This window comes from Osmerus eperlanus, chromosome 9 (genome assembly GCF_963692335.1).
Source record: "Osmerus eperlanus chromosome 9, fOsmEpe2.1, whole genome shotgun sequence".
Lineage (NCBI taxonomy): Eukaryota > Metazoa > Chordata > Actinopteri > Osmeriformes > Osmeridae > Osmerus > Osmerus eperlanus.
The window spans coordinates 2,861,313-2,922,260 of record NC_085026.1 but is presented as its reverse complement, the minus strand read 5'-3'; the positions used below and the strand labels follow the sequence as shown (position 1 = coordinate 2,922,260).

The 60,948-nt window shown below is 45.2% G+C and overlaps 4 protein-coding genes across 24 annotated transcripts in view; all 4 read right to left on the bottom strand.

The window, feature by feature from the left end:
* Positions 1 to 365: 365 nt before the first annotated feature.
* Positions 366 to 6,608, bottom strand: mapre3a (microtubule-associated protein, RP/EB family, member 3a). 2 transcript variants are annotated; one of them, XM_062470129.1, is made up of 8 exons: positions 6,486 to 6,608; positions 5,309 to 5,436; positions 4,948 to 5,093; positions 4,627 to 4,828; positions 3,514 to 3,653; positions 2,322 to 2,474; positions 1,330 to 2,145; positions 366 to 1,074 (listed from the first exon to the last, which is right to left on the bottom strand). In XM_062470129.1, exons 2-7 carry the CDS (start codon positions 5,427 to 5,429, stop codon positions 2,077 to 2,079), a joined length of 831 nt encoding a protein of 276 aa, XP_062326113.1. In that variant the 5' UTR covers positions 5,430 to 5,436; positions 6,486 to 6,608; the 3' UTR covers positions 366 to 1,074; positions 1,330 to 2,076. The 2 variants fall into 2 exon arrangements, with proteins under 2 accessions (XP_062326113.1, XP_062326114.1); XM_062470130.1 differs by having other exon boundaries at positions 4,672 to 4,828.
* Positions 6,609 to 6,854: 246 nt separating this feature from the next.
* On the bottom strand, positions 6,855 to 17,476 carry dpysl5a (dihydropyrimidinase like 5a). 2 transcript variants are annotated; one of them, XM_062469871.1, is made up of 13 exons: positions 17,332 to 17,476; positions 15,025 to 15,289; positions 13,268 to 13,426; positions 12,844 to 13,023; positions 12,450 to 12,518; positions 11,974 to 12,018; positions 11,763 to 11,838; positions 10,651 to 10,807; positions 10,262 to 10,403; positions 9,767 to 9,909; positions 9,460 to 9,667; positions 9,127 to 9,295; positions 6,855 to 8,738 (listed from the first exon to the last, which is right to left on the bottom strand). In XM_062469871.1, the coding sequence occupies exons 2-13, from the start codon at positions 15,283 to 15,285 to the stop codon at positions 8,653 to 8,655; spliced, it is 1,695 nt and encodes a 564-aa protein (XP_062325855.1). In that variant the 5' UTR covers positions 15,286 to 15,289; positions 17,332 to 17,476; the 3' UTR covers positions 6,855 to 8,652. The 2 variants fall into 2 exon arrangements, with proteins under 2 accessions (XP_062325855.1, XP_062325854.1); XM_062469870.1 differs by lacking the exon at positions 17,332 to 17,476 and adding an exon at positions 15,948 to 16,064.
* A 2,682-nt stretch (positions 17,477 to 20,158) lies between these two features.
* On the bottom strand, positions 20,159 to 54,388 carry dnmt3ab (DNA (cytosine-5-)-methyltransferase 3 alpha b). 7 transcript variants are annotated; one of them, XM_062470494.1, is made up of 23 exons: positions 54,270 to 54,388; positions 52,795 to 52,986; positions 50,104 to 50,193; positions 45,017 to 45,347; positions 40,145 to 40,191; positions 38,393 to 38,539; positions 30,162 to 30,593; positions 29,771 to 29,929; positions 29,387 to 29,494; positions 28,810 to 28,966; positions 28,143 to 28,289; positions 27,674 to 27,718; positions 27,310 to 27,389; positions 26,695 to 26,807; positions 25,601 to 25,784; positions 24,089 to 24,173; positions 23,425 to 23,570; positions 22,734 to 22,824; positions 22,456 to 22,604; positions 22,132 to 22,232; positions 21,887 to 21,956; positions 21,517 to 21,635; positions 20,159 to 21,316 (listed from the first exon to the last, which is right to left on the bottom strand). In XM_062470494.1, exons 2-23 carry the CDS (start codon positions 52,870 to 52,872, stop codon positions 21,175 to 21,177), a joined length of 3,021 nt encoding a protein of 1,006 aa, XP_062326478.1. In that variant the 5' UTR covers positions 52,873 to 52,986; positions 54,270 to 54,388; the 3' UTR covers positions 20,159 to 21,174. The 7 variants fall into 7 exon arrangements, with proteins under 7 accessions (XP_062326478.1, XP_062326479.1, XP_062326485.1 ...); XM_062470495.1 differs by having other exon boundaries at positions 45,017 to 45,344; XM_062470501.1 differs by lacking the exons at positions 38,393 to 38,539; positions 40,145 to 40,191; positions 50,104 to 50,193; positions 52,795 to 52,986; positions 54,270 to 54,388 and having other exon boundaries at positions 45,017 to 45,137.
* A 2,148-nt stretch (positions 54,389 to 56,536) lies between these two features.
* dtnbb (dystrobrevin, beta b) overlaps positions 56,537 to 60,948 on the bottom strand; it is a 31,327-nt gene continuing 26,915 nt past the window's right edge. For 12 of the 13 annotated variants that reach the window (XM_062469186.1, XM_062469188.1, XM_062469192.1 and 9 more), the window contains 6 exons: positions 60,796 to 60,816; positions 59,507 to 59,666; positions 59,153 to 59,242; positions 59,000 to 59,053; positions 58,731 to 58,751; positions 56,537 to 58,200 (listed from right to left, as the gene is read on the bottom strand). In XM_062469186.1, coding sequence (XP_062325170.1) covers positions 58,741 to 58,751; positions 59,000 to 59,053; positions 59,153 to 59,242; positions 59,507 to 59,666; positions 60,796 to 60,816 — 336 coding nt within the window. In that variant the 3' untranslated portion in view covers positions 56,537 to 58,200; positions 58,731 to 58,740. The remainder of the gene's footprint in view (positions 58,201 to 58,730; positions 58,752 to 58,999; positions 59,054 to 59,152; positions 59,243 to 59,506; positions 59,667 to 60,795; positions 60,817 to 60,948) is intronic. The other variant, XM_062469193.1, reaches the window with a different exon arrangement.

Genomic DNA, 60,948 nt, shown 5'->3' with positions numbered 1-60,948 from the left:
TGGAGAAGCTGCACCCGCCTCAGCGTGCGTGATGCAACTGAATTTGTGTAGCCTTTAGACTGCTTCTAGCTAGCAAATCCACTTTCCTTATTTCAAGTTTGTCAAGACAGTAGGCGTATGCGCCGACGTCATTAGCTATTTGTAGCTTACTTGAGATCGGTAAAAAAAAAACATTATATTTGGCAACTTTAGCCAATTGCAAGTAATAACCGTGGAAAAATGATTGTGTAAAGAGTAGGGCACTTCTGTGACATTTGTGTGAGCCAGATTTTATTCCCCACCTTCTAAATGTCATCGTGGCGTGTTGCGCTCTCGATCGACCTGTTGGCGACCCCTATCGGCTATGTTCTGCGAAAAATGCAAGCTTTTCCTTTCACAACTGTTTATTTAATTAATAAATCTCAAAGATGAGTGTTATGCCAACACTGTTACTCAGTCAATGCAACAATGCAGGTTGAGTTCCGTTGTAGCAGATGGTTGTAGGCTAAGTTAGCAAAGTAAAATAAGCCAGGGAGAGTGCATTTGATGCTCATGATGGATGACCAGCATCATTATGAACTGGTCGCAGACCCCCGGGACGTCCTTGGTCACGGCTTCCCTTGTGCAATAATTTACAGCAAATCAACTGACGCTACAATAAACACAATCAAATTAGCGGTAAACTTGAATGTCAACAAACTACGATTGTAATTGTTTGATTGTTGTCCTGTTATCCATGAAGCACATTCACAAATAAATCAAACGTTTTTGCTGCGAAGTCACTTTGAAGAGTAATCTAGGCCTACTGTTTATGATGGTTTTCCCCTTTGATCAGTAGCTAAATACTCAAATAACCGTTAATACTTTGACAAATGAAAAAAAAAGAAAGATTAAGAACCTTTGACAAAAAACAAAAGCTCCACATTATAAATTTACAAATATGTCACCCATTCACGGTCAAAGTGGAACATTCTCATGCTGAGATATGTAGCTAGTCGAAAAATGAGTCCTCAAAGAGCATTGATCATATGACATCGGAACCAAACTGATGTTTTCACATGCCTTTAAATACACCCTCAAAAAAGAAACTCTTTACTGCCTTAACCCTTGTGTTATCTTCGGGTCGTTCTGACCCATCAGTCATTGTGACCCACCGTCGTATTGCGACAACTTTACCGCATACAAAAACAAAGTGAAGCATTTTCTTTTAACCGTTGGGCTGTCTCAGACCCCCCACATTGCGAAGGTTAAAAGAAAATTATTTTTATTTGTTTTTGTATTGGGTAAAATTGGGTAAACACAACGATGGTTCGTTATGAACCTTTGGGTCATGTGACCCGAAGGCAGCACGAGGGTTAAGCACAAATCAGATCGGAATCGACTTTCATAATATGCTTGTTCTTACAATATTTGTGTCAATTATTTTCATTGTTAAATTAAACATAAGTTAAATAAATAAGAAGCTTTTTTCTCTCCAAATGAAACACCATTGGTTGTTATATTAAAGTAGCTGTTGTTAGTATCAGTAACTCCTGCTAAATGCATAAATATATATGTAACTCTGATGGAAGCCTGATATATCATGCAAGTGATGTTTTCCATTATCTGGATTACAATCAAAACAGCGCAAAATAAAAAATCCAATGATGTCGTCTTAGTTTAAAAATCAAAATGTCCTTTTTTGTATTTACAGCTTCTATCAGGTCCGCAATCCATTAGCTCAAGCCTTTTCCTTGGCTATTATATGTGTGTTGCGTACGCACCATGCTAAAACGACTGGGATATGTCAATTTACTGTTGCAGCTACTGGGTCACTGGGGGAAGGGGAAGTGGGTAGCTTATGGCATTGAAATGTACTGTACATGATGTCGATGGCTGGTGGGGGCTCAGAGAAGAAAAAAACAGATATACATATGAAGACAGAGAAAGAAAAAGAGAGAGAGAAAGAGGTAAAGAGGAAGAATGAAGGGCGTATTTATAGAGCGTGGTGTGCAGAGACAGTAAAGTAGGACTAAAGAGATATGGACAGGAGGGGGAAAAGGATGGAGAATAGGGGGCTCGTGGACAGAGGGATCACAGAAGAGGGAAGTGAAGAGGTTAGTATTCCTCCTGGTCCAGATGGGCCTGTTCATCAAGGCCATCATCGTCTGGGGCTGCAAACCCGTCCTGAGACACAAACAGGAAGAGACAGCGCTCAGTGTTCGCGACCTCCGACCCCCCCACCCCTTTCATGACAAACTGTTCATCAGGAATTCAACTATCACTACCTGTCACAGTATTATTCTCATTGGATGCCTGATGAAGTGCAGTTCAATTCAGACCAGGAGTTTATTCTTGTGTACCTCTGTAGCGTAGAGAATGTCGATTATCCTGCTGAGGATGGGGTTACTTTCACTCTCGTTCTCCTGGCAGATCAGCTCGATATCTCTTAGTTTGCTGAAGTAGAAATCGCGTTCTTTCTCCAGGCCATCCACAGTCAACTTCAGCTCCATCAACTACGTAGGGTAAGATAATAAAAGTCCTTTAAAACAGGAGAGAGTGGGCAGTTACAGATATTGCAGATATAGTTGTTTTGTCCCTGTTTTCCTCCAGGAGCCTGTAGATCATCGTTTGTCTTTGTACATCTGTGAACTTACCTTTCTTCAAGTACCTACCTGACACACCATGATGGGCAAAACGTATATATAGTATACTATTTTTGAACTACACTATGCTATACCGTACTAAGTTTTGACTGATAAGTTTAGTATCCATAGCAGAGTGCTATGCTCTAGTTTAGTCTAGTATTGTACCGTAAGCATACTGGAGAGATCATACATACAGTATTATGTTTCCAGAGTGTACGTATTCCCTCCACTTTTCAGTTTCCCTGTTTGTTCATGTTTAAGCTCAAACAGGAGAAGGTAAACTCATGTGGGAACCTTGATACACACTCCACATCCTACAGAACCACCACATACTCATATTAAATAGATATGTGCCATCAGCCTGCTCTCAAAACCCAACTGGATATGTGCCATGTCAGGTAACCTCTGTAACAGGTGTGTTACAGGTGACTGGTGTGTGTCAGGTGACAGGTGAGTGTCAGGTGACCCTTGTAACAGGTGTGTGTCAGGTGACAGGTGTGTATCAGGTGACAGGTGTATGTCAGGTGACCCTTGTAACAGGTGTGTGTCAGGTGACCCCTCTAACAGGTGTGTGTCAGGTGACCCCTCTAACAGGTGTGTGTCAGGTGACAGGTGTGTATTAGGTGACAGCTGTGTGTCAGTTCACAGGTGTTTGTCAGGTGACAGGTGTGTGTCAGGTGACCCCTGTAACAGGTGTGTGTCAGGTGACAGGTACATGTCAGGTGACAGGTGGGTGTCAGGTGACCCCTATAACAGGTGTGTCATGTGACAGGTGCGTGTCAGGTGACCTGTGTAACAGGTGTGTGTCATGTGACAGGTGTGTTAGGTGACCCCTGTAACAGGTGTGTGTCAGGTAATCTGAGCTGTCTGAGGTAGCAATGCCTCCTTACCCTCCCTGGAACTCTACCTGTTGGTTTAGCTCCAAGATCTCCACATCGCTGCCCCCGTTCCTGGCCAGTGACGGGTTCTTCCTGATGGTCGTGGCGGTCATCACCCGCTGGGGAGTGGGCATGTTTTTGGGAACCGTTGGAGATGTCCTCTGTGGTCCTGGAGGTGTCGGAGAAGGTCAGAGATGATAAGCAGCAGCAGAAACCCAGTGCTTCTTTACTAGGCACACATGCCATCTTGACTGTTGTTATAGCAGCCTACTTTGCAGGGAAGAGGAGTGCCAGCATAGCATGATGTGGTGCCTGTGGTGTTGCTAATGTTGTAATCTGAGGCACTTTACAGTTGATCATTTTAAATCTGGAGCATTGCACTAAAAAAGATATTCTTGTTTTACATGTCATTGTTAGTGCTTTAGATAAAACATGAATGTTTCAGGTACACACTGCAGCATTCTGTTTTGGCATTATTGAGTTGCATTGCATTAGCTGAGGCTTTAAACCTCCGCATCAACAAATGAGACAAATCCACTGACCAACGTCTGAAATCAAGACCTGGTCTGGCTGCACCTCAGAGTCAGCATGAATGTGTTCACCTGAATAATACCAATGCAATGATAAACTACTTCCACGCAAGGCATGTCTGAGACTGAAGCTGAAAACATGACAGGTGTTAGTAGAGCCATCACATTTATCAGTCTAAGTTTCAGAGCAAATCATACACACACAAAAAAAATCTCAGTCATCATCTGGTGCTGTCTCTCCATCTCTAAATATTTCCAAATAAGACTGACAACAAGATTGTTTTTCTGACCAATTGTGTGGTTGGAATGTAAATATGCAAATTGTCATCAACATCACTTTCTGCATTGATTTTCAACCAATCATTGACCCCTCTGAAGCTGCCGCCCCACTTGGGGTTGAGGTGACCCGACCATGACCCAAAGAGACACCATCACATGTGGTGTGCTGCTACTAAAAGCTAGCCGAAACGCTAGCCTAGTGAAATGGACGGCTAGCACAGCAATCATTCTGTGAATCGTGCACACACCAGCGGCGTGCAAGGAGCACTTCTGAGCCATCCAAAGCTCAGGGGAGGGCAAGGTGCAGCGAGGCAGGACCGGGGGTTGGGTTACCTGGGGCTCGCCAAGCTCTCTTGGGTTTGTAGATAAAGTGATCACCTGGATTGGGAGCAGGTGCAACGTCTTGACCCTGCCTGGCTTGTAAAGGGTCGTACTCCTTCCCATCATAGTTGGCGTCAAAGAACTTCTTGAACCACTGAACAAATTCAAAGTTGTCCTGGAACTTTCCTTTTACCAGCTTCTCCACAGGGATTATCTGCAATTGTAAAGAGGTGAGAATGTGAGAATGTTTTGGTGAGTTGATGACACTTGCTGAAGCTCTTATGGGGGGTGGCTTAGCTTCTAATGTTAATTAAGTTATTTCAAAAAGCTGACTTTGTCAACACTCATCCGCTTGAAGGCTGCCTGCAGAACCTTGAAGTTGTGGATGAACTCGTGTTCCAGTTTGGCCTGGAATTTGACCTTCTTTAGAAGCACACAGCCTGGGAAAAGCATATCCATGAACTGGCAATATGCTGCCCCTGGAAGATAGAAAAAGAAAAGAGAAATGTGCATATAAATACCTTGACTCAAAATGCCAATTATGACCATAATGATCATAATGTAATTAGTGTTACACAGTGTTACACAGTGTTACACAGTGTCCTCTAAAAATAACAGGTACTCAGTTAGTTGGTTTAATATTCAACTAAACAAGGTTATAAGAAAACTTCTCCAGTTGGATCAGAGGACCTACCAGAGCACATCTGTTCAATCTTGGTGTAGGAGAGGTGCAAGGAGTCATTGACCCACGCAAGCATGTCATGTCTGCTGAGGTTGTCAATGGACACGGATGTAGCATACACATTTACGGCCATACCCTTCCTGAAACAAACAAAACCACCAATTATTTATTTCAAAAACCAAACATAAATGTATATACTTATAGACGGTATATCTGGTATAATTACACTGTGGGAAAGGACTGTGGTTAGGCCAAGACCACTGTAATACAATCAGATTAGAAAGTATTGTAATTAAATGTTCAAGAAAACCCCCTACATCCCCATACATCTGTATTATTCCTTGGGAATATACTGGCTGACTTCATATAAATTACTTGGCGTTGTACTGTTGTTAAAGCGCTCTGAAAGCACAGTTATGAGACAGTGAAATTCATCTACTGAATCATTTGAGACACAAAAACCTTTGGACACAATAGGGTTGAAGCTATTATATGACCCAAGTCGAATAGGCTAATGTATTTCGAATATCTTATCTGCATAGTTGGTTGTCAGCAGCCTATCAATCATTTCAGCATCCTTCGCTGGCATAGCGACATAGTACAATAGTCTGCACATGCAACTCGCAGTAGCACAGTAGCACTTTCTGTCTAAATCGTGCACCGTACAATTAGATCTCTGAAGTCTATATTAATAGCTTTGGTTCAATTCCGAGCATGGTATTTGACCCTTGAGTCTGCAGGTTAACATTGATCAAAATATGAAATATCGTCCCATTTAAGAATCATGTAGTCTGGGAAAGAAGTCATTATTCTCATGAAGCCTTATCCCGACTAACTGCCTATAGGCCTTTAAAGGGCCGTATGAGCGCTAAAAGTGAGCATTTAAAATGTTTTGTAGTCTGAAACATATTAAGTGGCAATTGGGCGTTTTCTGGTCGTTTAGAGAACAATACATTAGCCCATGCATTTATTGGTTCGGGTGTGAAAACCCGCAACATTGTTGCTACGGAGCGGCCCCCTCTACAGGCCTCTGACCAGGTTACCTCACACTCACTACAGGCGAAATATCCTCGCAGAATTGGAATGACACAATGCTGTCTTGCTCATTACAAATAAACGAATTAATGTCATTTGGAATTGGTAAATTGTTCAAGTAATTTCCAATAGGCCAAATTCACTCATTACTCACTGTATTCCAGTGCTCTCTTTCTGTTTTTATCACGCTGGCAGTATTCCTAATGCCAATACCCGTCGCTGCCGTCGTTGCCAGATTCTGCGCTGTGCAGTGGTTAGTAACGAGACGCCCCCTACGCTACAGCCGCTCGGTCTGCAACAATCCATGACCCAATGCGCCTGCGCCCGGCTCCATGCTGTTAGAAGTGGCACATAAATAGGACTTTTCCTGCTAAACAACACGTGCCTGGCTGCGGCCGGCAATATCGGTGGCCTCATCCAGTTGGACTTGAACATTTCTTAATGTTCAACTAAATGACGTAATCTGACAAGTAGGCTGAGCCAAGCCAAATTTCCTCAACCAAGAATAAGACAATGTCAAACAGACATTTCAGTGTGGTTTATTTGCACTCAATCATGTGGTAAAGAGCTGCAAGACATAAGATAAAATAAAGCACAATCCAGAACACATTATTTAGCACCGGTAGGACTTCTACACTGCAGTTTTTTTATCGGAAGTATATTGTGCAATGATAAACAACATGAAATAAAAAGATTATTCTCCAGAATGAGATTAAATGACAGTGGATGATGACGTATTACTGAATAGCATTAGTGTGTTTCTTTGTTCTAACACTTGAACAAGCATACCTTAGTTACACTGTTATACTGAAAGACATTGAATGGCATACAGGGAGAGTTTTCTGACATTGTTTGGATCCATTGTCAGTATGTTTGTGTTTCCAGTTCACAGTGGTGTTATGTTGGACAATGTCAATCAACAGATATAACAGTCAGGCAATTCAGTGCAAAGCCAAAAGTACTGAATTGTAAAAAGTGCTAACGGTGTAAATAGAATCACTAGTTACAACAGAAGAACGCTCAACAGATTCCAGAATCCTTATAAAGTCCATAATGTGCATGGTTCTTTCGGACCTAGCAAGAGTTCCGTTCTAGAAACCTGTGGACCTGAAAGAGATTCTATTTTCACCACTGGGTTCTTCAATTGTTAAATATTCTACATAACGCATGTTTTCTTTTTTGTAAGAGGTTCCAATAAGTAGTACCTGCTCATGTGGATACTGTAAGACTTCACTGATTAGGAAAAAGGCCTTTGAAGGTGAGGCTTTCTGCTTGTGGAGGATGATGACCATGAGCACTTTTGCACAGAATGCTGCTTAACTGTAGTAACATCAGTGCTTGGGAGAGGAAGGGTTCTATGCCACAATGCACAGCAAACAGCAGCATAGGTGCATTCACATTGTAGGGAGAGAATGACAGGGACAAGTACACTAACAAAGCTGTAAACAGTTAGTGGAAGTCTGAATGAGCTACGCTGAGGACAGTGTGCTCTTGGACTAGTTTGTTGACACACTTTCTAGGTCCACATTCCATGTACTATGGAAGCAGGAAGCAGGCAGTGCTACTAAAGTGAATGACGTCTCGAAAAAATACATGATAACAGAAATAAATAAACCATGTGTAAAATAATCCACATTTCAATATTCTAAAATGTTTCACACAATGTACTGAGATATTCATGGTGTTTCATGTCAACACCATTGTATATCTAACCACGTTTCACTAATGGTTGTACTCTGTATAAAAACTCACGTCTAGACACATAAAAACTATGTCAAAAGGCAGCTAAGTAGTACATGATGCAGTGCAATATTGTAGATATAACAGTGAGGTAAAACAATATTATCAGATCAAGTCCAACCCCCTTAGCCCTGTAACTATTAGTGTAATGACACACCCTGATCTGAATCCACATCAGTTAATGACAGCTTGTTAGTTGCTGCTTTCATTTGGTTTAGATGCTTCCAACAACGTGTTAGATTATTTTTTCTTTGTGAGGTTTTATCTCAATTTTGTTCGAATTTCTATGGTTAGCTTAATTTCCAACATTAGTGTCGCAACGCCATGTGACGTTGCACTTATGTCATGTACAGTAAAGAACCGTGCTCAGTTTAAATAAAATGTGACACTTTTCACTATGCATTCAGAAAGAAAGAGAGACAGGAAAAAGTAAACAGAAAGAGAGACAGAGAAAGTGAGAGACAGACAGACAGACAGAGAGAGAATGTTTTCTTGGTTGGCCATTGATATCCTTCAGGCTTTATTCTTCCTTCTTGGTTGAGATCTGGCTGCTGATTGGTTGAACCCAGGCTGGTTCCAGATTACCAGATCCCACTGGATCTACCTCCTGGGGGCGCCAGGATCCTTGCAGAGGATCTCTTTGGAATCTTGTCATCAAACTGGGCTCCTGTGTAGAGTGTGGAAGGTTCAGTTAACATTCAGTACTTTGTGGTGTGAAACAGCAAGTGCAACAATTAACAGGTGCAGTGCATCATGCCTTCAGTTGGATAGATAATAAGTACCAGGTTATCCTAGTAGTAAAAGCTAAAAATTCTTTGTTAATGGCAACTCTATTAGTTACTGTTATAATTTTCACCCCTCCCGAACAAGCTAAAAAGCAGAGTGCCCCTTGGATGAAACTATACCGGATGGTCTCTTTTTCCTATGCCTATAGATAGTACTATAGTAGACTACTACACATACTAGACATATGGTGTACTAGACGATACACATGATGGACTATGCTTGTATGCGTGTCTCATCGCCGGACAGAGCAGGGGGATGTCTGGTGTTACCAGAGAGGCTGAAGCTGGACTCATGGAGGTCGCGGAGCCCTCCGTGTCTGGTGCAGGCACGCGTTGGGGTGTCCAGGTCGTCCAGGCCACAGTCCTTCCTGCCTGAGTTGTTCACCACAGCTACATCCCCCACGTAGGGCTCACGCTCCACAGCTTTCACAGCCTGGCACTGCGGGGTCACGCACGCACGCAGAAAAACACGTACGCACACACACGTGTGTACACACAACAATGAACACATGTTTATTATACACTCTGATAACACCCTACTATTACAATAGTACATAAATACAATTAAATAACAAAATGTGTATTTTGTGGATCACTTGATACCTTCTCCCTCTGGACCATCTTCTTGTACAGGTAGTCTGGGAATGTTCGGAGAGGGTAGAACTTTCCAGAACCTTCAGAACACGTGAAGACGCCGTTTTCATAGACCAGTCGACCGCGGCTGATGGTGACCAGGGGAACCCCATGACAGCGAAGACCCTCGTACAGGTTCATGTCTCCTCCCTGGAGCTGTGTGTCCACAGAGATGGTCCTGGAAACAGAGAGAACAAACAGCCTCACACTCACATCCCAAAGAACTACAACAAGAACACCACCAACATAACAACCACCACAGGAGCAGGTTCCCTACTTGGTGCTCTCAGGGTCCCAGACCACCAGGTCAGCATCGGCCCCAGGGATGATCCTGCCCTTCCGGGGGTACAGGTTATAGATCTTGGCAGCGTTGGAGCTGGTCACAGCTACAAACTGGTTCTCGTCCATTTTGCCTCCAACCTGAGATGAGACTGATATTAGATAGAGATATTCCAGCCACAACAAATTATGTATCAAACCTGTTGTGTTCAATGTATTTCTATTCTTGTAAAAATTCTCAACTGACTTTGCTGCATTTATAAAGGTGTATTTATAAAGGTTGATAATGATACAATGTCCTCTAAAAGTTTTAGTTCTCTATACCAGCATCTTAAAAAGAGGTATACAAACGTTGTAATGTATTATAATAATAATACATCGGTGTTATTAGTTATTAAGACAATACAAAGGTTCCATTCAAATTCATGATAATATATTATTATTATTATATATATTATTATATATTAAAAATATCATTAATTATTCATGTTACCACTCCTCTCTCCCACATGACGCTCATGCGATCCTGGATTCCCGGGACGCCGTGGGGGATCTTGGTGAAGTCGTCCTTGCCCATGGCTTTCTGCTTGACGGTGAAAGGACGGTGGTCTGACGCCACAGCGTTGAGGGTGTCACTGCATTCACACAGGCAACGAGAGAACAGCCCAGTCAGAATGGCCACGGAGGACTCGGAGGCATGGGGTTTGTGTCACAGAAACCACTGTGCGTAGGTTGTCTGACTCTCAGCTTGTTTTGTCATGAAAAATCTCCAACTACTAGCTGTGTCAGCCGGGATCAGAAAGGAATGACCCTGACTCCTTGACCTAACAAGAGAGCTGCATGTTGAAGTGTGCACCCCAGGGCCTGACAGGTTACACTTACTTGGCCAGCAGACTCATCAGGTAGTTAGGGGTGTTGGGGTCCAGGCGTATGGGCGGAACCGTCACGTAGGCGGCAGCATGGGCCCAGTCCTGGTGGTAGTACTGGAGCCCGTTCAGCACGGCATGCGCCGTGGTCGTCTCCCCGTGGACCACCTTACCTGGCGGGAACAGAGGAGGCAGAGATTCAGGAGCAGCGATGCAGGCGGCTCCTCTGCTTGTCTCTACAGTCCCAGTCTCCCTTCCTTCCAGGGTTTGGATCTTAGGTTTCTATGTGTGTCTTTTACTTATTCTGTGATTGTGCACCTTGGAAGGACACCTGAACACTTGAATTTCCTTTGGGCTGAATTAAGACAATTTAACGTAACTGGGTCCTGTGGAAGAAATTGGGATTTCCTGTGTGCTTACACTAATCACTAATCAATAGAACTAGTCATTGGATACTAGTTAGTACGTTTATCATGTAAGCTTGCTATTAATAACAGTATATTGTGTCTATGTGTCAGGTTAATAGATGTTCGGGGTCAGGAGAAAGTACTGGCTAAACGGTCCTTGTCATGACTACAAGGAGAGCTCCAACTATGAACTCTCTAGTGTGAGAGTTGTCATGTGTTGGGAGCAGTGAATCTTTATCTCTGAGACTGTTGTAAACGTCATTCCTGCCTGACTGTCACAATCTATGTTTACATTCTTGTGCCCTATTAAAGATGGTCCTTTGGCTTTCGGAGCTGAGAGAGACCTGGTTGAGACCTAAGCTTGGTGTTGTGTTGTCATTTATGGTCAGAAGACTGGTTTTCTCTCCCAATCTGCAGATTGATAAATACTTAGTAAAAATCCAGAACTCAACTGAACTTAGTCACTCCGTTTATGAAGAGACGGACAAAACACTTTCTTCATCAGTCCTCAGATATAGAAACGTCACTGAACCTCTCAGAAATACAATTTCAGCCGGCTATGACGTAAAGCCAGCAATTTCAAAGGCGTGGTACCTAAAAAGTGAAGGGATCTGCACTTTAATCTAACTGCGTTAAAGGGGTACTATGCTGGCTTGGTACCTGAAAGGAAGCTGTTAGAGGGTTGTGAAGTGTGCGACATGAGGCGAGGCTGCAGCCTTACCCTGCATCTTGGCAGTGGCCACAACGTCTCCCGCAGACATGCTGGACACGTTGACCAGGTAGATGGGGCAGTGGGCCTGCAAGGGAATCACAACCACAACCACAACCACAACCACACACTGAGCAACTTGTGGGGGATTCATGCATTCTTAACGAGAGAAAAATACAAGCTTTTGTCAGCTCGTTTTAGCCATTGAGGTCTGAGAACTCACCCTGTTAGCGATGGTTATGGCCCTGTGAGTGGCCTCAGCCTCCAGCTGGTTAAAGATCCGAAGATAATGGAGAAAGGACATTAATTATGAATGAAGGCTGATGCCCCGATGAAAGGGCTGGGTGTAATTACGAATGTGAACTGTATTTATGAATCCATTGAAGGACAGCAGAGATACAGTACACAATGAGCCATTCAATTAAAATATTTGGATTAGGTGTCAAATTTCCATGAAGCCGATTTAAATCATTTAAACTGGAATCTAATGGTTCTAATTGTATTTTGTGAATGGAAACATTTGGTTTAGTGGACATTTGACATTTGTCAAAATATGTTAATTCAACAATTTAATAATGTAGGATCTACTGAAAGTAGAATATAAGAAAATATTTAAATCTTCCCAATATTATAGAAAAAATCTAAATATTCTTTACATTAATTTAATACATATATTTGATTTTAAATTGTGTGCTTCACCTCTTCAGGTCTGCTGATCTCAATGCCCTCAGGTCCACTAATGCCCAGGTCCAGGGCTTCCTTGGCACCCTGGAAACACACAAACACTGAAGAGCCTGACATCTATCAACACCCTTCCTATAGAATCTTCGTCAGATTGGAAGAATGTTTGCCAGCTCACCACTATAATAATATAATAATGTGTGTATGTGCTAGCTCTCCTGTTAACTTATTCTGTAACTGCACACAATGTTAACTGAACACTTGAATTCCATTTGGGGTAAATAAAGTGAATTGAATTCAATAAAAAAAGTGTCATGTTATTAATTTGATGTCAGTGATCTATGATTGTGGGTTTAAAAACATCATAAAAACGTGTCATCAAAGAGATGGCTGTGATCTGTGCTCTCTTCACCTCGGCCACCAGCTCTCCGTTCTCGGCGTGGACCCTGGCCACGGCCCCGATGTCCTTGCAGTTCTGCAGCGCCTGGAAGAGCTCGCTGTCCCTCAGCATGAACATGTCCTTATAGGCCATGAACATCTGGAAGGAGTTGACCCCTTTCTCTCGCACCAGGGCCTCCATCTCAGCTCTCACCTGCAGCGTACACAGACAACTGAATATCATCTCACAGCTAAACATCCCCGAAAAAATGCTAGATAATATTCATTTGATCCTATATAAGCACAGTAAACCTACTACATAATTACAGTAAAGTTCCCAGATAATCTCTGTAAAGTGACTACATGACCGATAACAGGAAATCTCAGAAAGGTTACTTGGTATCAACCGATTGACACTAGATAATCATAGTAAAGTGTGTAGGCTAGGGGACCAGTACCTTGGGGCCCCACCAGGTGACCCCCATGTGCAGAGCATAGTCACAGCAGGCTTTAGGGTCGGCCAGGGACCGACACTTCTCATAGGCCTCCAGGAGGGACTCATTCTTCTCAGGCAGGACGTGTCCAATAACCATGGTGGTGCCTCCAGCCAGAGCTGCCTATTGGTTCACACAGACAGAGGACACACCCATTAAGACAAATCGGTATCATTCACACGACAAATCGCAATGTCAGGTCTGGTTAACTATCAAAGAACCACCAGTCACATCAATTACCAGGGACAAATCATGTAAACAGTACACTGGCTTTAACAATAAATAATTAGCATTGTCAGTTACTCTGCAGGTTTATGATAATGTTTATTTGCTGGGCGGGTGATGAGACAGGTGATAAGGGAAGCACATAAAAGCCCATTAATAAAGGCAGACCTCCACAGGGAATAAGGAGCAACTCAGCCATAATGAGCTGCATGACTGTCACAATTTATTACCAGTGGTTCTATTAGTCAACCAATGGGTATCAACGGCAGAATCTGTGAATGAACAGCATTCTGATTCATATTGATTAAGGATTCAGCTTTTATAGGACAAATTACATCATGCCTCCAATGCAAATCACGCTCTAGAAATATACAACAAAACATTCTTACAGCACAATGAGAAACCCTGGTTCCCAGGGATACAAGTACAAATCTCTTATGTAAAAATAATAATAATACTACACAGCTCAGACTGCTTGTGTGTGTGTGTGTGTGTGTGTGTGTGTGTGTGTGTGTGTGTGTGTGTGAATATGTGCACCAGAGAGCATCTGGCAGCTGACACTAGAGACTGGAGTAGTGTCTGCTAAGGGGAGGGGGTTTGTGTCTGAGAGCGTATTGTCTCCAAACACAATGGCATGAGTGAAAAGGCTTTGCAGCAGTCTTTGCAGCAGCCCCCCGGTCACCATGGAAACAGAGACCGATCTACATGTGCCTCTCCCTTGGCGTCCAGGGACGCAGCAGCAGGGGAGGGATGAGTGTGGAGGGCCAAGGGGGGTGATGAAGAATGATGGAGGTGGTTGGGGGGTGGAGGGATGAGGAGGAGTGGTGGGGGTCAGGAGGGATTAGGAGGGATGGTGTGGGTGAGGAGGGATGGTGGGGGTGGTGGGGGTGAGGAGAAATGGTGGGGGTGAGGAGGGATGAGGAGGGATGGTGGGGGTGAGGAGAGATGGTGGGGGTGAGGAGGGATGAGGAGGGATGGTGGGGGTGAGGAGAGATGGTGGGGGTGAGGAGGGATGGTGGGGGTGAGGAGGGATGAGGAAGGATGAGAAGGAATGGTGGGGGTGAGGAGGGATGAGGAGGGATATTGGGGGTGGTGGGGTTGAGGAGGGATGAGGAGGGATGGTGGGGTTGAGGAGGGATGAGGAGGGATGGTGGGGGCAGTCTGGGATACCCCCAGATGACCTGTCTATCCAGCCTCCATCTTGGTTCCAGTCTGATGACTAGCTGACCGTGCCAGGTCTGCCCAGACAGTCACGTGAAAATACATAGTATATATATATATATATATTAAAAAAATATCTGAGACACCGAAAACAACTCAAGTAAATTCCCAAGTGATTAAGAAAGTAATTGATTGATGTAACCAAGTCAACTGTTATTCAATACTTATACTATATAGCGGTTTTGTGTCTAGGCTCACAGTACTCAGCCCTGGTCCTGTTCCCTGAGGGCTCAGATCAGTTGATCTGATCCCTCCCTCCTTCCCTCCATCCCTACCTTGGTGCCGCTGTAGTAGTCATCAGCAGTGGTGGCGTTCATGAAGCTCTGCTGCAGGTGCACGCTGGTGTCGATGCCCCCTGGGAGGACCAGCTTCCCAGAGGCGTCGATCACCTTGGCCCCACCCGGGATCATCAGCTCTTTGCCCACCTGCTGCACGATGCCGTTCTCCACGTACACATCCGCCTCCTGGGTGAAGTCATCGTTTACCACCTTGCCACCCTTGATCAGGATCCGCACCATTGCTGAGCTGGAAGACATGGTTCTAGAACAAGAGGAGAGATGGTTCCAGAATGAGAGAAGACATGGTTCTAGAACGAGAGAAGACATGGTTCTAGAACGAGAGAAGATGTGGTTCTACAACGAGAGAAGATGTGGTTCTAGAATGAGGAAAGACAGTTATAGAACGAGCGAAGACATTGTTCTAGAACAAGGTAAGACATGAGAGAGAAGATGTGGTTCTACAACTAATGCATACATGGTTCTAGAACAAGAGGCGATTTGATTCTAAAATGTCAGGAGACATGGTTCTGGAATGAGAGAAGAGTTTGTTCTAGAACACGGTTATCCATAGTTACAGAATTAGAGCAGTGAGTTACTTAAAAATAGTAAATACAAAAATATTTTTGTAGTAAGTTCATAACTCAAGTTCATAACTCATAACTTAATAAAGTTTTTGAGTGTGTATACAAAGTTATCAGCTATTGTATCTCTGTGGATACCATCACGCAATTTTATCTCCACAACACCTAACCTCTACTGTACCAACACTACCACACACCTCTACTGTACCAACACTACCAACCAAACCATCTACACTACTGCTATACTACAACTATTTTTGTGGTAATAAGTGCTCCGGTCAATTTGGGTCGAGTCCTTATACAGACAAAATACAACAATAAAAACAATCAATAATTTACCTCATCTTTATCAACTGTTTGCAGGCTCGGTCTCGAGGAGAGAATGGTGAGTGGTGCTGACCTCCCTCAGCTAGCAGGTCCAGACTGAGTGACATCAGCCCCACTGACCACAGGCTGTGTCAGACACAGCCTGTGGTCAGTGGGGCTAGCAGCCCTAGGCTAGCTGGGCTGGAACTACAGTGATCAGTAATGAATACAATGATGTATTCATTACTGATTCCTACAGAACAAATCACCACTTTAAATTCTATCAAATACAAATGAGAAACTCTTCTTTGTGTGTATGTGTGTGTCTGTGGTGTAGTGTGGTGAGTGTATGTGTGTGTGTGTGTGTGGGGGGGGGGATCGGTGGGTGTGAAGACACTACAGTAGGCATGTGGGTGTGTATCATGCGTACTTGTGTGGGTGCGGCCACTTTACCGCATGGTCATGGTCCCAGATTTGATGCTGAGATAATTTTTAAGATGGCACATATACTCACAGACAGACCCAGCTACCAGACTGCTTGCTGCAGAACTGGAGCAGACACAGACACAACTTATGTCTAAAACTTCCTTTTTAGACAGGGAGCAAATATGTCTATCTCTAGTAATTGTTTTACATAATCTATTCTAACCAAGTTAAGTATGAATTAAAAACAAATGAGAAATATGTATTAATACATCCATCCATCTATTAATAGTCTAAAACAAAGATCCGTGAAAAATGGGGTTTCGTAAAATGTAATGGCGAGATAAAACAAATGAATAATTCACAAAACGATAGGCTACTCAGCATGTCAACAAAACATTACATTGCAAATATTTATATTCGAGGTAAGATAACTGGTCTCATACTGTATTTTAAAGTACGGTTTCATCATCAGTCAACAATTTATACATGAAATCATTGCACCGATGAAGACACATCCCACCAGTACGACTTGACACAAAGAAACTGGTCCCCTTCCTAATAGGTAGGCTGCATACTGTAGTATCGGCTAATCAAAACTGGGCTGCACCCTAACACTGCTAGCCTACTTCCTTCTAATCAGTTAAGAAAATATATGCTACTGCAGGTGATCTGATTCAATCGTATTTTAAGGATTTGGAAACTAATTTCCCCCATGCTCCTTAACAAAAGACACGAGAGATGGTGGCAGACATAGAATGAATCAGGAAAAAGGGTAGACATGTACTTATTTTCGACGGGGGCTTGTGAGACAAAGTGTCCATATAAAGCACCGCTGTAGAACCCCCCCCCCCCCCCCCCCCCTCGTATCACCAACACTCCTAGACCGAGCAAAAGCCGGTTTTACATCAACAAGACCTAGCAGTCTAGCTATTAATCAAGTCCTAGTTGCAACATCCAATAGTCCAGTCAGGATCTTTTAAATCACACATACCTGCTTTTCTGGTCAAGTGCTCCAAACGCCCTTTTTGTTACTTTACAATATCCAATGCAAAATAAATCGTTCAAAGCACTTGCAGGGTAACACCAGATGCTTTCCTGGGACCAGCCGGCGAAACCCCCGTCCTCAGCATCCAAGGCGTGCGACGGTGGAGATGCTCCAATCACCTGCAATGAATGTTGCCCTGGTAGCCAAAGAAACCAATCACTTGGCACTCAGGGCGTGTCCGCATGGTGGAGGCTGTACCATTATTGTAGGAAGTGGGTGTGAACTGTGAATCGGGGAAGGGATTGCTTAGTGAGGCCAGAAAGTTTTGGGGGGGAGAAGAAAACCAGTTTGAAAGGAAAGTATAAGTAATAAAACATTTTAATAGATATATCCTGTGGGTATTTTTGTTGTTGCAGTTTTTTTTTATCACTGGGGACTATAAATGACTACAGTGAATGCAGCACTGAGGAATAACAAAGGCATGTTTTTTGAGATGCAATTGTAAGTTCTATGAAGCTGAGCATTAATGGTTCCAAAGTATGTTGGGTGCTGTTGATGCCATCAGCAGCCTACTGGCATGATTATATAAGAACTTTAAGAAAACGTTATGTAATTAATGAAATGAAGAATAACAGAAGCTATCATCCTTTTGCACAAAAACAATACATTTATTCAAGTGTTCTCCAGCACAAGTACATAAGGAGTCTTAATTTTCTCTCTCTGGGCACTAGACATACTGGTAAGTATGGGCTGGAGAATGACTGCTACATTTGCTGTATGCACTGGTCTGAAGAAGAGAAATATAGGTCATAAACAATTATGACACAAAATAAGTCACACAGAGTGTCAGCAGAGATACCAGATATAAAGCTGACCTGGTTGAACAGTGAAATGTGTTGTTGCTGCCCAATCATAACAAAGCATCAAAATCAAGACAACAACTGGAAACACACTGAGGATGATGTGATTGTGATGTGACATGTGATTCCACATGTAGGATTAAGAAGCGGTCAGGAATTAAGCATACATTATGCTACAGTAAAAGTTATTACCAAAAGTTTTTTTTGTCTTTCTTTTTTGTCTGATATTTCCCATTATAAGTACATGGGTTTCCCACAGATAAGCACCAACTACAGCAACTTCTATTCTAAAACAATATAGGAAACTTGATTTATTCTCATTATTTTTTTCAAGTACAAAGTTAAAATGCCTTTGTTAATATATATATATATATATATATATATATATATATATATATATATATATATATATATATATATAAGCGTGAAATAATAGTGCTTTCCATTACTTCAAGGAACTTAAAAACAGTCATTGTCAAGACAAGTTTATTTCTCTTCCAAACAAATATATTTTTCTTGATTAGATAAAACTTTTAGCACCATCAGAAACACCTACAATCCATCTTGTTCTTACAAAGAAACAGAAGAATGAACAACACTATGTAGGGCTGTGCAGTGAAGTTGAGCGCATCTTTCTTAAAGCTGTTAGGCTAAGATCATTTGACAAATTTAATCTGGATTCACTTGTCACTCAATTATAAACAAAATGAACAGTACTAAAATGCAGACTTTAAGTCTCAAATAAAATGCATCGAAATTTATTTAGATTCAAATCGATCAATTATTAAATGTATTGTATTTTTTTTCATCTAAGCGCCTCTAATTCCATGATATATATTAGCAAAGAATTATATTTGTACATCTCATACGTAATAAAAAAAAGATAAAAACAAATTGAAAACAGCAACAGGAAAAATCTATGTACATAATGTACAAAATATTTGGGATGGCAAGTACTTTAGGGAGGGGAAATGAAGTACTGGTCAAAATGCACACGCATTCATCTATCCAGTACAAGGGTGGACAAAACCTGTGGCAATAAGGTCACTTAAGAACTTAATTATAAATGAAATTTAATTCCATTAATAAGGTTATTTGTTTAAATTCTTAAATATGATATAGACTATTTAGAGAATTTATATATATTTTTTGTCATCATCTTAGTTTTTTTTCAGAGTAAGATAACATCTCGCTAACTGCGACGTCAGTTTTGGGTTCTGACAAACTTGCGCCTAAATCCTCCAAACTCCACATTAGGGTTACAATCAAGAGAATTCAGATTTGAAATGTAATCCATTATAGGATTCCGTAATGCTTGAATTTGTCTAAAATGAACTATTTGGGATTTACAGGGGATGGGAGTCTGGGGTGGGGACCATAGAGGACAGTATGTCTCTCTGTTGGTCGTAAAATACAGTACAAACACATCATATAGTTCCTTGATTCTGTTTTACGTCTTACAATCACATCATAGAAGAAAAAGAGACATTCTTTCATTCTGGAGAATGATACACCGGATCACTACTTTAGCAGAAGACAATATGGGAATGGGAGATAATTGCAATCCATCTACAGTACATGAAGAATCAGATACATGGATTTCACTCATCACCAAAATCCACCCTTTAACTTCTATTGGCACAGCCCTACTGTATACAAAAAGTATTACACAAGGGTAGAACAATTCACATCATAAAACAAAGCAAAACAAATAAAATTACAAACAATTCATAAAATACCAAAGAAAAAAGTAAGTTTACATATAAAAGTGCCTTATAATGTTGGTAAAACAGCACAAAATTGCTATAAAAAAGTAGAAGAACATTGTGAAGCCGCACCATTATTGTTGAATATTTGCACCTGACAGTTTCATAGGTTGCAGGGTTCAAAGGTGAGGGAGTTAACCTGGTTTTGGAGACACCAGGTCACCCTCCCGTCACCTAGAGCACCTGCTAAGAGTTGTACAGTAATGACAGAGGTCAGGATGAACCTAGAAAGTAGTAGTTCACCCCAAACGTTGATCACAGAGGTTTTTTTTTTTTTGTGTTTTTTTTTTGGGAATGACAGAAAACACCACTGCCCATGTGGCTAGCTTCCTGTTCTGTTTGTGCATCACACAGGATGTGGGCCTGAGGGTGGAAAGGCTGAATGATTAAAAGCACCAGTACAGCTTTTTTAGTAAAAGCTGTAAAACATAGAAAAGAGGATATGGCATACTCTTTCAGTCAACACTCAACCGTCATTTCTCAACTTTTTAAGGAATTAAATATCGCACATAACTTTCACAGTGTGAGAACGTCACACTGAAATAAAAATAAATGTTTTCAGGCAACGGTTTCTAGGTGCCATCTTGTCTAAATTGTCGTGCCACATGGGCTATGATGTTCTCATCATCTTGGAGCACCATGGTATTGTAACCATTTTACAGTAGTACCTTTTTCACCTTCAGTTTGTGTAAATAAACTGTAAACAAAGAGGTATATGTGATCTGGTGGATTTTGGATTCATTGACACAGCTTTCTTGAGACTGATAAAAACAAATCCTTCTCACCTCTCGGCTCAGTAGCTGGAGGAAATAGAAGATTGCTACATTATTGGTGGAATTCATAGCTCACCTCATGCTGTCATAGCCAGAATATTCCACATACATTATGTATCTTAAAAATCCCTATCTTTCAGATATTTGCCAGACAAACCTAGTATTTTTTAAACGCACAGATTGTGTTTTCATCTTTCTCAGTGCCTTGAGAAGAAAGCCTTGTCTCAAGTATAGCTTGCACAAATAAATCAATAAAAAAATACTGGATAACACTGCTAAAAGGTAAAATGACATATAAAATTAAATAGAATAGGAATTACATTTCAAATACAAGAAATAATGTGAAATTTCTACTTGTGAATTATACTTGTGTGTATAATCTCAAGGATCTGGTTTCTGGGTAGAACATCAGTAAAATGTTGTGAAGGTTCAGACTATTCTTCCCAACATCTAAACACAGGCAAAGTAATCTTTGAGCGGTGCGAACAAGTTGCGGATGACAGGCACGCTCCATGACCTTCCCAAAAGCCTTTGCCTGGCCAGTCGGCTCATGTTGGATACATCAGTGTAGTGGACAGGAAACCCAAAGACTCTGTCACGGTAACGCAGTACATCAGGAGGGCAGTGGACGGAGAACAAAAAATACACAGATGGACAGTGACACAGACAGACAGACAAACAAACAGACGGAAATTAATTCATATTTCCTCATAATAACCCCTAGTAATATTATCTCGCAATAATAACTGTAATTTCTAAAAGTCGACTAAGTCAACAACTGAGCTAGCACACCTCTCCATCTCAGTGCACCAGAGAATGTCCTCCTTCTCATTCATGAAGACTGGGAAGTGCTGGTCCTTGCCTTGCTTTATAGAGTTAGAGCGAGTTGTGATAGTCCTCACTTTGCCAAACTAGGAAGGATAACCAGAGAGTTTACATGAACACCATACAAACTAGAGCATCACAAGCACAATAATGCAGTCAGGAATCATGCATAAAGTAAAAGCTATCACCAAACAGTTTTTTCTTTTGGGGGGGGGGGGCTGGAAATTCCCCATAATAAATACAGCATGGGCTTTATAGGTTGCGGATGTATAAATTGATGAATGACTAAACGTGTCTATGAACATAGACGCAAAAACCCCTCAAAACCGAGACACACCTTAGCTGTCCTCCCATGCTCCAAGCAGTCCTGGAGGTCCAGTTTGTCGGTACACATGGCCGAGAGGGGTCTACATGAGGGAAGAGAGGGAGGTCAGCAAGGAGGATGAAACATAAATGCCAGGAAGGAGGGGTGTGTGTTTTGGGGGGGGTAAATGTTTGTGAGCTCAGTCTGGTGAGAAGGAAGGGTTTGGGGTTTGTCCAGGCTTTGGGTCACTTCGTTAGCACGGCGGTTGGCTCCCTCACCGTTCTCTCGCCAACCTGTTCATGCCAGGAAGGTTGCCCCAGAAGTAGCGAGCGCGGTGAGCCGCCGACACCTCCTTGGCGTCGATCATCACCGGGTTGCACTGTTGGTGACAGAGGTGCGCCAGTGTCAAAGGTCAGACTAGGGATGCGGTGACACGTAATGTGATCCACTACCAAAAGGGGGCATTAGAATACAGTTATCTACGTGGGACTTGTTTGACATGAAAGTGTGTCTCATTTTGGTCTCGCTTCCGACCAGACGATGGAAAGATGACAGGAAGTGTTCAGTAGCACTTCCTGTTTACAGGTGGTGGTGTGGCAGACCTCTAAGAAGCGAGAGATGTCCCTTTTGTCGCTCACGCCCATGGCCACCACGTTCTCAAACAGCCAGAAGAACGGACGGCTGTCGCCCTCTTTCGGCCGAGCCTCGTGAAGCAGCCGGTAGAATTCAAAAAACAGACGACCAGTGCCCTCTACAGGAGACAGGGGAAATGATCCAGCTTAGTCAGCGTCACGGTGTCGGCCAGCCGGCCTGTCTTCCAGCCTGCCACCTGGTAAACAGGCGGTAAACAGGCGGTCAAAAGCAATGAGTCCAGACTCACCATAAAGGCCCTTCCTAGCAGGGTTGACGATGGAGAGATCATTGCAGGGGCTACCTCCGATCACCAAGTCAAATGGACCCCATTCCTGTATCTGCAGAGAGAGGGAAAGCCAGAGAAAGAGGGAGAGATAGGGAGGGACAGAGTTAGAGAGCAAGGGAAGGATAGAGGGAGAGAGAGAAAGAGGGAGAGATAGGGAGGGAGAGAGTTAGAGAGCAAGTGAAGGATAGAGGGAAAGAGAGAAAGAGGGAGAGAGAGGGAGGAAGAGAGTTAGAGAGCAAGGGAAGGATAGAGGGAGAGAGAGAAAGAGGGAAAGATAGGGAGGGACAGAGGCAGTCAAATAAAGAGAAAGAAAAACGGAGAGAAAGGGAAAGAGAGAGCGAAAAATAAATAAATCGAGACAGAAAAAGAGGGAAAGAGAGGGTAAGAAAGAGAGAGAAAAACGCAGATAGAGATGGACAAAGAAGAAGAGAATGAAAGAGAAAATACGAGAGAGAGAAGCACAGAAACTGAGAAAAACACATCAAGACAACGTTTTCTCAAAAAAATAGCAAAGAGAAAAGAGAGAGAGAAAAGAGGAGGGGACAGCACAAAACAATAAAAAAGAAAAGCCCAGTGAGAGCCCAGCACAACCAAAACAGATCCTCACGGATTGGGACTCCACCCCCCCAGCGCCTGCTCGGCCTCCACTCACGTGTTTACGGGTGACATTCCTCACGTCGCCCACGTACATGATGTGGCCCTGGTGCTGCACAATGCCCACCGTGATGGAGTCCTCGCACACCTCCGACGCCACGTAGCGCTCCACTTGGATGCCCAGCTCCCTCAGCACCAGCAGCCCTGCACAGGGGTCAGCCAGGGGTCAGAGGTCACTGTAACAGCGTCTTCATCATTCAAATACAACTTTATTGTCCATGTGGAGGTAGAATAATGAAAGGGTAAAGGTACAGTAGACCACAACTGAAGATAAAGCCAGACTCGCTAATAAAATTGTGATTTTCTACCATTCTCAAATTTTTCTGTATGCAGTATTTGTGTGTTGCTTTCGATAAAAGTATCTGCTAAATGAAATGTAAATGTCATATAAATATAGATCACCAGGGGCATGGTCAAAGGGGGAACAATTCATTAGTTGTGTTTTTTTAAATTATTTGTTTTTCTGGGGCCCCAAATTCCTGTTACTGTAACTGTTGGCGTGGCAAAACTGTGTGCTGACTGACATAACAGACAGTGGTATGATATGATCTTCTGGAGGGGCTAGGACTAGGGGAGGGGGTAACCTGATCCAGACAGAACACTTTGTTCAGACGAAGAGTTTTGGAAACGTCAGAGAGAAGCGCTGGGGATTCTTGTCTAACCTGTTGCTATGCCGTCAAACAGTGACAGCACCCGTATGGGCTGCCTCTTCTCTGCCATGACCGGGGGGTACAGCTTAGGTGGCTCCTGGAACACAGGAAGCAGGTTGGTATCCATACACCAGGCGAGAGAATGGTATTATAAAAATATATTTATTTTTGTATCTGTATTGTTTTAAATTATACTATACATATATTATATAATATTATTATAACTATTATATATTATATAAAAATACAATATAATAATGTAATGATATATATATGATAATATTATTATTATTATATTATTGTATTGCTTTTACGTTTTTCACAATTGCTAAAACACTAAACCCCATTCTCTGAATTAAATGTTCAGTGAAGTAAACCAATTTGTCAAATCAGACACTCTTTTGGCAAAACTCGAAACACATTCTCATTCACTAAACACATTTTGCACTGTGATGCACTTGTGCTGCAAAATGGTAAACACAGGCGGCAAACAGTAAACACAACTACAACACAGTTGTCATCTGTAAAACACAATGACTCAGAATTGTTCACACTTGTTTCTAATGGTGGTTTGGGACAAAGTCAGCTTTCACTGTGGTGTTCAACATCAACCAGCATTTTTTACTGTAAATGTTTACCTTCCACCATACAGCCCTTTTCTCAACCCAATTAAAGAGTTTTTCTCTGTGTGGCGGTGAAAGGTCTATGACCGAAACCCATATACCAGGGTAAATCTCTTACAGTCAATGGAATTGGCCTGTGGTGACATAGGTGTGGAGTGTTTTCAAGGCTGGATCCAGCACACCAGAGGGTTTTTACCCCGTTTTTCTTTGTTCTTTGTTGACAGTACTAAGTTGTGATGGTTACTGTAATATTTTCAAACCAAATCAAATGCACAGTATTTGTATAGCCCTTTTTACAAGCAATGTCACAGAGGGCTTCACATATGCCCATAGAACTGCCCCTCAGCCAACCTCAACCCTCAAGGAAGACAGGGAAAAACTCCCAGGAAAACTAACTAGAGGAGAAAAAATAGAAGAAACCTTGGGAGGTGCAATTCAGTGAGGGATCCCCTCCTCCAGAGACGGTTGGTGAAAGAGAGGTGCAGAACACAGGCTAAACATAGTCATACATCAGGAAAGTGTAAATGGGTGTTGAAACACCAAAATCCAGTGTTTCAAAATCCATTTTCTTTATTGCTACGTAAATGCATTTACTGTGTATACATAAACAAATTTGTCTTTACATGGAACTACATGGCCTGGAAGCTGTGTTCTCAATTGTTTTGTGTTGTGTCTAATAATTGCTCCATAGTGTTTATATATTGATTTGCTGTGTTTATGATCTGACAGCATTGTTTGATTTTGAGCACATGTTACATGGTTTAGGAGCGAGTGTTTGATTTTGCCAGAAGAGTCAGAGGTTTTGGAAATGAAGTTTTGTGTTTACAGTTTTGAGAAAATGGTTGACTGTTTCAAGAAATGTGTTTTAGCAATCGTGAAAAACTGTAACTGAGGCCCATACAAAATCTTGGTCGTGGTTGTTGGCAAAGAAGTGCTGGAGGTGGCAGGGCCAGTCGGCCCGGCGTTCCAGCAGCCCGAACACGCCCTTCTGCCCACACATGTAGCAGTTCCACGGATCCTCCTTTATAGCAGCGTGAGATGCTCCCGGCCCAACCAGGAGGTCCACACACTCCACACAGAAACACCTGCAGGAGGACGGGGGGGGGGGGGGGGGGGGGGAGGGAGAAAGGGCAGGAGGAAGATGAGATGGCAAATTCAGGAGGAGAAGGAGGAACAGGAAGAGGAGGACAATATGGTAGAGGTGCAAGAGGAAAAGGAGGAAGAAGAGGAGGGCGCAGGAGGAGGAAGAGCAAGAGGAGGAGGAGAAGGAGGAAGTGAAGGGACAAGAGCAAGTGGACAAAGAAGAGAAGCTTTTAGTACTGAGACAAACTAGGACGTGGAACTGTGTAATGCACACAGACATAATTACCAAAACAGAGTATTGATGCACACGTTATCCACAGATCAACATGCATTAGGAACACACACACACGCACACATACTTCAACATACACTAGGAACACACTCACACATTAATACACACATCTACATCATACTATATGCCAGGCATTTCTGTCTGTCTGTCTGTAGCTCAATTAGCTCATGAACCGGGCACTGTATGAAGTTTAGCAGGTGTATAGATCCAGACCCAAGGATGTGCAGGAAAGAGAGTGAAGTTGTTTAGATGTGTCACTAGCTGTAGTGATTATGGTATTCTAAAGAGAGCGAGGGCCGCGACAGGCATTGTACATGTCATCATCTCGGGTTATCAACTAACTGACATCTTAATCATTGGCTGCATCACGGGCACGGGCATCACGGGCACGGCCACTGCACTTAGCATATCACTTCATAGCACTATCATAGCACTGAGTTTATCATACTATAATACCAGGAATATGTGTGTGTGGGTGTGTTTATTTGTGTCGACGAATCAACAAACCGACATCTGAATCACCAGCTGCATCACGGGCACTAGTTCTCTAAAAACACATACACATTCACTCAGAGCACACACACATGCACACACACACACTCAGGACCCAGGTGGCTGACCTGCAGCAGTTGTTGTTTCCACACATGAGCACCTCCCTCCCTCCACAGCAGATGGTGCAGTAGGACTGGTAGCCATCGTCGTCATACTGGTACGCACACTCCAAGAAGCAGTTCTGAGGCAGACAAGGGTAAACCATAACCTGACAGCTCGTTACAGCTCAGGAGTGGAGACACTCAAATGTTACTGGCCTCATATAAACAAACTGCTTCTGCACTCAAGTGTTGCTGTGGCTGTGCTACATCGTTATCTCTTGTTTTCACAGTGGTTGTTTGTGAAGGCTCTTCAAGGAGCTATGTGTGTGTGTGTGTGTTTGTTTACAGTGTGTTAGGGATGCTAGGGATTAGGCCGAAGCTTGAAAGTTGTCCAAAGCCTCCTCTTCCCCCTCCTCCTCCCCCTCTCCCCTCCTCCTCCCCCCCCCCCTCCTCCTTCCCCTCCTTCTCCTCCTCCCCCTCCTCCTCTTCCTCCCCCTCCTTCTTCTCCTCCCCCTCCTCCTTCTCCTCCCCCTCCTCCTCCTCCTCCTCCCCCTCCTCCTCTTCTCCCTCCTCCCCCTCCTCCTCCCCCTCCTCTTCTCCCTCCTCTTCTCCCTCCTCCCCCACCTTCTCCTCCTTCCTCACCTTGCAGCTTTGGCACATTCCCCCAGCGAAGAGAGGGTGCTCCAGGGAAACACTGAGACTTCCACAGGAGATGCAGATGTCTGGAGCAGGGAGACCAGATACCCGAGTCAGCCAAGGCCAGGAGCAAGAACACAAGAAGAGGACAGATCAGACCCGAACCATACACATTCTCAACAGAACAGCTCATTCAGAAGATGGGTATATCTCACAAGTAGAGCATTTGACTGCAAATCAAGAGATCGCAGGTTCAAACCCCCGTTTGCATGAAAGCGTGCGCTGAATATGGTCACGCAGCTAACACATTCCCCGTTTTCCTTATCCCCTCTGAGGTCAGAGGTCGGCGAGAGGACAGGAAGTTACTCACCCTCGATGTTCCTGCACTTCTGTCTCACTTCAGACACGAGTCGCTCTGTTGCAGACAAAACAACACACATGGTTTCAGGTGAAATGGAGGCTGTCAACGTGTTACCCCAAGTACCCTGATATGCACCACAGTCTTTGCTTGTGACATATCAAACTATGTGTACTACATGCACAATACTGTGTAGTAAACATACAATACCGTGTACAAAATGTGCAGTGCTGTGTACTACACAGGAAAAAAAAACATTAACCTGACTTAATAATGGGACTCAGGTTGAGAAAGTTCATCCTACCTACATTAGCATGACTGAACCTGTCCTGTGTGTTAGTCTATTACCAGGCCTGACCCCCCTCTCCCCTCTCCCTCCTCCCTAGACTCCCCCTCTGATATTCAGCTCTGTTAATGATCCCACTGGGAGGGGATATGGGGGTCGCAACCCCAATATAACCCAGTAAGCGAGGCACCTCACCTCTTGTCCTCTCGTCAATGATGTCCTTGACTTTAGGCTTCTCCACTGTGCTTTTGCGAGGCTTTTTGGCAGGAGGGGGCGTGTAGGACGCTGCCTCTGGCTCCGCCCACATCTCAGGGTACACCTCCTTGTATGGGTTGCGTTCCTCTGGTGGGAGGAGCATAGACAGACCGTGATGACCTCAGATGACCGAGACGTGAATATAAACCAGAACGTAAAATGTAACAATACTGAACAATAAACATGAAATGTGTGGCAGGTGCTACGACATGACATGTGGGGACATTTTTCATCCCTGTTTTTAGTTGGTAATCAGAGCAATTTGTGGATGGCTTTTCTTTGAGCTGGGCTGTTTTGGCATGCTCACGACTATGCCTTGCCAAGACAAATACAGTTTGACAAATGGGTAGATGCTTGGCCTGGACACCAAAAACAAAAAACGACTTTGGAACTCCCAGATCAGAGCTCAACGTGTAGTTCAGTCATGTGAGTTAGTTAAAGTTAGTTTATATGCATATAAACTATACATATGGACTGGTTATTATATATGAACCAGTGAATGCTAATGAACTGGTTATTATATATGAAACAGTTCATGCATATCAACTAGATCTTATGTAAGAACTAGTTCATGCATATGACCTAGTTTTACATATGAATGTCTTGCCTTCGGGGGGCTCTAAGCCTTTAGGACCTGTGGGCTTGAACCCAGTCATGGCCCACTCAATCATCTGCTTGTTCTGCATGTCCACTGATTTGGAGGTGTCCGTCTCGTCGCTGTCAGGGCAAGCTAGGAAGGCTTTGCCTGCTCGGGTGCTCGCCACCTGGGGACAGACAGTGTTATCACTGGTTCATTTCCAAAAGGTTGACAACACTAGGTTTACAAGATTAGGTTAGCAACACTAAGTTTACAAAATCAGGTTAGCAACACTAGGTTTACAAAAGTAGGTTAGCAACACTAGGTTTACAAAACTAGGTTGACAACACTTGGTTTAAATAACAAGGTTAGCAACACTTGGTTTACAAAACTAGATTGACAACACTAGCTTAAAAAAATATTTCACAAGACTAGGTTTACGACGATGACGACGACGACGACTAGGTTTACAAAACTCGACTTAGGGCACAACACTAGCATAGGAATGTTTTCCTACTGTTTATTCCATTTAGTCAAAACAGGAAAACTACACCAACAGAATCAGTACAAAATAACTGTTGTTTAAAAAAATAAACCTGCCACCTACTTGAAGAACTTCGTAGATGGCTTTCTTGTACATGGGCTGCTTGTTGTAGGTTGGCTGGTGAAAGGCGTTGCAGAAGGAACTCAAAGGCATCAGTTTCTCCACACAGACCTGTGAGGCCAGAGCAGACAGAAAACCATGACCACCTAAACGTTCTTGTTTTACCACTTTTCAGCAAATGTAATGGAGTTTTGCTATTAAATATTCAGCATGTGATAGAGTGTCCGCATTACTGTTTGGGAACAGCAGCTTTGCGAACTAATATATAGTTTTAGTGGTTCCCACTGCTTGATTCCCAAACATTCTGTTTGGGAACTTAAAAATAGTTGTAGTGTTTTTTTGGGGGGGAACAAGTTGGAGTTATCTTAGCAGATGTCCGACCCTCACCACTGAGAATTTGCCGTCACCAAACCACATGACCCATCTGGTTCCCTCAGCTGCACGGCTGCGTCCGGTCATCCACCATGACACGATGCGCCCGGGCCACCAGGAGAACCCACGCAGCTTCCCCCAGACCAGCTCCCCGATGCTGAAGCCTCGCCCATCCTGAAAAGTGACCACATCAACAGCCACTGTCTGTACGTCGCTTTGGATAAAAGAGTCTGCTAAACTAAAGGAACGCACAACCAAACGAATACAAATGGATTAAATCCCAAGCAAAGTGCAGGGGAATGTGAACCTGGGACTTCTTCATGTGCAGCTTTATACTCTACCACTGAGCTACACCCATCCCTGACACCATTAACCACCACTAACAACCAACATGGCTGCTCTTTACCTCATACTCTGGCTCCGTGTCTGCAGACTTTGGGGATGTCTTGTCTTCTCCTCTGATGGCCACAGGCTCAGGGGTGGTGGCTATGGTGGGTGAGGCGGGGTCAGTAGGCTGTTGTTGTGGCTGTGGCTGTTGTTGCTGTTGTGGTGGCTGTTGTTGTTGCTGTTGTGGTGGCTGTTGTTGTGGCTGTTGTTGTGGCTGTTGTTGTGGCTGTTGTGGTGGCTGTTGTTGTGGCTGTTGTTGTGGCTGTTGTGACTGTTGCTGTTGTGGCTGTTGTTGTTGTGGATGTTGATGAGGCTGTTGAGCCTGTTTTGGCGGTTGGGGGGTCAGGGGTTGTGTGATTACTGGCAACTCGTCCTTCTGGGGCTCCTGGGCCTCCACTTCCTCATGGTCCTCCATAGCGTTCATCACTGACAATTTGGCCTTCTTCTCTGCCTGAAACACAGCCAGGGGACAGAGGAGGGGGCGGGTTGGGAAGTTGTTTCTGAAAATAACTACTGAAAGTAGGCTAGCTACTGAATGTAACTACTGAAAGTAGGCTAGCTACTGGAAGTAACTACTGTCCAACTACTGTAACTACTTGAGTTTTAGTGAGGTACAGCCACAGATGTAGCTGTGTATATATATCATAGCCCTGGGAGATGTTTATACAGCAATATTTAATCAAGTATTCTTACTTATTTAGTTATGGTTCTGGCCTTAATCTTCATATCAGCACATACTGTTGAAGTTTCAAGTTTATTTACCATTTGAAACAACTACAAGTACATTGGAATTATTGTCTAACCTAAGTCCTATATGGTTATAAATCTTAATTTGTACATAAGTAAATCCTAAACCTAAGATAACTAATGAACTCCAGTGTCTATTGGGGTTACCTCCTGTTTAGAGAGGATATCAAAGTGATACAAAACAAGGAGGACCACAACATTTTCCAGATGTTTCACTGTTGACAGTGGAATACTTCAAACAGGGCTTAGACATTAGCTCAAGTCAACTTAGACCAAAGTCATTCTTTACATAGTATGAATTCACAAGCCACTGTAAACATTTTCTCCCTGTGTGAGATAAGCTCTGTGGTACCACCCCAAACGAACACAGGCCACATCTACTGTTGTGGAGCGTTGACGTAGTGCGCTGACGTAGTGCGTTGACGTAGTGCGCTGACGTAGTGCGCTGACGTAGTGCGTTGACGTAGTGCGCTGACGTAGTGCGCTGACGTAGTGCGCTGACGTAGTGCGCTGACGTAGTGCGCTGACGTAGTGCGTTGACGTAGTGCGCTGACGGCTCGGGGGAGAGAAGTTGACTGGGTTTGTGGTACCTGACACTGAATTGTTGGGTCAATCACACGGGATGAGACCTAACCGTGTCATAAACCTCTCCCTGTAAATCCCCAACAGCTGCACTCATTCTGCAATCTGTCTCTCTCTCTTTCTCTCACACACACACACACTTGCCTGTACTGGCATTTGGTTATCCATGCATACTGTATTCACACACACACAAGCACGTACACGCACACACTGAATATACACTCACTCCCAGATGTAAACACACACACACATATACGAGGAATGACTCGCAGCTGCGTTCACTCAACAGTTCTAGTCCAGAGTCTCTCCCAGGTCCCTCACACACATACTGTAGACAGCACCGTCTAATAGTGCGGTGTTGGAGGAGAAAGAGGGATGAAAAGTGAAGGTCTGGTACGGAAAGAGGGAGAGAGGGGGCAGGGAGAGAGGGGGAGGCAGGGAGAGAGAGAGGGGGAGAGGGAGAGAGGGTAAGGCAGAAAGAGGGAGAGAAGGTGAGAGGGGGGATGAGGATAACAACTGGTAAACACCAGGACCAGTGTGTGAGGATGAATCTATCCTATACTGTACATCCTGAGGGGGGAGGAACGGAGGGTGGGAGAGGGAAGGAGAGGGGAGTAGAGGGTGGGGGAGGGGGGGAGGGAAGAAGAGGGGAGTAGAGAGGGGGGGGGAGGGCGGAGTAGAGCGGGAGAGGGAAGGAGAGGGGAGTAGAGCGGGGGGGGAGGGGGGAGTAGAGCGGGGGAGGGAAGGAGAGGGGAGTAGAGGGGGGGAGAGGGGAATAGAGGGGGGGGAGGGGGGAGGGGGGGAGAGGGGGAGGGAAGGAGAGGGGAGTAGGGGGGGAGGGAAGGAGAGGGGAGTAGAGGGGGGGAGGGGAGTAGAGGGGGGGGGGGAAGGAGAGTGGAGTAGAGGGGGCGGAGAGGGGAGCAGAGGGGGGGGGGGAAGGGAAGGAGAGGGGAGTAGAGGGGGGAGAAGGAAGGAGAGGGGAAAGAAAGGGAGAGAAATAGAGGGAAGAGGGAATGAGAGGGAAGGAGAGGGAAGGAGAGGGGAGTAGAGAGGGGGGAGTGTAGAGACGGCATGCGGAAGGCTTCTGGTGCAGAGTAGAACCATGTGGTCTTCAATCAAACGGCTCTGGTGTCGTTTATAAATATCTGCGTAGTAGAAGCGCATGGCTGGAGTCCAGAGACGTGCTAGGTCTGCTGGGCCAGAAACAACTCCGCTGGAGTCAGACAGGGATTACAGAGGGAAGAATAGCTTTTCTGCTTGTCAGTGATAGTTGAAGAAACCGATATTTTTAGAGTATTTTTTTGTGTTTGTTTCTGCAAGCTCCTTCCTTCACAAAGAAAAGGGCCTATTGATTAAGAAATGCAACGTGGTTCAGTTCATTTTGAGTTCAGTCATCCAGAACTGATTGCATTAAGTAAGGGAACATTCACTGTCAAAGAGAGAGAAAGATAGGGAGAGGCAGAGTGGGAGGGAAAGCGAGAGAGAGCAAGAGAAAACGGAGCAAGAGGGAAAATCCCGTATCTCACAGCACACACTGTGGTGGCCATTTTAGTGTGTGTAGGGGGAGTCTGCTGTCTCCAGCACAGTCCGTGGGTTGGAAACTGACTCTGATACGGGCGGTGTGGGGGGGTGGAGTACAGTGGCTATAAGAACCAGATATTTGTCTCTGGCCCTTTTCCCAGTTGTAAAGGCCCCCTTTTGGGGGCCTCACAATGTGAGTTCCACCAGCAAGACAGGCTCTCTGGATCCAGCGTAGAGAGAGGAAGGGGAGGGGGGGGGGGGGGGGGGGGCGCTGGAGACACAATGCAGTCTTTATCGTTTACACACTCCTGACACTGACGGCAGACTAACCCCCAGCACTGTAAGTGGCCGTGCGCCAAGCCGAGCCAAAGACAACCGTCAAAAACAACAAGCTGAACGCAAAACAACAATCCCGGAAAGTGACTTAGTACTCACCAGCGAACAGGGAGGAGATTCTAGGTCAAACATCCCAGATGGGCTGGAGGAAAGAAGGTAAACACACGAGGCAGAAGGCTGAGGCTACTAACCTGACTTCCTGGTATGTGCAGAGAAGCAGCTTGGCTGAGAGAGCTCTGCCTGCCTGAGTGCTGTGACATGTTTAGAACAGAGCGGAGGATAATCTGCCTCAGAGCTCTGCTCCCTGGGGGCCGCCGGGGTTAGGGAGTGCACAGCCTCGCTCGGTGAACCTGCTCTCCTCGCACTGGCCACAGCACGTCTCCAAACGCACACTCTCTCTCCTGCACACTCTCTCTCCTGCACACTCTCTCTCCTGCACACTCTCTCTACTGCACTCTCTCTCTCCTGCACACTCTCTCTCCTGCACACTCTCTCCTGCACACTCTCTCTCCTGCACACTCTCTCTCCTGCACACTCTCTCTCCTGCACACTCTCTCTACTGCACTCTCTCTCTCCTGCACACTCTCTCTACTGCACTCTCTCTCTCCTGCACACTCTCTCTCCTGCACTCTCTCTCTCCTGCACACTCTCCTGCACACTCTCTCTCCTGCACACTCTCTCTCCTGCATACTCTCTATTATGCACACTCTCTCTACTGCACAACGTCAACAAATGCACGCTGTTTGTTGACGTTGGACTTGGCACAGTGTCGCTCCTTTCTCTCGGAGCCTCGCAGCGCACGGTGCTACTACCATAAGATTTGAAACTTAAAAAGAACAACAGCAAAATACTGTGAGCAGCCTACACTAAACTATTGTGAAAGCAGTCCTACAAAGTCACTATGTGGAAGTCAATTCAGGGTCCATACTTTCAGAATGGCAAAATCTCTTGAAAAGCCTGCAGATAAACGATATAGGAACCTGCAAACATTTTTCAAAATAATAAAAAGTGCAACACCCGAGGAGAGGAGTGACAATCAAACACACGTGTGTGATGTAACACAGAGAGACGTGTCAAGGAAACTTCCAATTGTTCTGTTCTGTCTCTCTCCTGTCAGGGTTCTGTTCTGTCTCTCTCCTGTCAGAGTTATGTTCTGTCTCTCTCCTGTCAGGGTTCTGTTCTGTCTCTCTCCTGTCAGAGTTCTGTTCTGTCTCTCTCCTGTCAGGGTTCTGTTCTGTCTCTCTCCTGTCATGGTTCTGTTATGTCTTTCTCCTGTCAGGGTTCTGTTCTGTCTCTCTCCTGTCATGGTTCTGTTCTGTCTTTCTCCAGTCAGGGTTCTGTTCTGTCTCTCTCCTGTCATGGTTCTGTTATGTCTTTCTCCTGTCAGGGTTCTGTTCTGTCTCTCTCCTGTCATGGTTCTGTTCTGTCTCTCTCCAGTTGGGGTTCTGTTCTGTCTCTCTCCTGTCAGGGTTCTGTTCTGTTTCTCTCCTGTCACGGTTCTGTTCTGTCTCTCTCCTGTCAGGGTTCTGTTCTGTCTTTCTCCTGACAGGGTTCTGTTCTGTCTCTCTCCTGTCAGGGTTCTGTCTTTCTCCTGTCAGGGTTCTGTTCTGTCTCTCTCCTGTCAGGGTTCTGTTCTGTTTCTCTCCTGTCAGGGTTCTGTTCTGTCTCTCTCCTGTCAGAGTTCTGTTCTGTCTTTCTCCTGACAGGGTTCTGTTCTGTCTCTCTCCTGTCAGGGTTCTGTTTCTCTCCTGTCAGGGTTCTGTTCTGTCTCTCTCCTGTCAGAGTTCTGTTCTGTCTTTCTCCTGACAGGGTTCTGTTCTGTCTCTCTCCTGTCAGGGTTCTGTTCTGTCTCTCTCCTGTCAGGCCTCTGTTCTGTCTCTCTCCTGTCAGGCCTCTGTTCACAGCAGAAACACAAACTCCCAACGAGACCTTGCCTAGAGGTACTGAACAGAACAGGTGTGGATTGCTAGCACTCTGGAAGGATCACCATATTAGAACCTGGATCAGGAGAAAGCTCCTGGAAATGAACCCCTCAAGTTCCTTAGGGAGCAGATTACATCAACACTATGTAAAGCAATGGAGAAACACAGTAGCATTCATTAGCCTGATCTTAACACAGTTTCCCACAAAGGCTGTGTATTTCCTTAGCAGCAGGGGGTCCCTCAGAAAAGGCCATCTGGACTGCATTGTACTCTGCCTTTCTAAAACATAATTAGGATTATTATGGTCCTGAATACGTTATTCCCTATGAATCCACAAGTGGCATTGTCAAAACTGTTTTTTTAGGATCTTAGGAAATTGCTTTTTGTCACTCTCATAAAAAGAATCCCTCGTGTTCTCAAAGCAAATTCGAGGAATCATGTTTTGTACTAATAGGGGACAAGGGGGTGACCCATTATCAACGTTATATTAACAAAGGCGTGTGGGTATTACTATTCTGGTTGGTGCAACTCTATCAGTAACTACTGCTGGTTTGAGCTTTGGCCTGATGAACTTTCTCCCAGTTCAGCAGAATATCCGTATCTTTATACAGCTGGCTCCCCTTCCCTGCGACATAACCCCCCCCCCCCCCAGTATATCACACATTGTGTTGAAAGTTAAAAGTTTCTGTCCTATGCATTTGTCACATTTATTACGTATCGAAAATATGTTACATAATGTGTACATATGTGCAACAATCTTTCTGATCAACCCTAAACAGATACAACATGCACTGCAGTTCTTGCCAGCACAGTAAAACAGGAAATAGTTTCTACACAATCAACTTCTAAGAAGTCCAAAAAAAAAAGAAAAAAAGAAAAAAACGTATTTCAAGGCAAGTTACTTTTTCAGCTAAAGCCAGCACGCACTTTCCCTTTTAAAGAGACCGTTTCCCTTTAAGCCGTGCAGAGCAGATGGTCGGCAGCAACTCTTGTAGAAATACCTGAAGTCAGCATATTCCACTCGACGTAAGCGGGCTAATCAGACATGCACACAATCCACTGTCCTATCGAACAAATAACACAGCGCACATACCCATACACGCCAGCTCACAACACTCCTAATCCACACAGCGGTTTCAGCTCTTTACCCCCACTCGTGGGGAAGAAGAGATCGCTTAAAAAAAGAAAGCATGAACATTTCTTTGTCTGGGAATTCAGGGTCAGGTGATTGCCGACAGGAATTCTGGTTGGCTAGAGAGGACTTGCAAAACGTTGGCTATGGGCCAAGAGGCTGTCTTGCAAGCTGGGCTGGAAATTTGCAGCAAACCTCATCTTCACCCTCATATCCAGAGCACAGGGTTCATTTCCATAGCTGGGGGAGGGGTCAGGAGAAGAATGGGGGTTGGAGAGGAGTCCACTGTAACCCAAGGCTCAGAAAAGAGGGATTCCTCTCTCAGAGAGAGAGAAGGGGGGGGGGTGAGAGAGGGAGTGGAGAGAGGGGAGAGAGGAAGAGAGAGAGGGGGTGGTGAGGGGCAGAGAGAGAGGGGGGGGAGAAGAAGAGATATAAGTGCAGGGAGAGGAGGGAGAGAAAGAGGAAGGAAGTGAGAGAGAGAGATAGAGAGAGTAGAAGAAAGCAACTCTCTCCCTAAACGAACCCTTCCAGCGCTCGGCCAACTCGGCTCAGCTGAAGTCCTGTGGTCCACACAGGATCTCCTTCACCGTCCTCAACACACAGCTGCACTGCCAGCACACAGCCACGTACCAATCACAAGACATCGAACACGAACAGTCCTCCAGCACATGCCCAGGTCGAACGTTCAGTGTTTCTGCATGCTATTTCAAAATACTTTCAAAAGAAACTTCTGGGTCTGTTTGGAAAATGTGAGCCGCCTGTTTCCTCAGGATTTTACGACGTTTCACTCAGGAGACCCCCAGTGTGTCCCGCTAATTTGGCAATATTTCTAACCTCCAGACATTTTTATGGCTTCCACCCAAGTCTGCTCCAATGGCTGGAGGAGGGGGCGGGGACACGGCCGGCCATCGTAGGCCCCATCTTGTTTCCATGGCTACAGCTCATTATGTAACAGTGAAAGTCTCACTACATCACATTACTATAGCAGAGAACTAACTGAGGGGACTGGCGACGGAGCGAGGGGGAGAAGGGAGGGGAGAGAGAGGGGGGAGTTAGAAAGAGAGAGAAGGGGTGTGAGAGACAGAGAGAGAGATAGAGAGCAGGGTGGTGAGATACACAGAGAGAGTGGCGGGAGTTGAGACATAGAGAGAGAGACAGAGAGAGAGAGAGAGAGAGAGAGAGAGAGAGAGAGAGAGAGAGAGAGAGAGAGAGAGAGAGAGAGAGAGAGAGAGAGAGAGAGAGAGAGAGAGAGAGAGATGAGAGATGAGAGAGAGAGAGAGAGAGAGAGAGAAAGAGGGGGGGGGGAGAGAGAGGGAGATAGAGAAAGAGGGGGGGAGAGAGAGGGAGATAGAGAGAGAGGGAGGGTGAGAGACAGAGAGAGAGAGGAAGAAGGAGAGAGAAAGAGAGAACATTTATGAATATTTATGTCATGATGTTTCTGGAACCGTTATTAATGACCTGAAACAAAATCAGTACTTGAATAATGAGTGGTCTGGTTCAGTCAGAGAGAGCTGTGTAGTCACATACAGGAAGCAGCAGTACAGACTGTGTTTACTGCGGCATAAACTACACTACCAGAAAAAAATAGATTTACATTGTTAATAAAGATATACATATCAGCTCCAAAAATAAGTTAGACAAAAAACGGAGGACCTAAAAGTAAAAGTGCAAGCCAAATGAAAGGAGAGAAAGGTGGAACGAGAGTGGAAAGAGATATGGATGTGACTTTATCACTCATGAACAGCATAAGCCTCACATCTCTCCACAAGGAGGGAGGAGGAGGAGGCCGGAGGAGTCCCTGCAAAAGCCTGCTAAATAAATGGTACCATCATGAGATATTGAATGACCCATCAAAAACACTTGGCTGTGGAAGCCCTCACTGCTGGGCCCTAGCCTCCCACTGCCTGGCCCCATCAACGGCACATCCAGCCTGGCTGGGCCCGCCCAGCGTCCACCCAGACGGGGAGGCTCCAGGCCTGGCCGAGATTGTGGCCCAGCTTGGGTACTCACCTCCATCTTCCACTTGGCCAGCCACTCCTCTCTGGTCCTCTTGCTAATGTAATAGGGGTCGCCAGCCTGGAAAGTTACCCTGGGAACGGGCCTCTGACGCAGGCTGACCTCCCAGCCCTCTCCCCTTCGTAGCCTCCCGCGGTCCCCCTGTTTCAAGGGTTAAACAACAAGAACACACAGGATTTTAGGAATTTGCTGGGTCTTTGTTTTACGTGTTTTTATTCCGCCACGTTTATTTTATTGCGTAACCGTCGTAGGAAGTCGATTTCATCATCCATTCCTCCCTGACGCTGTTCGCTAGCTCGCACCTCGAGGCTGTCGATTGGTCTGTAGTTGGGGTGGGAGAGGAGGTCTGGGGAAGGGGGGGTGGGGGTGCTGTTCTCCCCCAAAAAAGAAAGAAAAAAAACCTAACATGATGACTCACACCGCAAACCAGAGCGGACAAGCCATGATTGGTCGAACCGAGCGTCTACAGGGCTCAACGTTAACATTAACCGCTAACCGGTTTGAAACTTACTGGCCCAAAGACAATTTTACTGGCCCCCCTCCAAAATTTGTAATTTATCATTGTTACAAAAAAAACAGACTTATAAGTTATGTTATTCTGTAAACTTGTTTAACCATTTTTTTTTAAACATCCTGGATATAAAAAGAACACAAATGAAATCACATTTATAGTAATAAAAAAAAGAATATGCCGTTGTTATAAATCGTGCAATAACACGATGGGCATCTGCATTTAAATTCCTGACCAGCATTGTCAACGGCCCGGAAGATGGATTGTCAACCAGCCGCTTAGCTGTCACGCAAACCAGGTGCTGTCTGCTATTAGCATGGCTGGTCAGTGATTGTTTTCGAAAATTGTCGATGCCTGTGTAAAAAGATCCTCTTTTGTCTGCTTTAGACGGGAACATATGACAGACGACACAGTGCATCTTAGTTCCATAAAAAAGTTGCTTCCGTTTGAGCTAGTAGCTCTTGCTGCTATCTTCACTTGATTGTCTCGCGCCAGTCTCGCGCCAGTTGTTAAAAAATTTATAGAGATTAGAGATTTAAATTTGACAACCACTCGTCACTCACTACTCAACTCTTGATTTGCCAACTGTGCGCCCGACGAGCTTCAAAGTTATTTATGCATTTAGCAGATAGCAAAACATATGAAGGATGTTAACTTTTACAATGCAATTTATTTTTCTATCAATAAGTTGCAGTGGCCCGATCGGGACTAGCCTGGGTGCCAGCCGAATTTAGCCCCACCCACAAATAATGTTGGTCGGGAAGTTGGGTCTGGGGTCGCTCGGTTGGGGAAAAACTATGTCCGAACAAGAGCTGTTCGGACCAATCAAATTGTCAGGGCGGGCTTTATACGATGATGGACAGATGATCAACAGTAACGTAATCAACCACTTCACCAAAGAGCGCTTGGGTTGAATTCGTTTTCAACAAAGAACATACTACGTTGCTCTGATTGGATAGACCTACAACATCGTTATTGTCGAGCCTTGGCTCAGTCTATCAAAGCCGCAACAGACACAAGCGTCTTCACGGACCCTCTGACATTCCGGCTCATCCCCAAGTGTATTTGATATTTCAGATCCATACGCCATTAGGTACCATTTCTTTCACGCCTTCAAGGTCACAACAGGGATCGGCGTGGGGCGCACTCGTTTTGCCTCCCTGGGCACACCGAGGGTTCACAACGCTGAGACGTGTGGGTGGGTGGGTGTGTGTGTGTGTGGGGGGGAGTCTTACCTCGATTTTGACAGCGTCTCGACCATCCTCCTCGTTCTGCTCCACATCTAGAAGAGAAGACAGTGACACAGGTCTGAGGGGGGGGGGGGGGCTGAATCATTCATGGGGAGCAAAGCTGCTTTCTCCCTGAGCACCTGACATCACCGGTTACACGTCTAGCCTAGCTAGAGACACTACAGGAGACCAGGGCTGGCCTCACCGTCCGTCATGACCAGAGACACACCGTACTAAACAAACCATACTAAAATACACAGTACTATGCATACACCAAACAGATTCTAGAAAAGATTTGGCAGTGCTAAATACAAAAGAAACAAAACAAAAGTATACAACACTACATACCGGACTAACTATTCCAAAATACTACATACAAAACAAAATATGCTAAAATATGCAGTACTACATCCAACACTAAATGTACACAGCCATACACAGCAAAAAAACACAGCCATAGAGAGTATCTACCAGTCTGTACTGAAGCCCAGACTCTAAACAGTTTATCTGTCAGAGGTGGATGGAGGCCCAAGAGAGGAGGGGTGGGGGATAGAAGTGAGGGAGGGACGGAGGGAGTGAGGGAGGGAGGAAGGGAGGAAGGGAGGGAGGAGGGTCCCAGATGAGAGAGGGGATGAGCCAGGTTTACTTTGGCACAACGCGAGACTTCAGATCCCTCCTCCAGGAGAGACCCAGCTGGCTGATATTATCTTGCCCCCCCCTCCCCTCAACCCCCAGCGACCAGGAAGAGAAAAACAACAACAAAAGCATGCAGCCTCTCTGTGTTAGCTTGGCTAAATACCAATCCCAAACACCACCAGGGTGGGGCTGAACACACACACAAACACACATTCAACACAATCACACACACATACACACTACACTAAACACATAGACGATCACACACACACATAGTACGCATACACATTACACCACACAGACACCACACACACATACAGTACAAATACACACCAGATTATACCACACACACACAAAGGCCATTGAGGCCGTGTGGATCTGATCACAAGCATGCAACCACACCACACACCTGAATCCTCCCCCATCTCCTGAACCTGGGAACCTAGGTTCTCCCATCACAATCCATACCCAGATCACACATCCTGCAAATACAAGCTAATAATCTTTCAAAGACTAGGCTAAAACCCCTCAGAGTGGATCTCCTAAACACTAACTTGGCCTACTTGATTTATTGCAAGGTGGCGTCAGGGGTGACAGCAGAGCGAGGGTTAGTTCCTCATTCTGGGACAGCTTTGTTTTCCTGCGCTCGGTGGACCAGACAGAGGTCAGCCAAGGAGCATGGATGTGACCCAGCTGAAACACTAGAAAGGCATCGAGAGTCGTGATTCATGGACGGCTTCTCCCTGCAGGCGAGAGTGGGACAGAGTCTGGGTTCAGCTTGCTCACGCAAACGGTACACACCACACACGTAATATCAGTCGCCATGTTTACAGCATTTACAACAATAAAAAACTATTACACCAGGGGATAGGTAATAGCTCGGCAGTAGGGAATTTCAGTGCAAACCGAGAGCCTGCAGGTTCAAATCCCACCCTGTTTGTCCTTTTGGATGAACACATGAGAGTACAAACAGCAGTCTAGCGGTAAGATTCCTACGGCTGGCTCTACTGAGGTAGACACGATGTGTCTTAAGGGTTGTACCGTCCCAGCATGTTACAACACTCCAGGGCTGAGAGGCCAGAGACGACCTTTTCATGGCATGTTTTCCAGACGAACCACTCTGGTCTGTCACTGAAGCACCCTACACCTCCAGTCAAACAATGGCCGCCACTTGTGGCGAGCTCTTCAAGCTTGTCCCTTGTGTAACTGTGCAACTGCCCACCCTCCCCCTCCAGTTTTCCATCCAACCCATACTCCCCCCCCTCCCCTCTCTCTCTCTCCCTGTGTGTCTCTGTTTCCTCAATAGGAATAAGTGACTATATAACGACTATATAACCGGGCAGGAAGGGGAGGCAGTATAGGGGCGTGAGTGTGTATGTGTGTGTGGGTCACTTTACTCACTGCCTGCCAAGGTTGCTGGGATTGCAGAGAGCGCTGGGACTTACAGAGAATGGACCTGGCCAGTTTGAGCAGGGTCCAAATCCTGTGGGGGTGCCATGTGCCCCAGATGGAGGGTAAACACCCTGGCAGCCCCCCCCCCCACCCCCTTAGTGATTGTGTGAATATGTTGTATTACAGTGATAGTGTGAGTATGCAGTAGTACAGTGATAGAGTGAGTATGCAGTAGTACGGTGATAGAGTGAGTATGCAGTAGTACAGTGATAGAGTGAGTATGCAGTAGTATGGTGATAGAGTGAGTATGCAGTAGTACAGTGATAGTGTGAGTATGCAGTAGTACAGTGATAGTGTGAGTATGCAGTAGTACGGTGATAGAGTGAGTATGCAGTAGTACGGTGATAGAGTGAGTATGCAGTAGTACGGTGATAGAGTGAGTATGCAGTAGTACGGTGATAGAGTGAGTATGCAGTAGTACGGTGATAGAGTGAGTATGCAGTAGTACGGTGATAGAGTGAGTATGCAGTAGTACGGTGATAGAGTGAGTATGCAGTAGTACGGTGATAGAGTGAGTATGCAGTAGTACGGTGATAGAGTGAGTATGCAGTAGTACGGTGATAGAGTGAGTATGCAGTAGTACGGTCATAGAGTGAGTATGCAGTAGTACGGTGATAGAGTGAGTATGCAGTAGTACGGTGATAGAGTGAGTATGCAGTAGTACGGTGATAGAGTGAGTATGCAGTAGTACGGTGATAGAGTGAGTATGCAGTAGTACGGTGATAGAGTGAGTATGCAGTAGTACGGTGATAGAGTGAGTATGCAGTAGTACGGTGATAGAGTGAGTATGCAGTAGTACGGTGATAGAGTGAGTATGCAGTAGTACGGTGAGCGAGGGGACCAGGCTGATGCGGAGGGCAAGCCCAGCATGTGAGTGTTCTGGGCAGCGTGCCATCCACCTGGCACATCCCTGCCAGAGCAGCAGGCCTGGAGCTGTCTCTCCCTGCTCAGCACTCACACTGGCACCAGCCCAGGAGACGGCTCTCTCTCCAGCCTGGCTCTGCTTACTGCTCCCCTCATCAAGGTCACAGCCTGGCTCTCCCAAAGGGGAGGGGGAATGGGGGGGGGGGGGGTGAGGAGAAAGGGGTAAGGGGTGGGGGGAGGTGAAGTGAGGTGAGGAGAAAGGGGTTTGGGGAAGGGGTGAGGGGAGAGGGGATAGAAAAAGTCCAGAATAGGGACCTGGCTATGGAGAGGGAGAGTAACCCTAACAGTAACCAATAACCAGTAACCAGTAACCAGTTACCAGTAAACAGTACAAGTAATAGTAACCAGCAGGGCTGGACTGGCCATCTGGCATACCGGGCATTTTCCCGGTGGGCCGACGCACTTTTGGGCCGAATCGCCGATATAATTTATAGGCCTTTTTTAAATTTTTCTTTTTTGGGCCGCGCCAGCCCATAAATAACTGACAGCGGCCCATTGGTTAATTTTCTTTATTGGCACTGGCCTGACCCAATCAAATCCCTTCCCCACTCCCGGACGCAAATTTACAAAGCCGATTGGTAAGGGGATAGGACCTGTACAAATGGGGTTACGTTACCTTGCGTAAGCATGGACGCTTGGCCAATAAATGCTATTGAAGGGCGGGTCTTGGCGTGGCCATAGTGACATTCATAATATCACCTGAGACACGAGCTGTATTAGGCTAATGCTTACGCTGGAAGTTTAGCATCGTTAAAATGGACAAACGACCACCGCAAGGGAGGTGCAGAGAAATTACGGGAGAAAAATATGACAAATCTACAGCCGAATGCCTCAAAATGTGCCGATCATTTCGGACATGTTTGGGGCTGTAGCTGCTTCAACATCAGCATTACCTGTAGAGGAAGGAGGAGAGGTGGCTGGCTCAGAGAAGTAGAAACATACTGACAGGGTCAGGGAAGAAGCCCAGGAGAAGGAGAGTGACCATGACAGGGGCATGGGAGCGAGTGAGGAAAATATGGAAGAGAGAGTAGTTGACGACGTGTTAAGGAGTAGGCAAATTAACAGGGACTCTCAGGAAGGGAGGGAGGCTGTGTGTGTGTGTGTGTGTGTGTGTGTGTGTGTGTGTGTTATGTGCGACCACGTCATAACTGCAAAAATCCAATAACATGAATAATACTGAATGAAGTACTGAAGGGGAAGATTATGGGCTTATACCACGCTCATACAACTGATTTGTTAAGGCTAGCAGTTATATAAGAAATCAAATAAATTATCTATCTAGCTAAATTGGAGGACACAGTATTACTAGGTTATCCTATTTTAACCACCGCTAAAAAAGAAACAAATACCATAAATATACAAATCATAACTCTAAGAATGAATTTATTATTTAAGTGTAAGATCAACAGATAAGTCTTGAGACCCCTATTGAAGGATCCAAAGCTATCACATGAACGCAGAACACTAGGGCAACTCATATCATGCACGCACATTTTAAGAGGACTGTCTGCAGGGAATGTGTCTGACCAATCACGGTGGGTGTGGGCCACCTGGGCCAAAAATGCCAGGGCCGATTTTTTGTCCCAGTCCAGCCCTGGTAACCAGTACCAGTAACCAGTAACCAGTAACCAGTAACCAGTAACAATTAACCAGTAACCAGTAACCAGTACCAGTAATAGTAACCAGTACCAGTAATAGTAACCAGTAACTGTAACAGTAACCAGTACCAGTAACCAGTAACCAGTAACCAGTAACCAGTAACCAGTAACCAGTAACCAGTAACCAGTAACAGTAACCAGTAACCAGTAACCAGTAACCAGTAACCAGTAACCAGTAACCAGTGACAGTGACAGTAACAGGACTCACATTTAGTGGGGCGCTCCAGTTTCCGTCTCCCTCGTTTCCTGTGTGGGCTGGGCAGCGTGTGGTCCTGGTCCTTCTCTTGGGCCTGCTGCTGCTCCTGGCCTGCAGGGTGTCCGTTCTCCTGGGGGCGGCTCACCCTCTGGTCCTCCGGCCCGTCTGCAGGCTCTGTCGCTGGGATCCCATTCTCCGGAGCTGGCCTCTCCTGCCTGGGACAGCGAGCGTCAACCTTCCCTTCCCCGCGACCGCCCACCGTTCCGTTGTGGACCTGCGCCACTGACTGACGTTCCGCCCCGCCCGCGCTCTCCTGGTTCTGAGAGCCACAGGCCTCACCCTGCTGGAGGACAGGCAGGGAGGGGGGAGATAAGCAGGGAGGGAAGGAGATAAGTAGGGAGGGAGGCAGAGAGGGAAGCAAATAAGTAGAAAGGGAGGCAGAGAGGGAGGGAGAGAGGGGAGGAAATAAGTAGGGAGGGAGGCAGAGAGGGAGGGAGAGAGTGGAGGAAATAAGTAGGGAGGGAGGCAGAGAGGGGAGGAAATAAGTAGGGAGGGAGGGAGGCAGAGAAAGAGGGAGGCAGGGAAGGAGGGAAAGAGAGAGGCAGGAAGGGCGGGAGGCAGAGAGAGAGGGATGCAAGCAGACCGGGACATAAGCAAGGAGGGAGGGAGGGAGATAAGCAGGGAGGGAGGGAGGGAGAGAGTGAGGCAGGCAGGCAGGCGGGAAGTGAGTCAGAGAGACAGGGAGAGAGGATGACAAGAAAATGAAAATGTGTTTCCATGTCTACCAGTCTCTTCATGTCTACCCACTGTGTTGTTATCACTGCTGTCGCGTGTTTAAGGTTGAGGTGACGTAGTGCAGAGCTTTCACCGTCTGCCAAACTATCTCCGCACACCTTACAACATGCCATGGAGCTGGATTTACAGCCCAGTGATTCATCAAACATTTAAACAGAAAAAGGTTTTCTAAGGTTTTTTCCAAATAGAGGACTTGTAGTGTGAGAATCATCCAGTATGCCCTGTCATTCGACTGAATATTAAGGACATTTATTTAAGAATGAATCAATTGTGTTAATGATGACATAATTTTTAATGATTTTTGTTATTGTAGGTAGGTTAGTGTTTTGAACCTGATTTAAATCCCAAGAGATATAAACCTCCATTCTTCTCAGAGACTATCTTCCTAATAACTAGCAGTGCAAATAAAAACATGTTTGTTTAAATATTCTGTACACAGAAGACTACAGTCTAGTAACTTTATTAGTGTACATTTTTCATTCATTACAACAGCACATCAATATGAGAAGAATGTTGGCTGGCTGTCAAAGGACATTCTTTATTTTGCCTGGCTACTTCACTGAGTGGAGACCAGCCATCTTACCCGCTGCTTAGGATGGGAGACCAGGGGGGAGGAGTAGGGGGAGACCAGGGAGGAGGAGGAGGGGGAGTAGGAGACCAGGGAGGAGGAGGGGGAGGAGGAAACCAGGGAGGAGGAGGAGGAGGAGGGGGAGTCCTGGGAGGAGGAGGGGAGACCAGGGGGGAGGAGGAGGGGAGACCAGGGGGGAGGAGGAGGGGAGACCAGAGAGGAGGAGACCAGGGGGGAGGAGGAGGAGGGGAGACCTGGGAGGAGGAGGGGGGGAGACCAGAGAGGAGGAGGAGGGGAGACCAGGGGGGAAGAGGAGGGGGAGGAGGAGACCAGGGAGGAGGAGGGGAGACCGGGGGGAGGAGGAGGGGGAGGAAGAGACCAGGGAGGAGGAGGGGAGACCGGGGGGAGGAGGAGGGGGAGGAGACGACCAGGGAGTAGGAGGAGGAGGGGAGACAAGGGGGGAGGAGGAGGGGGAGGAGGAGACCAGGGAGGAGGAGGAGGGGAGACCATGGAGGAGGAGGAGACCAGGGAGGAGGAGGGGAGGCCAGGGGGGAGGAGGAGGAAACCAGGGAGGAGGAGGAGGGGGAGGAGACCAGGGAGGAGGAGGAGGGGGAGGAGACCAGGGAGGAGGAGGAGGGGGAGGAGACCAGGGCGGAGGAGACCAGGGAGGAGGGGAGACCAGGGGGGAGGAGGAGGGGGATGGGGAGGAGGAGGGGCCAGGTATTACTGTCCAAACACCTGCCATCCCACACACCCACACCAACACCTAAACCACCTCAAACACCTCATACATCAACACATGGTCATATCCACACTTGTGCTCTTGGTGACCTAGAAACAAAACTAATCTCTAATTTCTGTACAAACTGGGGGGGGGGTCCTGACAGTGCCTTAAAATAGTCTTTTAAAACAGTTTCTCAAACTACTCTGTGAGTCACAGGCGCAGAAAGTAGGACAAGTGTCGCCATATGACAGTGTCAGCAAAGAAGACAACAGCAGTGCTGAAGACGTCCTCTTCCTCAGACAGAGATGCAGATGCATTTACAAATGTTTAGTAAATTGATGTCAGACGTTTTGTACCAGTACCCCAGGGAGTCCTTTTGCTGTGAACCCAAACACATACCAGTCAGTACAGCATCTACATGACAAAAGCTGCAGTGTCGAAGCTGCTAAATTTAGCAAATTCCTCTTACATGGGTTGGCCACAAATGACAACAAGCCTGTCCCAGAAACATAAACGACACTCAGCCTGCATTCAGCACTGGCCAGGGCGACAGAGAGTGTGTGTGTACTGTCAGTGTGTGCATGTGTGTATGTATGAATGTGTGTGTGTGTGACTGTGTTTGTGTGTGTATTTGTGTGTGTGACTGTGTGTATGTGTGTGTGTGTATGTGTGTGTGTTTGTGTGTGACAGAGTGTGTGAGTCTAACACACCATTGACTGTCTGACAGCAAAACAGTGTTATGCAAGAGCTTAAATGACCTAGTAACCCACAACAGCCCCTTGCCAGAGGTCAGAGAGTCAGAGCCAGGCAGTCAGTCTACACAGCCGGCAGTCAGTCTACACAGACAGGTCAGCATAAAAACAGCCAGTCAAAAGACAGGCTGACTGAGCCTGTTCAGCACATATAACCCTACAGAAGCAAGGATTCCAAAAGGATGAGCAAAACATTTCCATCTCACTGTGATACAACCACAAATCCTGTCAAACTAATGGATTCTGTTTTCCAAATCAAATCTGTGGATATAAGACAATCTTCCGACAATCACGTTAGAGTAAAAGACTTGTGAGTGCTCCCAAACAAGCGTCCATTTTGGGTTAATGAATTCAGATCAGAGCATTATAATGTCCAGGCTTCCTCTGTCTGTAGTGCTGTCTGTTGCTCTGTCAGTAGTGCTGTTGCTGTCAGTAATGCTGTTGCTCTGTCAGTAGAGATGTCAATAGTGTTATCAGTAGTTCTGTAGCTCTGTCAGTAGTGGTGTAGCTCTGTTATCAGTGCTGTCAGTATGCTGTCAGTACGTATTTTTCGGAAATAAAATCACGGTTTATACCCCGATTTAAAATTTTTCTTGTGGTGGTGCGGTTTATATTCCGAAGCGGCTTATAGCACGTTTTTATAACAAAACAACAGTAGAAACGCTTTTTTCGTGAATGCTATTTAACCCGTTAAGGAGTAGCGTTGCACATGTGATCGCTAACTAAAGCTAGCTAGCTACCGTATCGGAAAAATATGTGCTGTAGTGCTGTCAGTAGTGTTGTTGCTCTGTCAGTAGTGCTGTAGTGCCGTCAGTAGTGTTGTCAGTAGTGCTGATGCTCTGTCAGTAGTGCTTTAGTGCTGTCAGTAGTGCTGTTGCTCTGTCAGTGGTGCCGTAGTGTTGTCAGTAGTGTTGTCAGTAGTGCTGTAATGTTGTCAGTAGTACTGTCAGTAGTGCTGTTGTTCTGTTAGTAGTGCTGTAGTGTTGTCATTAGTGCTGTAGTGCTGTCAGTAGTGCTGTCAGTAGTGCTGTTGCTCTGTCAGTAGTGCTGTAATGTTGTCAGTAGTGCTGTCAGTAGTGCTGTTGCTCTGTCAGTAGTGCTGTAGTGTTGTCAGTAATGCTGTAGTGTTGTCAGTAGTGTTGTCAGTAGTGCTGATGCTCTGTCAGTAGTGCTGTAGTGCTGTCAGTAGTGTTGTTGCTCTGTCAGTAGTGCTGTAATGTTGTCAGTAGTGCTGTCAGTAGTGCTGTTGCTCTGTCAGTAGTGCTGTAGTGTTGTCAGTAATGCTGTAGTGTTGTCAGTAGTGTTGTCAGTAGTGCTGATGCTCTGTCAGTAGTGCTGTAGTGCTGTCAGTAGTGTTGTTGCTCTGTCAGTAGTGTTGTCAGTAGTGCTGTAATGTTGTCAGTAGTGCTGTTGTTCTGTCAGTAGTGCTGTAGTGTTGTCAATAGTGTTGTCAGAAGTGCTGTTGCTCTGTCAGTGGTAATGTAATGTTGTCAGTAGTGCTGTCAGTAGTGTTGTTGCTCTGTCAGTAGTGTTGTCAGTAATGCTGTAGTGTTGTCAGTAGTGCTGTCAGTAGTGTTGTTGCTCTGTCAGTAGTGCTGTAATGTTGTCAGTAGTGCTGTCAGTAGTGCTGTTGCTCTGTCAGTAGTGCTGTAGTGTTGTCAGTAATGCTGTGGTGTTGTCAGTAGTGCTGTATTGTTGTCAGTAGTGCTGTAGTCTTGTCAGTAGTGCTGTATTGTTGTCAGTAGTGCTGTCAGTAGTGTTTTATCTCTGTCAGTAGTGCTGTAGTGTTGTCAGTAGTCCTGTAGCTGTGAGCAGGCTGTTCCCTACAGAAGTCCCCTAAGCAGTCCCCTAGTCTGTATCTTAGGCTGTGTCCTAGGTTGTGTACTAGGAAGTCCCCTAGTCTGTATCTTAGGCTGTGTCCTAGGTTGTGTACTAGGCAGTCCCCTAGTCTGTATCTTAGGCTGTGTCCTAGGTTGTGTAATTGACTGTGTCCTATGCTGTGTTCTAGATTGTGTCCTAGGCTGTCCCCCAGGACTGCATGCTGAAGCACTATGTGTTCCTCGTTCAGTCACACATGCTTTAGATTTCACTAAGATTACATTTCACAAAACTACACATTTATTCACCGGGAAAATCGATCCTTATAAATTTCAATGAATGTACTGTTCAGTGTCTGGTGGAAGATGAGGTAGGGAGTGTGTCTGAGGTCAGGCAGAGGCTGTATGTTGTGATGGCAGCATTTCAGAAGACAAACACTCACAGAGAGAGCCTTGCGTTTCCTTCCTGGCTTAGTGTCCTTACAGGCAGGGTTACTTCTGGCTGGCTTCTCCTCCGCCATTGTGCTCTCGCTCTGTCAAACACAAACATGCACGTTTTTTCAGTTAGAATTTGAGTTTGCATTTCATTTGTGTTTATGTAACTGAGTTGGTCTAGTTAAAGTCACTCCTCGGGTACCGCCCACTCACACCATTGAGGAGCTAGCTTTTCGGTGGCGTAGCTGGTTAAATTGGTGTTTGTAAAGGTGGTGGTCGTGTTTTGTCAAGGTGGTGGTCGTCTTTGTAAAGGTGGTGGTCGTGTTTGTAAAGGTGGTGGTCGTGTTTGTCAAGGTGGTGGTCGTGTTTGTAAAGGTGGTGGTCGTGTTTGCGAGTCAGAGGACCCGGGTTTGGATCCCAGTGAGGGTAGGATGGGAGGAAGGGACACTGATGAGCAGAGCGACTACACCTATTACATCTGCTTTTACTTAAACTTTCTGCATTTTACTATTTAGTAATTATGCAGATTTTGTGTTTGTAGGGTTACCTTTATTATTCTACTACAAGCCATAGTACACTATAGTTCACAACATGGTACACTACATACTACACAAATCTACTACATAGTATACTACATACTGTGTACACAACAGAGTACACAACATGCTGTCGTATACAACATAGTATCCTAAATAGTACACTACAACATAGTACACTACAGAGTGCTACACACTGTAGTACACAACATGCACAATATATTACACTACAGAACATACTTTAGTATAGCTTGTAGTACACTAGATAACACACTACATAATATACAACATAGCACACTACTAGGCTATTATGCGATCAAGGATATCAACCCACAAATCTCTTAACTCTGCTGTGAATGAATTCAGACTCAAAACTCCTCGCCGAGCGCACAAATACCCTCGAGCAGTTAGGGACCCTCTGGGATGGGTGGACAATGACTCAGAGAGGGGATCTGAATGACACATTCCTTTGAGCCGGTTTGAAGTGAGGGCTCCACCGGTCGCAGAGCTGACCTTACACACACGATCCCCTCTTGACAGCGCTACAAAGACGTTCGCCAGGCCCCCCGCCCTCTCCCTCCGCCAATTTCCCTTTGATTATTAAAACCGTGTCTTCCCCCTCGAACAAAGCCTTCTGTCCAGCCAGCCTAGCACCCCCCCCCCCCCCCCCCCCCTCGGGGCTGAGGAGAAAAACCTTGGTCCTAATGTAGCTGCTCTGGGCTTCAATATTGACTAAATGGGACCACCAGTGCCATTGGTGAATGTAAATGAGACTGCCTGTCCACTCCTGACAGGGAGGGAGGAGGGGAGTGAGGGAGGATGGGAGTGAGGGAGACGGAACGGGAGGGAGACAAGAGGGAGGGGGTCCTTATTAAATTCCTAACCTAATGTGCTCGTGAGAGGCACCCGCCGCTAAATGGACTGTTCAGCTGATGTGGTGTTTCAGCATCAACATGAGTCTGGTCCCCGTTCACATTGGCTCGATCTGCAGAATAAGATCTAAACACTAAGGATGTCTGTATCTAGTTTATTAACCTGGTTGGGTTTTTTCTTTACTGTAATCTCTCCTCTCCTGCTGTTTCCTGCTGTGGTCAGTCTGGACACACTGAACAAACCGCATGGAAACCCACCTCTTTGCTCTCTGGACACAGATACACATGATCTGTGATCTTAAACCACATAATCAATCCAAAGGCATCAGAATACTATTTTGGGGGACTTCAGAATAGAAGTGTATCCAGTACCATAGGGTTTACAGTAGATTTTCGTCTGGAGTCACCCAGATGTAAAACAGTATTCCTTCCTGATAAATGTATTACTGAAGAGCTCTACACACAAACCAGAATATTCTCTGTTACATCAACCCACTACAGCCAACTAGCAAACAACAGAGAATATTACATCTGTTTGTATCTGTTTTTACCTTGGCTGAACGCCATAACATTGCCAACAGACTGCTAGTATTCCTGTTTGCCACCGGTTATTTAAGGCAATGGCTGTTGCCAAGCAACAAGACTACAGCCATTGCAGAATAACGGGAGAGTGTGACAGAGGGGAAGAGGAGGACAGACTCCCTGGCGAAACGGACATGAAGTCGTTTCAGCACCGGAACCGGCTCGCCGGCCAACGCCCACGTCACCGGTCCCCGTTGGAGAATCCTGGCGTCACTGAGCGTGCTCCGTCGCTATGGAACCCAGACAGGAAGCTACTAGACCTCATTCTGTCACAGACTCTGGGTTTCAGCATGGTGAAAAAATGCAATTTCTCTTCCAGGTAAACCTAAACGGAATTGTTACATAGAGGATTCTCCCTCAAGCAGGGCATCACGCATTACACGTGTTGTCGATTGGCCGTGGTCATCCATGTCAACAGTACTGGTGGGCCTGCGTTGACAGATCAATGCATTAGCGAAACCATTATTAATCGGTTCATTCATAAAATAATGTAGGTCAAGTAGGATGTGTGTCTTTTTTGAGGAATTGGTACCAGTTATATCTGTATGTGAAAACAGATCACATTCGATATTTCAAATGTTAGTACAGTCTCATTTATACATACTGTAATTTTTTACAGTTGAGGAAGCAATTAACAAAGGAGAACAATGCAAATGTAATTAGACAACGCTCATGAATAAAGTCAGAAACATGGCCACAGATTGCTCACCATTCTGTTTCCAGGTGCTTCACAATAGTCAGAGGTGTTGAATGCGACGTTGGCAGTGGCAACAGTGTTGGACGGCATTGCCAAGAGTCTTATATGTATATATGGGTGAAAATATGAGAAGCTTCAGATAAAAATAAAATCAAAGGAACCAAAAATCAAATGACCCGGTGATCCTTCTGTTTGCTGACTCTCCTGGAGAAGTGAAGAAGAGAAAAATGAATCAGAAGCACTGAAGAAAAACGCATTTTCTGGGTAACGTTTTACTTGTTTACATGTTTTACTGAATCAAAACATTAGCGGTATATCAATGTGGACACCATCTAAGAAATGCATTCAAAGTTACAGTTGAAATGACAAATACAGTTTATTCAGCTAACTGCACGTTTTCACCCATTAGTGCTGAAGTGGGATTGTTACTAAAATGTAAGCCATTACGTGGATTAACAAGTGAGAAATGTCCGTTGTAAACATAAGCTATGACACTTACAGTAATATGTGCATTATTAACCTCATGCAAGTACAGTCTCATAGTCTCATATTTCCAACCAAGCATGCTGAGAAGCCTAACGAAAGGGGAAATCCCTCCTACTGTATAGTGGGCTTAATAGGTCTTGTATGCCAAGTGTGACTACCCTAATTATATGTTAACTGCATTTCACGAAGGCCTTAAAGATAGATACTAATGTAGACATCCTTGGTATCTTGGGTTATTGCCCCCAGTGAGATTCACGATAAATGCCGGGGTTAAAGTGTAGCCACACTTTTACAGCCATGCGCCCATGCAGGCACACTGTCACACTGAGTCACAAGCAGTCACAATGTGGCATACAGCTCGTCTTTAAACGGGAATATTACATCTTGTCATGGCAAACGATTTAGTCGTTATAAATTGTTTTTGTAATTTTATGTAAAAGGCTTGCACATTCTTAAACATTCTTACAAATCATTGAAAGTAGGACGTGTTCATCTTATGTAAAGGAAAAACATTGTTAGATCCATTGGCCTTCATCACTGCTGGTCCATTATTTGCTGCTCGTTACAAAAGTGTGTTGAAGTAATTCATCTGCGGCCAGCTAACAGTCTGACCTGTATGTGTCACTCAGTGAAAAATGACAAAGTTTTATACGTTTCAACTGGGGGAAGTCTACGTTTATAACCCCAGGGACAGTGCCTCTTTTTAGGCCACAACCATTTGAAGGATAAACACCCGTACATTTTTAGGCGGCGACATTCTGAATCAACAATCGTCGGTCTGTCACTGCAAAATCGGTCACTAAGTTCAAGTGTATATAGCAATGTCTATCACCACATCTGCAAAAGCACAACAAATCTATGTCTCTCTTCCCCCTACCATCGAGTACCTTCCGTCATGAGGGCTTTCACACTATGTTCCGATTAAAGCTTCGCGCTTTTCAGGAATTTATGATAGCGGGCTTAAGTATGGTTGTATATGACTGAATCACAGTGCTCATTACCCGTTTTGCCAAGTCCCAGGCCTGACCCTTTTCGTTTTCGTTCGCTCCCGGAGCCTCCTTCCTCTTCTCTCCCCGTCCTCCACCTCCCCAGCCGGCCAGCACTCCTCCAGATGCTCCGCTCACACTGCAGGGGCCTGCGGACCGACAATGTTTCCACAAGGTCCTAAAGGTAGTTGATTTGTTACAACAGTGTAATAACCGTTGTCCAACTTGCCATCTCAACCACGTGACGTTACTTTACTTACTATGTGTGTATTTAAATAAAATGTAAGATAAACGCTGTCAAAGCCAAAGCATTAGTTTGGTCTCTTGCAGCATCATTCACCAACACACGTTGTAGGGAGGGGGAATGGGCAGTCATTTCTGTTACTGATCAATTTAAGTAATTAGTCCATTAGACGTTCACATAAAGCTTTGACACAATTCTGACCTTACAATGATTGGAAAAGACCCAAGTAATGGCATTATCCAACACCATAGCCACGATTACTATGCCAAAGCATTTATTAACGGATATTACCAACTAATTAAGATTTAATCTGAATATTATAGCGTAGGCCTACATGTGGAAAATATTCCATTCCTATTATCATTGGCATTGCCTAAACATGTAATTTAACATGTACTATTTTCTCATTGCATGCATGACCACTAGGGGGGGGACACCACAGGTTGTTGGTGGCTAATGGTGGCAGCAGTGCCAGAGGCAGGAAAGCCATGAAGCTCTCCGAAGCAACAAACATATGAAGTCTCTCTAGGGCAGATAGAAAGCTTTTCAGGAAGAAGCAAGAGGCTGTATGAGGTTACGGTTCAGTGAGCTGGAAGTTTCATCCGAACCAGCAGACACATGCTGTACACACTGCAGTAGTCCTCAATCTGTCTTGTGGTGTGGGCCCTCTGCAGGCTCTCTGCCTCTCTCGATCTCACGTACTAGGGGTTCAGTTGGGGACATGAGTGACACAGCCATTCGGAGACAACAGAGTAAAACAACCCTCTCAAGCCCTTTCATCTAATCATCTCTCTCTAATCTATCCAAGAGTAGCCCATTTGCAGAATATGCAGAGTCATTGTGGTTGACTCCCTTTAGTCACAATTCGTTTTTTTTTCTCTCTATGTGGCCAGGAACAACCAAGAAGCAATTAAAGGGACATTCTGTGAGAAATTGATCTACATTCACGCCATCACAAAAACCTCTAAGACCGTCTCGTGAACTTAGTGACCGGCAGAGCATACCGCCAAGCCGACCTAAACTCACAAACAAGTAAGCAAGCTTTTAAATCTTTTAATATTTCCACAATTTATTTGTTTATTTACAAAAGTGACAGTGGTTGTGTGACATAAACCATGTTTGTAAAATGAGCATGAGGAACAGATGGATACCAGAAGCATATGCTTACATAACGCTGATATAGGTAACCAACAACAGGAGAGCAGGTGGACTTCTTCTTCTATGAATGTTACATTTTCTCTCTGCAAACAATGTTAGCATCACAATGTCTGTACCTCTTCCTGGACCAGCTGCAGTGTGTAAGTGACTGAGAGGTACAGTAAGATGCATACAGTATAATGCTTAACTATTGGCTGGAAGGACATCTGGAAAATGATCAGTAGTAATTCTGTGGTTGTTAGAATTTTATGTTTCCAGATTCCTGGTGGTGCCGACCGTTACATGTAGACGGCTTTAGGTGTTCTGTGATCTACTATGGGCGACAACAACATTCTAATGTAGATATTCTCTGATATATAATTCGTAGGACACACAGTCTGCAAACATTTTGGCACAAATGTAAAGGCTCAACTTAATTCTACCACTTTCTCCTGAACACAATAAATAAAGGATTCTACAAGGTCACAGACTAAAACACTTACATAAAGGCGGATTGATAATCCTATCTGCGAGAATGGGTACTTTTTACATCACTGTACAAGACATCTAGGCACAAACTCAAATCGTAACGCATCTGTGACCAAAGTGAAGGGAAATACAGGAACTCACTTCTCAAAACTTCAATCTCAGCATTTGCAGTTGTTTTGGGATTTCATTCACATGGAAGAGTGTGGAACCCTAAACGAATAGGATTGGAACCATAGAACGGCATCGGTTCTACAGTTAGGCAACTGAGAGTGCACACTTGGATGAGTGTTTGAGACAAAATATTACCAATGATGAAACTACACTAACAAGTTAGGATAATACTTCTTATGAGAACATGTGACGGACCAAAACGAAAGCATTACATTTAGAACAACATTAACACAGGAGGCTCTTTTATGTTCAGCTGTTTCCTTACACAGTGTAACAGGTTGTTAAGACCTTAAATGTAGCTTATAGAATAGACTGACTGTACAAATCTCAATGTAAAATGTCTAGCGTGCTCTCAGAAATTCTGTACAAAGTCAGAACAGTTCATTGATTAACCAATGGCTTGTACCATACAGTCATTTTACCGACTTTACCTTTTTATTTTAATTGCATGAACTGAACAGATTTGCACTCTGACTCTTTATAGCATCATCATTATTAAACTTTACAATGGTATCTAGAAGTTGATTTCAGCGCTTGTTTTTCAGAGACCTATGACCACCCTTAATGATAAAACGGCCCCCACTCACCAGAAGACAAATGAGTAAAAATAAGCAAACATTGGACCTGATCTGATTCAAGTATCTCTGTCCTGTCCACCACAGTGGCTCCCAGTAACCACAAAGCTCTACCTATCCCAGGCAGACACCTAGCTACATTAACAACATGCTCTGACCCAATAAGCACTTCAGACAAAACCCTCTCCGTTCCAATGCAAACAGAGCTTTTAACCCCTCGCTGTCCTCTCTCCCTCTATATAATTTATGGCCCAGACTGACCCTTGACACCCACCAACCCCAGACATGTCTGGAGTTGATTACATCTATTAGTTAAAAGCCACTGCTACCTCAACCTATTTCCACAGTCCCTGAGCACCCATCGTTTCATTTCACTTCGATATTTGTGTTTCCAGTTCATGTTTTAACTATATAAAGCTATCGTATCATCTTTTACTCGTGCACTGACGTGTTTTCTTCCACATCCTCACCTATAGATATAGATGTGATTACTTTAACAGTATTTACTTAAACATCCCGCTTTCGCCCCCACCCACTCACCGATCACCTTTTGTTCAAACAATACTTTTAAACTACTGGGAAGAGAGACCAACGAGTTTGAAATGTCCATACTGAGCATTTAGAAAGTGCTCTCTCAGTTGTCATCGAGATAAGAACGAGAGGAGCCATTCCACGTCCTGGTTGATAACTAGAATCAATATCTAAGATCTATTCAACCTGGATTGATAGCAGCCCCAGGGGTCTACCTAACAGCCCTCATTTGTCTGCAGGGATGTCTGTCTGAGAACACAGCAGCATGTGCCTCAGGGGCACATCTGAGGCATGATATTTCTAAATCCCAGCAGTCATCAACCCCCTGACAGGAGTGCAACTTCATGCAAAACCCTAAGGAAACCAACGAAAACTCAAAACAAAACCCCAATTATTTGAAGCGCAAATCATACAAAAGCCATGACTGGTAACAGTGTCATGGAAATAAGCTTTGTTTTCAGGTTGGAGTTCCCGAGGTCATGTGTACAGTACAGTATATACAGAATGATCTGCTTGAATAGAACAGCAGGGGAGAAAGCACAGTAAGTCATTCCTTTGCAGTCGTGAGGGAAATCATTGGGTAATTACAGCAGTTTTATACAGAACAAACAGAGCTAACAGACACATCTTGCTCTTTTTTTTCTTGCAAGGTGTAATGAAAACATTTTTAGTTCACATAGTGAAATCCTGTTAAGTCACAGCATGCATTACTCTATGTGCTAATGCCTTGGGGGTTGTTGTCACTGAAGCATTTCCAGCCACATCCAGACACTCTTCTCTGACCGTCTGCTTACTGCGCCTGCAAGCACACAGGCTGGGGGTTATTACACACAGGCTGGGGGTTATTACAGACACACAGGCTGGGGGTTATTACAGACACACAGGCTGGTGGTTATTACAGACACACAGGCTGGGGGTTATTACACACAGGCTGGGGGTTATTACACACAGGCTGGGGGTTATTACACACAGGCTGGGGGTTATTACACACAAGCTGGGGGTTATTACACACAGGCTGGGGGTTATTACACACAGGCTGGGGGTTATTACACACAGGCTGGGGGTTATTACACACAGGCTGGGGGTTATTACACACAGGCTGGGGGTTATTACAGCCCCTCTGGCCGGGATTATGGGTCATTTTAGTCTCAGAGTCTGACTAGTCATCTTCTTTTTAGGTTGCAAATGTTTTACTGCTATGATGTCAGACACTTGAACATGATTTCATACCATGGTTTCATAACAAGTCTGTTTTTTTTATTTGTGTAGCAAATGTGTGACATCATACATTATAGATATTGTGTCATTAAACATAAAGAGAAAACATACTTTACACTGTTCATTCTGCGTCTGCACGAAGAAAACAAAGAGCAATTTTCAGTGACATTCAAATGTCATTTCACTAAAGCATCCCACATAATCTATGTCTCCATTCTACAATAAATTCTAATCAATTGTATTAATCCCAAAAATGAATTCAAGATGGTAAACTCTGTGTGCACAGTTCCAGAAGAAGTACTGAGTGGAGCGAGTGGTTGCAATCTCTAACAGGAGGCATGTGATGGCTGCAGCCAGGGTGCTGCTGGTCCCAGACTCACCCCTGCCTCCGCCGTTCCGCATGTGGCTTTCCTCTTCCTCGGCAGCGTCATCTACTACAAATACAGACCAGAGAGTTCAGCCACGATGTTCTCTCTCCCTGTGGAACAGTACGCCTGGTGGCGGACAAACGGACCACGTGACGCTCAACTAACCTGAGTGGAGCTCTTTCACGAGGGAGGACATGGTGTTTGTGATCGAGTCTGCGGCCACCAAAAGATCATTCCGTAGATTTCTGGGGACACCTGATGCAAAGAGAGAAGATAATCTAACGTTCATCACTGGAGGGAAATACAATGATCAATTATTCATAGGCATTGACTACAACTAGCAATTTATTGGCAGAGGTGGGTGGTTTTAGTAAGAAGGAGTGATTCCAACACATTCGACTTTCAAAAGTTACACAAACACAAAACGGTCGGGTACGAATGAAGCTGCAGCAATGCTGAGATGACGTACGGTAGGGAAGGAAGGAGAAGAAAAGGAGGGACACACACACACACACTCACCCTGAGCGAAGGCCTCCAGCACGTCGCCCCCCACCCCTGCGAGGCAGTCCTGGGGGGTGTGGGTCGGGGTGGAGCCTGCTGAGGTGGAGCGTATGGGCATGGGCATGGAGCAGCCTGCGCCGTGGCTGGGGGAGGAGTGGGGCGAGCCCCCTGTCTGGGCCTGCAACACAACCATCACCAGCGGGTCAGGTGAGAGGTGAGGGTAAAGTCCAAGCTTGAAGACAGACAGTAGCTTGAAGACCGAGCTTAGAAACCTAGCTTGAACACTTAGCTTGAAGCCTTACAGTGGCCCGAGACCTCACCTTTAGACTTCAATGATGGAATAGATTAGCATTAGCCACCACCATCATCGCTGCCTAAGAGGGAAGACAAGCTTGAAGGCCTAGCTTCAGCCTTATTAAAAACCCGAATAAACACACGAGTGCATATCCACCCAATCGCCATCCACAGCAACCCACGACCCAGATGGACGAGGAGGCTCAAGATGGGAGGATCCTGGAAGCTGCCGGGCCCGTGTCCATGCACGGTGTCTACAGAGTAGCCTCACCGTCTGGAAGCTAACGAGAACCATGTGTGTGTTGGAGAGGCCATGCCTGGGAAGGCTAGGGTGCTAGTGAAAGGGGCACTGTGTCCTAGGCCTGGGATTGGTGCAAGGCCCGGGCCAGGACCGTGGCAAGAAGCCAGGCAGCAGATGGCCAGCCAGACTGCAGTCACATTAGGAACAGGGCTGTTAGCTTGGATGAAAGCAGCAGGTCTCTGTCACTTGGAGCAGAAAAATAAAACTCTCTCCTTCTGTGTTTTTTTTTCTCACTTTTTTTTCCACTTTAACTCTATTTCTCTCTTTCTCTCTTCCGTTTCTCTGTCCTTCTCTGTTTCTTTCACTCTAAAGGTCTTTGCACACTGAGTGCGAAATTTTGTATGCGTTTTTTCGTAATCGCCGGCCTAAAAATTATTTTTTAACGCGCGAACATTTCGGACACGAATTCCGGACTCGGTGTGCAAAAATCTTTACTCTCACTTTTTCACTCTCACATTTTTCTCTCACATTCACCTTCTCTCCCTCTCTCCCCTCACTTCTATAGACCTATCTGAGTGAAGGGTTTGACCTCAGTCTAAAGTCTACAGTCTGTGTTATCTCACTGAAGCAGAGAGCAAAATCCAGTAAAGCAGGCTACAGCTGTGCAGTGTGGAGGAGGCTCCATCCTTCATAACGTTATCAGATCAGTCCGAACATCAGTCAGATGTACAGGGTGGGAAGAGCCTGGGTAATGTCATAAGGAGCCACTTACTGCCTGCTTTTGCTCCTCGTCCTGGCAGAAAACAGGAAGCAGGAAGCAGTGAGAGACAGGAAGAGGGAGAGAAGGGGGTTAACACAACAGCCACACAGAGGAGAGAGGCAGGACAAGGTGTCTATTTAGGTACAGAGATGTACTGTACAATAT

Bases quoted from the DNA above. Each gene is read 5' to 3' on its own strand.
- dnmt3ab (XM_062470494.1), bottom strand. From the start codon at position 52,872: ATGCCGTCCAACACTGTTGCCACTGCCAACGTCGCATTCAACACCTCT. The intron at 28,290-28,809 runs GCAAGACATTCA...TCCTCCCACCAG, and splicing joins AGGCTTAGAGCCCCCCGAAG to AGGAACGCAACCCATACAAG. The intron at 22,605-22,733 runs GTGAGTCTGGAC...TGTCTCCTGTAG, and splicing joins TGCTAGGAAGGGCCTTTATG to AGGGCACTGGTCGTCTGTTT.
- mapre3a (XM_062470129.1), bottom strand. From the start codon at position 5,429: ATGGCCGTAAATGTGTATGCTACATCCGTGTCCATTGACAACCTCAGC. The intron at 4,829-4,947 runs GTCAGCTTTTTG...TTACAATTGCAG, and splicing joins AGCGGATGAGTGTTGACAAA to ATAATCCCTGTGGAGAAGCT. The intron at 3,654-4,626 runs GTAACCCAACCC...CGACACCTCCAG, and splicing joins GAGAGCTTGGCGAGCCCCAG to GACCACAGAGGACATCTCCA.
- dpysl5a (XM_062469870.1), bottom strand. From the start codon at position 16,042: ATGTCACTCAGTCTGGACCTGCTAGCTGAGGGAGGTCAGCACCACTCA. The intron at 13,427-15,024 runs GTAGGGATGGAG...GTGAACCAATAG, and splicing joins ACTACTACAGCGGCACCAAG to GCAGCTCTGGCTGGAGGCAC. The intron at 10,808-11,762 runs GTAAGGCTGCAG...TGTTCCCGCCAG, and splicing joins GGCCACTGCCAAGATGCAGG to GTAAGGTGGTCCACGGGGAG.